General features: G+C 41.3%; 1 protein-coding gene across 2 annotated transcripts; it reads left to right on the top strand.

Annotated features, from left to right (window-relative positions):
- The first annotated feature begins 6,084 nt into the window (after positions 1 to 6,084).
- ets1 (v-ets avian erythroblastosis virus E26 oncogene homolog 1) lies at positions 6,085 to 31,042 on the top strand. Of its 2 annotated transcripts, none has more exons than XM_041045536.1 (8): positions 6,085 to 6,473; positions 18,522 to 18,641; positions 19,450 to 19,650; positions 19,970 to 20,047; positions 20,555 to 20,752; positions 22,221 to 22,481; positions 27,230 to 27,348; positions 27,647 to 31,042. In XM_041045536.1, the coding sequence occupies exons 1-8, from the start codon at positions 6,407 to 6,409 to the stop codon at positions 27,860 to 27,862; spliced, it is 1,260 nt and encodes a 419-aa protein (XP_040901470.1). In that variant the 5' UTR covers positions 6,085 to 6,406; the 3' UTR covers positions 27,863 to 31,042. The 2 variants fall into 2 exon arrangements, with proteins under 2 accessions (XP_040901470.1, XP_040901469.1); XM_041045535.1 differs by having other exon boundaries at positions 6,086 to 6,473; positions 20,507 to 20,752.
- The last annotated feature ends 32,126 nt before the right edge of the window (positions 31,043 to 63,168 follow it).

The following is a 63,168-nucleotide window of genomic DNA, read 5'->3' as shown; positions in this document are numbered from 1 at the left end:
TCTTACTTTATTCTCTCAATTTTCACAGATGCTAGACTTAAATTGATATTCCACAAAGATAAATCAGCCATTTCTAAAATATTTACTGGCACAACAGTTACAAGGTGATCATTAAACAAAAGTAAATCAGGAACTTTTTTAAGCACCACAGGTAAGTCCTAAGTTGACAACATTCCTAACAATCTTGCCAACTAAATCCACTGTCTTGGCTGAATGGGGTGATATATTTTATTTAACTTTTAAAGTGGTTACATTACCTAGGTTTTTACAGCTGAAGTCGCTTTTTTTTTCTTTGAGAATGGATTGGTTGTTGTTAAAATGAAATGTGCTAGTGTGAGAAAGAAGGAGTACAGAGCAGATGTGAGGCGGGGATGTTGGATGTTAAAGGACCATCGCATGTTTGGCCCTGAGCCCAATGTCACACACAGTGCTTCCTGACAACAGCCATGCCATGGTGATGTTTACACTAACCCAGCTCTACTCTTCACTATCCAACACTCACACCACAGGGCCTGTTGTACACTCCCATTGTGGAAATTCACTGTGTGTGCGTGTGTGTGTGTGTGTGTATGGGAAAAAAACAGAATGATTGCGTGTTTCTAGGTGATCTCATTCAAATCCAGGCACAGGTATCACACACATGCATACACACTTCACCAGCATCCTGCAGTGATGCACACTCCGCATATTCATTCATTAAATTCACACCCTGCACTCTGGTGTGTATTGTGTTACAGCATCCTCCCATTCAGTAAAGCAGTCGCACACACATTGACACACACTCACACATCCACTCCCAGGCACTCGTGGGTTCACTGTACATTTAAACATGCACTCCCATTTAGTACACACAGAAACAGCTGTGATCTGGCACTCAGGGACCATTGGCCTGTGTTTTATTTGATGTGATTTGACAGCTGGACAGTTGGAAGAGGAGGGGAACGGGGTGGAAAGCAAAGGAGAGTGGGCGGAATACAGTTTGAGGAGAGAAGACGGATAAGGAGAGGGATAAGTCACAGGACTGGGACTGACGAGGGGAGAGGAGGAGGATCTGAGATTTGGAGTCTTAGGGGGGTGGGGGGACTTCGCCTCTGATGAGGGGCACGTCCTCACGGGCGCAGGCCCATTTTTTATTTCTAAAAGTAAACAGGCAGCCTGTGGGGGTCTGGGGGGTTATGGGAAAGGAGGAAACAGTGATGCTAATCAGGCCGGCGCACACTTCCCCCTCCAACAATAAAACAAAACAAGAGTGGAAACACGGAAAAGCGACAGACAACTGTGGAGGAATGGGCTACACTGCTGCCATGGGTCCTATATTTGAACTGCATGGTGTGAGGGTAGTTCTGAAGCAAGAGGTGTTAGTGAATAAACAGAGGAAAGAGGTAATGTGTTACTACTACACTGTATATTTGTAGAATTTGAAGTATTTCTGGAGGTTTTTAAGAAATGTAGTAGTCAGTATTTGAGTGAGTTTCCACATTAGACATCTGAGAAGTGGTTGCATCATACAATGAAATCAGTTTACAGTAGAGTCCCTCTGGAATTTCTCTCCCATATCTCAAATTAAAAGACACCCACCTCAAAAAAACAAATTCTGGTGAATATGATTTTCTTTTGATAAGCCATTTATTTGAGTATTTTTTCCAAATATACTCTTGATACTCTTGACCTTGAGAAGTGTCTCAGTATTTTTCCCTCACCAACAGCCACTGGCTTTTACCCTGCTTGAAAAAAGTGATCCCTTACTTCCTGTTATCATTTCATAGATTTTTAAAGATACCTTTCCCAGAGTTCTTCAAGTTTTATTTCTAGGAAGTGCAAGTGTAGTAAGTTCCTCCTGATAGTGCGATGACTAATTACAAACCACTTCAGTTGGAGAACATGCAGTTCTGAAACACATGCAATCACTGATGGTTGATGATGCAACAGATGCCAGCTCATCAGGAAAGGTGGTGCTTTAATGAAGCCTTAGAGAGACCTCCCATTGTTTTAATGTTTATATTATGAGCTTAGCAATATGCACAGACTGTTAACTACAACCAGTACACACCAGTAATGGTAAGAGTGAATACCTCTTAATGTGTCTTGTAATATGTGTTGTCGAATAAGGTCCATCCTATAGTAGTTGAAGTTAAATTTTTGCCTATAGTCACTCAATGTAAAGAATATTTAACGAAATGCTGCAACTGTATTTTCACAGCCGGATCATTATCTTTTCAGAGTGTGCCATTCCTTTGAGTGTTGCGGCTCACTATAATATAGAACCTTCATTTATTCAATGAGAAATAAATTAAAACTGCGGACTGATGTATTTTCCCTTCAGCTGTGAGGACTAGCGAAGCTTTATCTGAGAGTGTGGTGGTAACAGAGAAGAGGGAGGGCAAGACAAGGAGAGGGAGGTCTGGGAGGCAAAGAGACTCGGAGGGGGGTGGGGATAATTGAATTATCTGCACAATGGAGTGATGGGGGGCACGTGGTGCCGCTAATGGAGGAAGAGATGTCCTTTTTAGCGAAGCTAATTGTTCAGAAAAGAGCTGAGCCTTTGTTCAGGGAGGCCCTGCTACTTAGTAGCACGCACAGACAGATGCACTCGCTGACACACATACACACACACACATACTCTCAGAAGAGACTTTGGAATGTGAGGCACAAGAGAGAGATGTACACAGGCACAGTACACGTGCATGAGCACACACACACTTACACACATACGGGGATACACCGCTCATGTCCCAGCTAAGCCTCTGATCTCAGCAGGAGTGCATCCAGCCTGTGGCACCTTCAGACAGCATCCACCACAGATAGAGCTGAGACTGAGCTACTAGACAGCGGCCACAAGGACCCCACTGTTTTACTGTTTCACTGTCTGCTCTTTGTGTGTGCGTGTGTGTGAGCGTGTGTGTGTGTGAGCGTGCACATGTCCGTCACCCATCTGTGTGTCTGCTTGGGTGCTTGTAAATGAGTGACTGATTGATTACATGCTAAGTGCTGTCTATTCACACAACATACCAAACCTGTCGGGCCACATCCATTGTCTGAGATGTATTATGCTTTGATCGTTTCAGATTTTATATTCATAACTGTTAATAGTGTTAAAATCTAAATACTCCAAAACTCTTGTGATTTGCTGCGAGGGCACCGGCATCAAAGACAAATATCTTTTGACAGCTGTATGGATTGCTCTAAATCGAATAACCTTTCAGTTAACTCTGTGAAAAGTAGCAGGTGCGACGGTTACATCTAAGGATTATAGACAGGCAGACAACACAGATGTGCCAGTGAGAGACAGACAGCAAGCATGAGAGAGCAGCGAGGAGAGAGAAAGAGAGAGCTGCTTTAGCAAGGGGTGCTAGACTGCAACGCAAATGAGTAAAGCCAGCTAACTGTCAAAACCATGGCAACAGCATTTGCCAGGTGAAGAAAAGAGACACTGAAACCAAAACTTGTTTGATCTGGGACATGTGTTCTCGAGTGTACTGGTTCATACACTGGCTGCTTGTTTTATGCGAGCGAGACAATTAACAATCCCTCTGTCTCAAAGGGAAATGACACAATTTGTTTCGACAATAGTTCTTTTTTGGGTTTGTATTGTGCAAAACTTTGACACAAGCAGCTGATGCCGAGATTTTTTGTGAAGATAAACTGGGTGTTTAGTATTAGATTTTTTTATTTTTTTATGGAAACTGTTTCCCTCATGTCAGTATTCTTTTCATAAAAAATGTGTTTGTCTTCAGGGTCAGTGTACACCAGTCTGTCAAAGGGCAATTGAAATGGTCATTGCTCTGAGAGACCAATCAGTAACACAGTGTACTGAGATACAACAGTGTACTCTGATGTTTCCTGGTAACAGGATTTTAAGGCAACAAAGTTTTTTGCAATCACTTTGTCGCTACCTGTTTAATAGTTCAGTTTTGATTCTATTAGTTTTGACATGCATATTTTTATTCTTAAAATCGATTTGAGGAAATACAGTCATATGCTTTAAAAGAAATCTGATGTAAAGAGTTTAAGATGGAAAGAAGAAAACCCAAACTGAAATGGGTTACAGTGACGCCAGTCCAGATATTAGTCAGCAACACTATTAAACCCCTAATGGCTGCCCTTAGGCACAGAAGGACCCGGTCTGTCCTTTTAAGAACAGATACGAGGGAGTTCATTAACAGAAAACAAAGAGGTCCAGTCATAGAGAGTGAGAGACTGACTGACTTAGATAAAGTGAGAGGTACTGTTCCCCCTTCCATTCTTCTCTTCCATCACCCCCACCACTCCCCTGGTGAGGCAGCTCCTCTCACCGCAGAACCCACCAGCACTCTTCCCAGACGAGGCTCCTATCAGGCCAATGAAACCTGATCCAGGGCTGCTAATGGAGCCAGTGAAGTACCACCGGTTTAAAAATCCATGCGTGATCAATATCCCTGGCTCCCCAGCCTCCATCCAAATCATCCCATTTAGAAATACATGAGTACAGCATATGCAAAAGTATTATATTAATGTGCATCATAGGTTGAGGCACATGACTCACTCTAACAAGGTTGCTTGTGGTGAGGTTGGATATATGGAAAAGGAGGGCCAAGGCCTTAAAGAAAACCCTTTATATTTTTGCATTAATGAACAAAAACAGGTTTCTGTTAACCTGAGTACATAATGCTTCTTCTTGCTGGAGCTAGATTTTTTTTTGCCTTTTACAAAAAAAACAAAACAACAACAACAACAAAAAACATAGCTTCCAGTGGAAGTAAAATTACTATTATAATCTGTTATTACTGTTTCTGTTGCCATGGGAGGTGTTCCCTAATGGCAGTGGTTTGCTCAGAGTGGAGCCTTACTGTGGCTAAAAAGCCCAGTCTTTCTCTTGTCTTTGTTCTTTTCCAGTGACAGAACAAATTCTTGATTCAATTTCCAGTAAGGCATGGCCATTGTTCCTGATTACTGTAGATAACAAAACACAAAAATCAAAAAAAAAAAAAAAGAAAAAGAAAGAAAAAGGTAATGGAAACTGAGAATTGGAACTAGCAGATTGCGTTATTCAAACTAGATTTTAGTCAGTGGTCATTGTGAGACCCAGTCTGACTGATTTTAATATCTGTACAACTATCTAACAATCTTTAAACCTCACATCTTTAATGTACCTTATTTATGTACGAGAAGGCTTTTATAGTTAATACTGTGCCTATTTGCAAAGATGTACTTGATGCAGCTGTTTAAAGAAAAAAAAAGATGTTTTTTTTTTAATTGATCAGTATAAGCTGAACAGGAAATACTCTGAGGTGTTTATGAGGGTGAGTTAGAAGTTATGAGGAAGCCTGGACCTGCAGAATATGGGACACAGACAGTTCAGACTCTCCTTTTAGTTCATAGCTCATGGTTCTTCACACATAAACTACATCTAAAACTATTTGTACATAGCTATTTTAAGATCTAAAACCATCTCTAAAGACAGATTTTTTTTCTTACTTACCCTCAGGAAATATCACAATACTGTTGCTACATTGTTCCTATAGGGACTCGCAGTGTGTCAGATATGGCAGCCATACTGTACGCCATTCCGTTTTAGTCCCCTATAGTATGCCTGAAACATACTAGTATAATTCCTTTAGTGACAAACACTGTAATTTGTGATTTAACTGATATTTTTAAAGCTTGATTTTATTTCTGGGTGTGAAAGATGGCATGATGTAGATCTTGAATGGACTGTTTGCTGTCATCTTTGGACAATATTCCTGTTGGTAATGTGGCTCTAAGCATTACTAGAGTTCTTTCTCAAACTACTCAGCAGTTCTCACATCTTCAGAGTGTTTTTCATCCCTATAACAGAAAACAAAAAAAACAAAAAAAAACTCGGGTAATTTGCGGGAACATGCAGACTCCTGATGACGCGAAGGGGTCTTGGTACAAGTTGGTTCTCACAGAGAGTTGGGAGTAGTAAGTGTGTGTGTGTGTGTGTGCGCAGAAGGGTGGAGTGGTGGTGGTGGGGGCCGCATTGTAATTGAATTGTGAATCAACTGGCAAGTCACCCCTCTAAACACCGCCCCTTTCAGCTGTCGTCGCGCTCCGGCTCTTCGCGATGCAACGCCCATAGCCAGAGATAGAGAGAGGAAGGAGTGAGTGAGTGTGTGAGTGAGTAAGAAAGAACGAGGAAAAGAGGGAGTGTGTGTACATGCACCGGAGAGGGAGAGAGGGAAAGAGAGAGATAAGTTAGGAGTTAAAGAAACTGAATCGATTTTTTGTAGTGTGAGGGAAAAAGCAAATAATAATAATAATAATAACAATAAAAAATAAATTACATTGGCCAGTAGAATTGACCGGGGCGCCGAAGGAAGAGAAGATTTTCCTCCTTATATTGTGTGTGTTTTTGGAGCTGTTAGAATAGAAGAGGGACGCGGCGTTTTTAAGTCACACTGATCTGATGGTCATGACGGCAGCTGTCGATATGAAACCGACAATAACGATCATAAAGACTGAAAAAATGGACGGTGAGTAATACAACTCCTCTGTAAGAGCTTGCTTTACTCCTAAATGTTTTTTTCTTGTAACGCAACCGGCTGGTGGCAGATGACGCTGATTTTAACCACAGTGCTAATTCTCGGTAGCAGGATGCGTTGAGGGGCACATAACGTCCTCATATTTCAGTGCGAAGACGGTGTTGGTTGCTCAATATTGGACAATACGCAATACTTGAGGGAAAATACACGCCGGAGGCTCTACAGTCGTGCAATAGGCTATCCTCTGGGTGTGTGTGTGTGTGTGTGTGTTTGTCTCTTATTGTTATTGAATGAATCAGGCTCAACGAATCACAGTACGCTGTTGTGTGTATGAAACAACGTGCCGATATGAAAAAGTTATTAAACTCCAGTTTTGACATCTTTATTCATGGCAAAATTGGACTTAATTTTGTCATGGAGGCACAATAATATGTCACAGGACACAGCAACAAAGAAATGTTCATTTCATGTGAAGACATATATATGAGACAGTTCCTGTGTTTTAACATTATTTCATGTAGCTGACATGCTTTCAAAGGCTGCATGTTTTAAACTCTTCATGCTCTAATGAAAACTAATTACTTTTCCAGATCTGCTCTTACATGTGTCCTTATGTTGGTTAAGTTTGGTCATATTTAGATCTTGGATGTGTGTTGCTCAAATTGACTTGATATTTATAAGCTTTTTTTTTTTTTTTAGGCTTGTTGTACAAATGATATCCCTCTCTCTTTCATCCTGCTTTAATTTTCACTGGGGATCTATCACCATCTTCTCTCTCTTACCCATCTAAACACCCATCTCTGACCCATATATTCAGTGCCATACCAGGAGAGCCAGGGCATTTTGCCCAGCCGGCATGGGAGACATGCAGTGGTGCCTAATTACCCCCACACCTCCCCACCAACCCCACTGTCTCCTCTGCCTCCCTCCCTCCCTCCCTCTCCCCTTTCTTCTCTACCTCCCCCTCCTCCTCGGTGGTTGAAACTGACTTTCCAGAGGGAAGGAGAGGCAGACTGAGGTGATGAATCTGCAGTGCTGAGGCTTGCCTCTCTGACCCTGCTGCCTGGAAGACTTGGCTTGCTCCAGGGGTAGTCCAGGGTACAGACAGGGAAGCCTGCAACTGTTAGCTGTTTTAAAACTTTGTGTGGTTTCACTTCTCATTTTTATGCAGACACATGTTACACATGGTGGAATGTTTGGATGATTTGCATTTTGCAGCTTCTTACATTTACTAATCCCCTGTGCTTTTGCAGCTCAGGTGCTATTGAGTCTGTTAGTAAAGCAGCAAATTGCATTGATGCATCATGGAAATTTGATACTAATTGCTACTGTTGACCCACTAAGGGGCTGTGACTCACCACATTAACCACCTTCTCCTCATTGTCAGTACCTGCAGAGCATAGATTCTCACATATGCATCTCACAAACTCACATAAAAGGTGCTGACAGCTGCATTTAAGTTGCCAAAGCGGAGTGCTATCTTGCAAAACCATTTCGCAATGCTTGCTCCTGCTTATGTTCACTTGGGTGCACTCAGGTCAAGTTGAGGCTGCCAAGGAGCAGTTCACAACTTCCCACAAACACATCTTTTCTCCACCTCTCTCTCACACACAAGCACGCTTTTATGGTCATTCGGTGATATTACCGTGCTTGCAAGATAACCGCCGATGTCCAAGGCTGTTCCTTTTCCTCACAAGACACAACACTGATGTCTTTCTGCATTGCATGCATGCAAAGCACTATAACAGGGTATTTGCTTACAACTCACTGAAAGAGATAGGCGCTTCATACGTCAGATTGCATGTGCTGATTTGTTGGATTGTGAAAGTAGTTGCCCTCCCAGTGGACGTGACTGCTCGGCTCTTCAAAAGCAAGCACAAGTCTATAGAATTGTAGGATCTACAAACAGTGCCTTTTTTTCTCCTTTTTCCAAACACCTGCAACCACAGGCTTCACATACATACATACCCCACTAACAGGCATAAGTGGTTTCCAGCCCACCTTACTATACTGTTTGTTTTCCTTTGCAACGGAAGTGCAGCCCGTGTCAGCTTTCCCAAAGCCTGTCCTCTCTCTCTCCAGCAGAGGTAATTCCCTTTAAAGCGCTCACACACCGCCAGGGTCAGAGGTGCACCCAAACAAGGCTTCTAATGTTCCACCAAGCTTTTATTCCTCTATTCCGATTTGTAGCAGTCAATTCCTGACTCACAGTTTCTTCAATGTAATCCAGATCATGGTAGCTTATTACTGAAAGCATCATGTAGCCATAACAAAACTATCAGCTCTACAGAGTTTTAAAGTTTCAAAGATAAGGGAGACTGTTACTTAACAGGGAAGGTGTTTGAGTGTGAAATTGCCAGCTTGAAAGCACAAGAGCCTCATCTTTCTTTCACTTTTGTGTTGCTCAAGTTCTTATTGAGTGTTACAGTATATTGAAGTAACATTGTTCTGTTCTCAGATATAGATTTAATGCTCAGGAGAGTTGTCAATCATTTACAGTACAAGTCTGTTTCACTTTGAGTGAATTGTACCTCTTTTACTTTCCTTCTGCATTCTCAGGTCAGGGTTCAGTGACTGACAGGAATGCTTGTGAGCATGCCCTGCTGGGTGGCATGCATGGAGGCATAGAAGGAGCTTGAGGGGGAGGCTCATTTTTTTTTATCTGATCAGAATGCTGGTATTTGTTGTAACTGGCATGCCCGATGCCTCTGCTGAGCGCCCTTATAAGGCATCTCGTTCCACGCCCGCCACAGACATTATGCACACAGGCGCGCACAGGCCATACCTGCGTGATGATACTTAGAAAGGCTTCACCCCTTACCCCTCTCCACACTGTACCATGTTGTTACAGTGTGGAGAGGGGTAACTTGTGCCAGAGCAGAGGGAGTTACATAAGCTTCAGGTTTTTGCTTTGCTGTGTTTTGTGTCAGCACTCCTTCAGTAGTGCAGTGTAATATATGCCAATGTTTGAATGTGCGTGGCTGGCTGGCAGCTGTGCAAACACTGTTTGGGTGATCCAGGCTTCTCTTGATGTGGTCTGTCAATGAATTGGGCCAAACGGAGCAAACAGGTCAGTTTTTCATCTGATGTGTGCCGTGTCAAACCGAGGGCGACGTGTTTTGCCAGATCAAAACTTGATTAGTCAGTCCAGTGTTCAGTGCATCACACATATGTCATTAGGTAGTGTTTGACCAGGCCGTGTCTGCGGCTTGAGAGCAACAGATACCAGATTGCTCAATGAGCCTCCCTGTCCTGGTCGGACTTGTCAACAGACAGGTTGGATAGTAGTGAATTGGATGTCTGTGAGTTTCCACAATGAACTTGTCTTTCTTACTTTCCCGCGCTGATCACTGATGCCACTATGTTACATCAAATGGGTTATCCCCCCATTCAGCCAGCGTTTCATTCATTGCTCTTTCACTCGTCTGCTTAACAAACTTAAAACCATTATACTGCATGGTTCCTATCTCCATTCCTCCCTGGAATACACGCCTTAATCTTTGCTTATAAAGCTTAGTCATACAGTGAGGCGTGTTAGCACTAGATACAGCAGTCTGCTAAATAGCAAGCATATGGTGAGAAAGAAGAGATGGGGGGATGGAGAGAGACAGATCTTCCAAGGTGTGGTCAATATGATGGTGGTAAATATTCCTTGCTTTGCCTAACAAAAAAAAAAAAAAAAAAAGAGAGAGAGATCAAAATGATGAGAGCGCCTCTCCCAGCAATCAGTCTTCAACAGCTTCTCGTTTTACTCACATTCCACTAAAAGCCAACAACCAAAACAAAGGAAAATATGTTCCTTGGCTGGGGAAATAAAGCATTAACAAGCTTTTTTTGTAACAGACAACTCTTTTCAATCATTCACCCACCCACTCACACAGTTCCTCCTCCAGTGTTCCTCCCCCTCCTTTCCCTTTCTTCCTCTATTTCCACGTCTTTCTGCTGGCCACATGAGTTTCTCTCACGACACCTTGATGTGGTGTAGAGTGAGTTCCTGGGGAGTGCACTTTGTCCCATCTCTAGTCATTCCTTGCTTGTAATCCCTGAGTCATGGCACTAGACGCCTGCTGCACCACACGCCACTGGCTGTCCGACTGTGCGTCTGCTTGGCTCGCTTACTGGTTTTAGCTACCACAGGCCTCTCCCTTCCCTACATTACCAGGCTGGCTGTGAACCCTAACTGGCCTGACTCTTCCCCAAAATGGCTCCACAACCGCCCACGCATCTCAACGATGTTGTTGAGTGCTTTATAACTTTTTTTTTTTCTGTCCTTTTGCTCTGTTACTGTTTCTGTTTTATGGTTCTACATTTAGGATGTGTGTTTCTTATAATGAAATGCAAACTGTGCGAGTTTAGCCTGCTTTGAGAATCAGTCCACTGTCCTGAAAGGCAGCAGGCTTGTTTCACCACGGATGTTCAGCTGTCCACAACGAGGCCATGTCACTCATTTTGTTCAGTTTATGTTCCAGATTTTCTTGGCTTGTTTTCTCCTTTTGTCTGCGTTTGCTGCACACCACCTGTTTTTGGAGCAGTAGTGCTGCTTTTGTAATCAGGTGAACAAGTGGGGCACAGCCACACTTTATGTGTATCAGACCGACAGCATCAGAGTTGTACCAATTGTTTGGCCTGCCAAAGCAAAGAATGATAAAGAAGGGTGTGTTTGTGTGGGCGGTGGGCTCTGTTGTGTAGGCGTGATTCGGTGGCACTCAACATGAGCTGGACCTCAGTGACACAGTCAAATGAGAGGCATATGTGTTGTGTCAGAGGAGGTCCAGGAATAGGACTCAGTGTATGTTTTTAGACTGCTGTTGGAGTTGTAGCTTAGAAAGTAACAGCAGCTGGATTCCTCAGCTTTGTCTGCCTAGTCTGACTACCCTAGTATCAGCATTTTCTACATAATAAAATGAGTTGCCTTTATTGACTACATCTGCTGTACGCCCACATGTCCAGAGACAGTATTCTCTTACAGAAATGGCATTGTGTTTGTGGAACAGTATCTTTTTGCTTCACATAAATGCTCATTAGAGATGGTCTGTGTGCTGCCTGGAGCATGTGTTTGTTTTATGCATAGTTACAAGGTAGATGAGTCACTGAGTAGGAATTTTACAAGACATGGTCACTGCTTTCATCATGACCAGTCACACTGTCAAATGAAGTATCATGATATCCTCTGAAGTCCAGTCATTTTTTGATGGAGTGAGTCACTGCGTGTCTGTGCTTGCGTATGTTGTCTGTCTAAGAGAGAGAGAGAGAAACAAAGAGAAGGGAAACAGAAAGGGTGAGAATAGAGAAGGTGAGCGCGAGTTTACACAACTAAACTGATATGCACATGTTTTGGAAATTACTTCAATCTTTTATTGCAAAACATAGGGTTGTAACTTTCCAGTTATCAAATTGTGGTTTACATCTTTTAATCAGCGCAGTCAGCCAAACCTAAGGTGTTTCACATCGTCACACAAACTAACGTCTTATATAAGATAAGGGAAGAGAGATGTAGCCAGATGTTTGATGTTTTATGCTCCTATTAGCGCTCGAGCCTACACCAAGCTTAAAATAGAAGGGTAATTCATCATCCTGAGCTGAAACCATTTTGCCACTTAGACCACAAGTCATTTTTTGGTCACATTAGAGGAAAACAAGAAAGCTGTGAGAAGCACATTAGTGATTGTAAAACAGAGGTGGAATGCGAGGCATGCAACATGAAAACACTGTGGTCTGGGGGGAATTTATTTATCAAGTATCCATCTGCCGCCCATAGCTTGCCTTCAAACAAGCAACAAGCTCTTATATATGAATGACGTATAATTAGACCCAGTCATTACAAGACTTACATGCATACATATTGCACAAAAGGACAGTTCCATCGACATGTGAGAATGTGTGGCTGTATACTGTCCCACATAATTCACACTTATATCAGGAACCTGGTTGTGGAATGTATCAGTTTGGACTGAAAATGGGGCAGGCACCATGTTTTGTGGAAAAAATGCAACACAGAGAGTAAACTGTTTGTCAGATATGTCGTGTGTTTGGTTTAACGCCTAAACAGTTCCCCCAGAGCATCCCCTGTCTGTTTACAACAGGGATGGAGTCTGGGAGGGCAGCTAGCCTGGATACAGCTAGGCTAGCACCACCTGCACTCACACAAGCACAGTGCTCGTAAGTCCATTCACATTTCTTGCCATTTTGCCGAGCACTGATGGTTTAAAAAAAAAAAAAAGACAGTAGTGCTTTCATTATAAATATTTAACAGACATGGAGGTCATGGGAAACCTTCAGGTTGAATGAGATTTGTCAGATATCTACTCCTTGTGTAGTTCTTTCATACAAAGCAGATTTTAGCTTTTTCCCAATATTATTTGTCTGCCTTCTCAAAGTAATAGAGAACGTGAGGGTTGTGCAATGGGCTGTTAGTAAGTACATTACTGTTGCTCAACCTTTAATATTTGATGCATTCCTAAAGCCCAGGCTGTTTCACACTGTTTAAGATCGCAGAGCAACAAAACTTCTAGGCAGTAAAATAAGCAACAAGGAGCCAAATCCCGCCTTGTCTCTGTTTCCCTCGTTCTTCTGGAAAGAAAAGATTTTCCATCAAGCTTTTAGCAAAAATATGTTTAGCGTCTGTTGGCGATGGTGCGGATCATTTCAAGCTCAGAGGTAATGTCATATCAAGCGCTGAGACTTTGGCATAAACAGTAGAGTTAATGCACTTTCACATCATAAGCTAATATGATTTCAGAGATGGAGGGAGTGGAAGGAAAAAAGACATCAAGACATCTATGGGGTATTAGTCTCACTTATTGTCTGCTTCAGTAGCCGGTGTGTCTGTGGCGGCGATCATCCTGGACAACTCTAGTTTCACGGTCAAAGACAGATGTCAGCAGTTGCGGCCTCGTCCCGTACAGCTGCTTTACACCGCCACAGGTTTGTGCCTCAAGAGTTCAGCCAGAAGCTAGTGGTAAAAACCTAAGAATGAAACTAGTGTTTCAGCACTGCTGTCGGTGATGGTGGGATGGTCCTGGTTTTTACATTGGATTTCTTTAGGTTAACACTGTCCTGAGAGGAGCAAGCTTGGGTCAAGGTCTGGTCTGGCTTCTTCACATTGGCATGAGCCAGGCCCTACACATCTATTCCTGGTCCTTGGCATTGAGATGGAAATCTAAACAGCGGAGCAGCTGGCTGAACAAGCGGCCCTCTCAAAACCAGACTGCCACCCCATCCTCCTCCTTTTGCTCCACTGCAGCTCTCAGCCACCACTTTATCACCCCGTGGTGCTGAATGGGCCCCCTTCATGTCGGTTGGGTTTATGACCCCGCGTTCTCAGACCAGGGGTCTAGATACAGATCTCCATCAAAGGCTCTCTCAGATACCAGTGTCACCTCTGGTCAGCTGTGGGTAGACTGGTCTGCTTGAAAGAGCTGATTATAAGCCCTTGGCAAGTATCCAAGACCTCCTGTCTCTTTTTTTTTCTGAACCTTGCCATGACCCTGCTGATATGTACCTGTGTGCATGTAGAGATATTCTGGAAGGGTATGAGACCTCAGTGGTGGATCTGAAATGTTTAACCTGCATCTGAACCCACAACTCACCTCACTTCCCACAGGAAGTGGCAACTTAGCCACAGGAAATGGACTCACTCACATATTTAAAAATAAGCCCACCATACATTCAGCTACAGAAGGATATAGAGAGGAAGACATGAACTGCTACATGCTTTGATAGCGATATAAATAAATGACTATTTGACCCTGAAGTGTCATATTTTTGAAAAACCCAGCTTGAAATAGCCTTTTGAATTTTTTTTGTAATTTTTTAATTTTTTTTATTCAGCTCACTCTCATTTACCAACACACGCCCACTCATTAGATAAACTCTATAGGGCTATTTATAGCTCAGTCACATGACAGAAAACATATTGTCCCTTATTTGTTGGGTCTGGTTGCCTGCTCCGCTTGGATCATTGCATCATTCTGAGTGGAGGCAGGAGCCCAGGCTTTATGAATGAACCGAGTCTCCGCCAGAGGCTGGGAGATGGCACCGATCCCACTGTGATGTCACTCCAGAGACAAGGAGAAGAGAGGAAGCTTTATGAGACCTCCCATTCATTCGTCTGTCTCTTTCCCTCTTCTCTCTGTGCCCAACCCCTGGTTCTCTTGTCCTGTGATGGGCTCATGTTACAGGCTGGTGACTCACACCACCCCCCTGCTACCTACACAATCCCCCCCTCACCCACCCAAGATGCTCCCTTGCTATGTTCCCCCGTCCCTGTCCTGCCCTACCCAGCCCTGCCTGTTCCAGCCCCATAGACTTTGGCCCCAGCCGCAAAAATCCCAATTTCACGCCCACGCTCTGGCGCACAGGCGAAGAAGACTGTTAATTTAGTTCATGTGTGTGTATGTGTGTTTATGTGTGTGTCAGTTTAGCAGCCTTAGGTGCCAAACAGAACCTCCATCTAAGGTTTGGCTTGCGGCTCAGTCACAAGGGCTGGGCAGTAGAGGTGCACAGCCTGTCTAGTGAGAATCCCTGGGAGAAATATCGCTGTCGCACTCAGCAGACTGTCCATTAATCATATCATGGCAAGAGGGGAGTGGCTAATCAATACCCTTTACTGTACATTTACATCCAGACTAAACATCAGTCTCACTTCATCAGTGATTCTTAGAATAGATGCACTTATTATTCCCTCTGCATCATTAGGAGAAATTGGTCTCATTTCAGACTTTTCACTGCAGATGCTGTTTTTACTCGGAGTCTTGTTAGTGAATGCCATAATGTTGCCTGTGATTTACACCCACTCCCACATTTCATGAGATAAGTGGATGGGACTCATTTTGCGGAGAGACCCACACCATCTAATGTGGAAAGTGATGACTTGTGGATGCTCTAACTCTCAGTACATACTGACCATTCTGTATCTAATGGGACTCGCAGGCATTGAAATCCTATCAGGACTTCATCATTTACTAGAGATCGTCTAGATCCAAGCTGGCCTCTCTCACTAATGGATGCACACTGTACATTAGCTCTGCCGCAGATAACTTTCATATGGATCATTCACCATGGAGACTGCTCTATTATCATTGCACTTTTAAGTCTTGTGTTTGCCTTTCAGCGTTGCTGTGACCTTTGGTTCACGTTTTTAAGATTTCATTTCAGTTCACAAAAACACAACAAAGCAATATACCATACATATAACATACTTTATAAAAAGGTACATGTTTTGTTGAAAGTGCATTTGCATTGTCACCTGACAGTCTAAACTAAGAAGGCATTTGTTGTGCTTTGAATTGCTGTAAGACAGTAAACAAAAATCCCACTTCAAACTCATTTGAAACAGGGGAACAAGTAATTCACAATAAAAACAAAAGAAATCACACAAATTGCAGTTCACATTTTAATTTGCTCTATAATCATGGTTCACATATTTCTCTCTTTAGAGTGCCTAATGGTAGTTCTCATGCAAGATGGTGTTGAGTGTCTTTGATGGAGGATTTAGTGCTAAAGTGGGCTGAAGTCTGTGTGGGCAAGTACAGGCTGGGGCCGGGTTGATAAAAGCAATGGGGAGGGAGGGGCGTAAACGGTTCGAAAGTGCAGACAAACTCCACTCGATCCAGCTTAAATAAACTGCCACATTTCGCCTTTGCTTTCACATCAAAGCGCAGACTGTCTGAGCCCCAGTCCCATCTCAGTTTGCAGCCGTTTGCAACATGTACGTTTTTACACTACCAACACTACTTAAAAGAAAAATGAGTTCAGTAGAGGCCTAGACAACCTTGCTGTCAGGGGCACCTTTTGCATAGACAACTCGCTCAGGTCTTATTTTCACTGTGAAACTGTAGGGGATATTTTGATGTGCGATCTGCGTCTGACAATAGTTTAACTGAGGTCTCATGTAAGACAGTAAAACAGTTTTTATCACCAGTTCTTCTACCTTGCTTTTACTTCTGACTAGACTGAATAACTTTCTGCCTGTTCACCAGTCTAACAGAGAGCAATATATTATTACAGGCCTAATTGAATCACATGGAGAAGCAAAGAGCTCTTGTCTGTCCTCTGTTACGGGTCTGTTGTGAGGTTTCTTTCTTTGGAGAGAAAATAGAGGGATAAAAAGAGCCAAAGACAGAAAAAAAGAAAGTGGGAGACCTAATTTTACAAACAGCCAGACAGACATTGGTTGCATGGGCGAAGGAGGGACAGCTGCTGTGCATTCCAGACGAGGTCGAGACGTCAGCGAGTGGTGAAAACAAGCATGAACTGTATGTTGCACCAGTGTACTGCTGGCAGATAAAACCACCAGCCAATGGAGATGCCAGAACATCTGGGTTCGACGAATGGTGTTACTATGAGAGGAGTGACACAACTTTTCTTCATCGCTAGCTTGGCTTCCGGCCAAGCCTTTTGTGATCTGGTTCTCAAACAATTTTAATTCCCATGCAATTGAGACGGATAAGAGAGATGAGCTAAAGAGAGACACGAAAGAAGTTGAAACCCGATTGACTCTTTTATTGTGTGTGCACCTTCATGTGCTGAAGCCTCAAGATGCCCTGTTGTGGTCTGTTGAAGTTTTGCCTCATGCGTGTTACCCCCCAAGCTGATCAGACAAGATAGTGCTATTATGTCATACTGCAGGCCCTAACAGACCATGATATATGTCGGCCTTTGTTGTGTAAATATGTGTGGGTGCTTTGCAGTTCGAATGATAAAGACATGCCAGTTGATTGGAATTATACAGGGCCTTTTTGTGTCTATTTACAAGTCATTTGTTGAATCTTGGCCTGGTTAGTTTTTAGCAGTCTATTCTAGTGTTAGTTGCCCGGGGGTCTTTCCCCTTCTCCCCTCATCATCTCCCTTCTTTGCTCCCTTACCCCACACTTCTGCAGCCTGGTCAATCTAATTAGATGAGTGCGAGTCATCAGGCACTGTTTAAAGCCATCAAAGGGAGCTCTGTTCCCCACTGGGTGCCCACTGGCTGTGAGCAGAGAACAGTAAGCCTTGTGTGCGACCGAGACCCTCGAGACAGCCCACCCCCATCTCTCCTAGCCACCCGCCAGCAGCCACAGTGACATCATCACCTCATCCCTTGACCCTTGACCTCTCAGAATGTGTGACCCCATGCCTAGTCCGATGACAGTAGGCCCACTGTGTAGGGGCAACATAGTAGGAGGGCTAGCAGGGGTCATGGTGTCACTGATGGGCACCAGGCGCTGCTCTCCCACCCAGGATGTTCGGGTTGGAGAGAAATTAATGTCTGTAGTATTTGCAAATAAACTTGTGTGGTTATTTTAATGCCAGATGAGTGGGATTTGCCTTGGGACCCTGTCTGAAATCCCAGAAAGTGGAGAAAATTGTAAAAATAAAATAAATAAAAAAATAAAAAAACAAGGGGAAAAAAGGAAGAAAAGCCACTCACATGACAGCTGTCTCAACTGCATTTTGTTACCCTGTCCTTGTACATGTGTAATGACAATAAAGTTGAATCTAATCTAATCAACCTGCCATGCACTAAATTTTGCACTGATTTCCACTTTCCGTTATCCAGCCTTCTGAAATGTGCACGTGTATTGCTTGCAAAAATAGCACATGCAGTTTCAGTTTTTAAACCAATCAGATCTGATGGTGTGACAGCTCTTGTTTCAATAGATTGGTTTTGATATGGAGACAGTGTCTGTCTAGACAAGATGTAATTGTTAAGCCATGTTGTTGATCACGGTCAGATGCAACTGTGCTGACTTTGTTTATGTTTGTGTGTGTGTGTGGGTGTGGGTGTGGGTGTGGGTGCACGTGTCTGTGTAAACAGCCAACTAAACCACCTTCACAAGTCCCCTCTCTCCCACCCTCTGGCTGTCTCATTTAAATTTTCTATTCAGTAAACTTTATTGGTATGAAATACAAAACAGGATGCGTTGTTTTAGCTTGTATTGTCAACAAAAATTAAAGCGGTATATAATATTAGCATGATAATATTATATATTGACATGAAATAGATACTGACATTACTCAAAATAATATTGTAATCAGTGTTCTTTGTTTGATCGGCAGATCCAGAGTGTGGAGATGTCCCCCTGCTAACACCAGGAAGTAAAGAGATGATGTCCCAGGCTCTGAAGGCCACCTTCAGTGGCTTCACAAAGGAACAGCTGCGGCTGGGTATTCCCAAAGGTAAGACTGTAAACTGCTTCTATTCTCATTAGTCTGTGTTAACATTTACATTGGAGAAATTAAATCTTAACAGTTAAGCATGAGCCCTCAAAACCACCTCAACGTATCACATGTCAGATGTACATTCATTAGTTCCTTTCACACCATAGCCCTGCTTTAGATCATTCTGAGAAGGTGTCTCCTAGAAGGAGTCACTGAAAAGCAGGAGAAACCCAGTTATTCCAGATATGGCATTGCATTGAAATATATTTCAGTTCAGGCAGACTGACTGACTGCAGCATTCAGAGGATCTTGAAACAGAGACAGAGAATAAAATAATGAGTTAGAGAGCCTCTTCATACTGTTTGGAAACAGCAGGACTTTCGGCATCTGACTTTGTAATGGTGCTATATCTGCAAACAAGGTTTCGGCTCGTCATTACCACTGCTGTTTACATCCACTGCTTCTTCCCTGTTTGCTGATGATTGTCTTGCTATTGGTAGACATACAGTACATTCATACAGAGGCAGTAAGAAAGTTGGCAGTATAACTAAAGGTTGGAGTTTTCTTCTCAGTGAAAACAGAACTTAGTTTGCAGTTTGCAGCTCATAGTGCTTGAGCCAGAAAAGCAAACATTTCATCTGCATTGTCAGATCACTCACAGGTCTAGGTGAATGTTTGAATAACTGTGTAAGTGTATTATAATCTCCTCAGCAATTAGAGGATGAATGCACCTGTTATTCTTTAACCAAAAAGAAAAGGAAAAAAAAAAAAATCATGAAATGGTATAACACTAAATATAACAATCATAAATTCTGATCCTCTTCAGATCCCAGACAGTGGACAGAAAGCCATGTGGCTGAGTGGCTAACATGGACAGTGAATGAGTTCAGTCTGAAGAACGTTGACTTTGACAAATTCTGCATGAACGGAGCCAACCTGTGTGCTATGGGGAAGGAGCGTTTCCTGGACTTAGCACCTGACTTTGTGGGTGACATCCTTTGGGAACATTTAGAAATGCTTCAAAAAGGTAAGAACATATTAAACTAAAGACAAGTTAATCTGTTCTGGCACTTTTGTGCATTGCAAGATGGCTTTAAGACAGAAACCAGAGGCGAAGAGACTTTTTATCTCACATACAATGTGTGAGGAAAAACTCACTCACACCAAACAGGGTGACATCACTGCTTGCACCAGTTTAGCACTCTGTTGGCATTTGCAATGCAGGAACCAAACAGGAAGACACAATTTAGCTGAGGTCATTAATTTTTGATAATGCTGGGTGCAGTTACACGATACATGAAATCAATGACGAGGTCACTGACGCTCTCTATCTATTTTTCATGAAGAGGACACAAAGCATTATCCCATCAATGGACTGACCTCCAACTTCCAGGAATCCCGTTATACCTCAGACTACTTTGGCAGTAAGTACTCACCCGCCACATCACTCTGTGCAATAACATAAGACACATGCCTAGAATATGAATGTAAATGCGTAAAAAGGTTTATTGTTTGAAGTGAAAGGTTGAGATTTAGTTTTTAGTTTAGTGTAAAATCAGATATTGATCCCTCAGTGCAGCTTTGCAGCTATAGGTTTATATTGAGCACATATCACAGAAAATAATATGGCATCACTGTAAGTTTTGCTGAGGTTAGGACTGATAGATTTTAGGCAATGAACTTGCCTAAAACATAAAAGATTCCTCTTATGCACTCAAAACTGTGTTTTGTTATGGACTATTCACTCACTAAGCATTTGGGCAGGAGTTCAGCACAAGAGAGATAATGACTCCACTCCTAAGATTGATCTTTTCCTCTTCTGTTTTGCTCCTCGCTTTCTGTCTCTGCTTTTTATCTACACGCGTTTTCCTCTATGTTACCAGACTACGGCATTGAGCATGCTCAGTGTGTCCCTCCTTCTGAATACTCAGAGCCCGGCTTCATCACAGAGTCCTACCAGACACTTCATCCCATCAGCTCAGAGGACTTGCTGACGCTCAAGTATGAGAATGAATACCCTGCTGTCATCCTACGGGACACGCCCCTCAACCCACTGCAGGGGGACTACTTTTCTGTCAAGCAGGAGGTGGTGTCCCCTGACAACATGTGTGTGGGACGCCTCAGCAGAGGTGAGGGGGTCAAATACTAGATATGAAGAATATAGTTGTGATTTGATAGGATATTAAGAATATAGGATTAGTCTGGACAGACATTGCAGTGAAGAATGTGCTGTGTTTATGTTGCACTCAACAGTTTGTTTGGATCGAGTTCTTGATAAATGTGTCCACATGTGCATGCATGTGTTTGTGTAAGTGCATCTAAATGTTAAGTGTTTCTGTGGGTGTATGTGTGCGTGTTATTGTGCTGAAGCTACCAGAATCTTGTCATGCCACATCAGTGTGTGCGTATTAGAAGAGAAGAAAAGCAGGCCCTCTGGTTGGTTTGTGGTTCAAGCAAACCCGCCTCACACACTCTAGACTGAGTTGGGAAAATAAAAAAAAAACACTATTGTTTTTGTCAGAGTGATACACGAACCAAAGCCACAACGTGTTCTCTTCCTGCCGCCTGTCCTTTATGTAAAACAGTTCAACTTGTGTAACCTTCGAGATTTTTTTTCTTGTTTCTGTTAGCCTCTTTTCCTTGACTCAACCTTAAGGTTCTGGGTACAGAGATAGAGGTGTCATCCTCAGTTAGTAATCTGGGGTTTTCTCATGAAACTGTTTGCTTTTCTGAATGCGCAGGCTTGTTTTCTCTCCCAGTGATAGTTTACAGAGGAATTAGCAGCATGGTTTACATTTATAGTCGCAAAGCTAGGATTTTCTTCTCACAAATCCCCAGCTGTATAAATGAATAGCATGTGCCAAGTGCATTATACAACCCCTCTTACGGTGCTTTAAGCATTTGCTTGCAAGGTATGAGGTCCAGTCCTCATGCATCACACATACCAAGCTTTTGAGCATTGCATTGTGCTCCCCCAACGTGGGAAAGTATTTTGTAGCACAACTGATATCCACATGTGGCTCCAATTTCAGCAGTTGAAGATTTCAGCATCAATCGAGGCGCTGCATTATCTGTCATTTGTTAATGACTCACCATTGAAAGACTCCTCTTATCTTTCCCAAGGCCAAAAATAGCAAGGCAAGGCAATTTGTGTGATTGTCTTCCATTTAAAATCAAACTCAAATGGTGGTTGTACCAGTGAAATGAGGTGTGAAATGGAGAGAGAGATGTGGCACCATACAGAAAAGTATAGCTTAGTGAGAAGGAACATAATTTACTGCTAAGGTGTTGTTTATTTGTCACTTTGGTACATATTGCTCCTTTGTCAAAGGCTACAAAAATATGTGACTATTTACATTCTTATGCACTGAAGTATCACAGTGAAAAATAGCTCCACATAAATTATTTAGAATTTTTTTTTTAGAGAAAATGCACAACAAGAAAGTCATACAAATTCAGGTGTGTTTTTTTTTTTTTTTTTTTTTTTTTTTAAATGTGATATGCTATAAAAGTTACAGTCTGCAGTTGGCTCATTTTGTAACAACTTTAATTTAAAAAATAACACCCTTTCCATTTCCACTCGCCCTTCCCTCTCAGGTAAGCTCGGTGGCCAGGACTCCTTTGAGAGCATTGAGAGCTTTGAGAGCTGTGACCGATTGACCCAGTCATGGAGCAGCCAGTCCTCATTCAGCAGCCTGCAGCGGGTACCTTCATATGACAGCTTTGACTCAGAAGACTACCCCACCGCCTTGCACGGCCATAAGCCCAAGGGCACCTTCAAAGACTATGTGAGGGAGCGCTCAGACCTCAGCAAGGATAAACCCGTCATCCCCGCAGCGGCACTGGCAGGATACACAGGTAAGATTTCTGGAGGTCATAGTTTATACACTATAATTTTATCCTACCTGGAAAAAGTGCTGCAGCATTTTATAGACCTTTTTCACAGCAGACATGTTTAAAATGTCATAGTTGGAAAAGTACAGGGTAACCAATAATATTAATCATAGCCCTGTTCCATTTAGATGTGCCTCAGCCAGCATGCACAATTATTAGTATACCTTAAAGGAAAATTACAGAATGTAACAAAATGTAGAGCTATATTATTTAGTTGTTTATTTACAATAGTTATTATTACTATTATTATTAACTATACAGATACAAGTGAGCTCAAACATGATAAGGCTTAGATTTAAAGAATAATATTGGTGTTTATGATCATTCCTGGTAGAGTCTTCATGCCAAGAGAAGACATTTAAGTTATCATGTCCTGTTTTTCTAGCTTCACTCTTGCACATGATCATAACAAAAAAAAAAAAAAAAAAAAGCATTTCCTAGGCTAGATCATAAGAAGGCTAACGCCTTTTTCTCAGAATGTACTGCAAGAATCTCAGAGGTGAATTTCTCAAAATTAGGGCAAATAAAACCAACACTCTTCTGTGCATGATTATTCTTTTTTGGGGGGTGAAATATCTTCACATGGTGCAGAATTCCTTAAGACAGTTCTATAAGAAACACAATTCAGTGCAGCTGTAACACACTTGTTGATGCTCTGCAGATGTGGGGGTGCCTTAATGCACTGCTTTTAGACCAAAAAGGGGAAAAAAAAAAAAAAAAAAACACCTTTTACACAGGCAGCCCGAGACATGCAACATTACAGGAAACAAAACAGATTTTGCTCGTACCTCCTTCTTCTTCTTCTTCTTTCTATCTATCTCACTCTTTTGTTCTGTCTACACTTATCATCTACCTCCTTCTCCTTGTTATCTTCAACCCGCATCTCAACCTATTTTTTATAGGTCGCCCTAGCAACGCTGGTAAAACATAGAAATCATACCTGCCCCTGCACATAACACCGAGTAAAATTATCTCTTCATCTCGCAAAGCATCTACAAACTGGTACATGCTCAAAGAGATGGTTTATGTATGCTCTCCAAGTTCAATAAGATGTGGAGATATTTGCAAGCGCCGCTAAAGCAAATGCACTATTTTAGCATCTGTCATGGTTTTTGGTTTGAAAAGCTGCATGAAAAAACTGCTGCTGTTACTACTTTTAACAGTTTACCAGGATGTGCATGTTAACAGTGGGCTGCTCCTATAATTACATGAACTTAGGGAACTGATATAAATAACTTTAAGGCTTTTCTGGTAGTGTGTATACTGACTCTTAATGTTAAATATTGTATTAATACATGGAGAACATATTTTCCAAGTTGTGTATTGCATACGAAAATAAATATGAAATCTTTGTGAACATTAGGCAAAGATTTAGTCTTTATGAAATACATTAGTGTTTAAAAGTTGGATTGTAAAGACAGTTGAACAGTTGCACTGTAGACACTGAATCGCCTCTAATGCCAGAGCGTTTGGGACTTTTTCAAATTAAAGTCACAAGGCTGCGAGGTTGCCAGCATTGGAAAAGGGGAAATCCAGGCATATTTCCAACGTCACTAACAATGCATACATCAGATCTCAACAGACTGTCCCCAAGTTGGTATGCACAAGTTAAATGATCATTTATATGGTTATTAGTTCAAAAGCCGCTTATAGAACAATGAGTCATTCATTCGTAATGATGCTGGAAAGATGTCGTAATGTACTTGTAATTAAATAATGACGAGTAAGACACAGTCTAAAAGCCCTTCTAGTGGACATTAGAGGTCGTGTTGCTCCCTGCACCCCGTTTGATAGAAGTGGACTGAACCAAGAAACTAAAAATGAATGCATAAAAATTTATGTGATGCATAAGCTTATATAATTAAATGTAAATAGGACTCCCGACAAATATTCTGGGTTTACTACAGAGATTCTTACACCTGCATATAGTTTGATGAGTTTTTAAACAAACTATGATCAAATCTGCATTTATGACATTTGCTTTGACACAGATCTGTGTTATATCAAAACCTAAGCATGTGGAGATATCTTCTTCCACCAAATGTACGTCATGACATTCTGACTCCATTTACTGGTTCAGTTGTGATGTCTGAAATGTATCAGTTAGTAAGAAAGCACAGATGACTCCAAAGAGCTCATGTGTGAAAGCCTTGCGAGTGTCTCCAGCCTAATGCATAATGTATTCTCACTGAGGAGAATGTGTTTCCTCTGAGCTTTTATACAACGGGAAAAGAGAAAGATGAAAAAAACAAAATCATGCTAAAACGACGAAAATGTCGAGCAGCGCAGCTCTGGTCGTAGCTGTCATTAGGAGCTGTGTAAGGAGAGTGTAGCCCTCAAAAGATGGAAACATTTTTTGAGTGTTACATGTGTGTGCGTGCCCATGTGCATATGTGTGGGTGGATGAAGAAATAGAGGAAGAAAGATCGAGCAAGAGAGAGAGAGAAACCTCAACCCAAAAAAAAAAAAAAAAAAATCAAAGCTAAAAAATAAAAAACAGGCCTTTGTAAAATTCCAAATTAATGTTTATGACAGCTTGACAGCTTGCTCTGCTCGGCTTCCTGTTCCAGTCACGGGGTGACAGGTGACACTTGTAGCGAGGACAGGGAACTCGATAAGGCTACAGAGAGAGATAAGTGAAGCTCCACTTGTCAACTCCGTGGTTTCCTGTGATAATTCACCATTTACACCTCTGTCTGCAGTAACACCAGTCAGCCTCACAACATGGTAAACTCTTGTCTGTTTCATGATACATTTGCAGGCTCTCTCCTCTTTCCCTGTCTCACAAGTACAAAACAGACAAATGCACACGGAGGGGTTTTATTTGCATTGCTACTAGAGTTAGTCGAGCAGTTAAAATAGTAAAACTTCTGTTTAAGTGATTTATCAAGTTAAAACACTGTGTATTAGCTGGTTGCACTTTTTTTTCTAATATGCTAATATCATGATTTGAATACATTTGAGTTGTCATTTTACACTGACCAAAAAAAAGAATGCATAGATTAAACCCCTGCTGCAGCCCCAGTCACAGCCTTTCTTTCTTGCATTTAGCTGCATGCTCTAGACTCATTTAGCGTGCCATGGGTCAAATACTTAACGCTGCTGTGAATGTGAGCCCCCACCCCACCCCACCCACACCCTACCCTAACCCTAACCCCTCCTTTTGCCACACTTTATGCTATTTCAATGAGGCCCATTGTGCATGGTTACTTGAAACATATTTTTGGAAACTTTTTTTTTTGTCAAAGGGTCGTCTACATTCTGGCGTGAGAGCACAAGGGGCTGGTAAACGGGCACTGTATTACCCTTATGTGGGCTCGCTGTTACAGTAGCAGACTTTTGGAATGTGAGTCAAAACTCTGTGTGAAAGAGACTCAGTGTTGCACAGCCACTTATTTTCCAAAGTTGGGGTGGCTGTTGTCATGCACCTTCTCCAATCCTAGCAGGAGCAAAGAGAGCTCTGAAATGCCATTTCAAGTGTTCAACCCACACGTCTGTTTCCCTGAAAGCCTTTGTTTGTGTTGTATAGGGGTATATTTGGTTTTCTGAGCCACTCGAGAGAGCTAACTTTTGCCTAGCTTCAGTTTTGCTGAGGCGGTGTGCTGCATAGGCAGGTGTGATTTCAACATGCGAGCCTCAAAAGTGGGTGGGTTAGTGTATGTAGCTGAAAAACCACAAGATCAAAGTCTGCGTCTGTGAATCTAGTTCAGTTTCTTTTTTTCTTTTGGTTTGCTTTTGTGCTGCTTTCCCCCCTTTTTCTATGAGATGTAACAAACTGCTGTGATAACGCTGGAGTTTGGTTTTACCAGGTTGGTTATTACATTAATCTTCATTCCACATTCAGACATTACAGATGACTTTGCAACTGCTCTCTTTCTCACACACACACACACGCACGCACGCACGCACGCACGCACACACACAGAGTCTGTATTCAAGTCTCAGAGATGTGTTGCTGAAGGCAGTCTCTCTTATTTTAAACTGGTGATTTCATCAGTATGGAACTCAGACTCTAGATTCACATACAGCACAGGGCGACCAGCAGACGAGGGAATACATGATGAATGGGACTGTTGTATTTAGGAGGACATTTGGTTCCATTGCTGTACTTTAGTCTGACCCAGATTAGAGGGTTTACTTTGTCCCTCTTCAGACATGAGTGAATAATTGGCATGAATATTTAACACTTTCATACATAGCAGAAGTATACGCTATTGAGATATACTCTTCCTTTTTTTGCTTTTTCTTTACCTGGATTGCACTTCTGTCACGTTTCAATTATTTTCAGTCTCTTTTATGTTTTATCCTTTCTGCGCAGCAACAGGATGTAGATTTTGCATAGATTCAAGTAGTGTTTCTCACTTTTGTAAACTGTTACACTGGAAATCTTCCACTTCCCAAATATGGTTTTTTACCACTCTTGGGTTTCATTTAGCATCAACATACCAGTACAGTAGATATACTGTAGATATACTGTACTGTATCTTTACATGCATATATATTATCCAGTACTTTGGAACACTGAACTAGCAATAGCACTACACTTCAGAGTACCCTGAATCTGGATGTTGATATCTGTGCCCTGAGCTCACACTTTGCTAATTAAATCCCCTACACCAACCAGTGTCCACACCAACAACAATGTGTCTTCTCTGTGTAAACAGCTCTTCTATAAATGCACACCCTCTCTCCCTCTCCCATCTGTTCTGCAGGCAGCGGCCCCATCCAGCTGTGGCAGTTTCTTCTGGAGCTGCTGACCGACAAGTCTTGCCAGTCCTTCATCAGCTGGACAGGCGACGGCTGGGAGTTCAAGCTTTCTGACCCAGATGAGGTGAGAGGTCATGACACCACTGGTCACTGGCACACGTGCTGGGAGGTCTTAAGTAGTTAACCAGATGAGCAAGATGTCTTCTTCATTTTTGCATGGCCTTGTTTGGCTCCATTAACATTTTTTGGAAGCGTTAACTTTGCAGGTTTCACGTCAGTAGTGACTCATTTTGAAATGACTTAGTAATACCTAAAACCAGTACAGCATTTGCATGTAAATGTAGATGATTACAAGATTTATTATATTAATTTCTAACTGTTAATGACACATCTTGACAAGCTTGTTCCCTGTGTTGTTTTAGGTTGCTAGGAGGTGGGGCAAGAGGAAAAACAAGCCCAAAATGAACTATGAGAAGCTGAGCCGTGGCCTGCGCTACTACTATGACAAGAATATCATCCACAAGACATCGGGGAAACGCTACGTCTACCGCTTTGTCTGTGACTTAAAAAGCCTGCTGGGGTACACTCCTGAGGAGCTGCATGCAATGTTGGACGTAAAGCCTGATACGGACGAGTGAAAGCAAAGATGAAAAATGAAGTGAACACAAATGTTAAGGAGCCACATGGACTGGGGCTCATAAAGTGGTCTTAACTGTTTGATAGCATCGGTAAATCATTTTTTCGAGGACCAAAATGTTTTTAATGACTATCTGTGGTCTAACTTGTCAACTTTGAGCTCCTGTCTCCGAGACCATGTTTTAAAAAGAAGGCACAATCCAAAAGCCTGTATTCATAATCTTGCATTTGAGATGTGTGTGCGCGCATGTGTGTGAGTGAGCGTGCGTATGTTTGATGTATACTGGTATTATTTAGCAGCTCAAGGCAGATGGAGTGCTATCGGGTAGAGTTCAGCTTCCATTCTGCCTAAGTAGCACAGTGGGGAGACAAGAGGGGCCAAGACAGAAAGAGTGAGAGGACATAGAGAAAAATAAAAGCGCAAAATAAAATGACTTCATTTCATGGTTGGGGTAAAAAGAGAGCGGGCGGAAGGTTCCCGCAAAGAAAATGGTTGCCAAAATGTAAAAACTGAACTGCGGAAGGTTAAATGTCATATTTAAATTTACGTTCACTGTTTCTCTTTGGCAAGGAGAGACAGAGTTATCAGCTTGGACCAAAAAGTGTTGTTTATGATTTGTTGTTTTTAAGGAGCGTATGCTTGTGCCAGTATTGTGTTATTGAACACCCAATGTAAACCTACCTACCAGGCATATAGTGGAAAGAGTATTTTTCTTATGTTGTCAATGAAGGTATCTCAGTGGAACCAAATATCAGATGCCATCAGAAGTTTAACTGTTCTCTAGGAGCCTTTAACTGAAATGTGCTGATTCGTTATCAGACAACACTATAGACACTGGCCCTGTGCATTGATAGGGTGTGAGGACCTCATGAGATTACTCATACCAAGAGCGTCTGATCGACAGACAACTGAAAGTAGCCGTTGCTTTTGAAACTGACGCTTTCACCTTTATGTACTTGTTTGCCACCTTGTTAGAGACACATATTGTGACTGAAACTTATGCATTTTTGCATATACCACCAGTATTAGCAAACTGTAGACAATCTATGTGGGGAAATTCAGGAGTCCTTGGTAAGAAGAGTTGTTTAATGTGCAGATTAGATGACATAGTTTGTCGGTTCACTGTCCATGTTAGCGTTGCTTTAGAAGTGTTTGAATAGTCTACGTGTCTGTAAATTAAAATCACAAGTGAAGTAGATGAGGAAGTGATTTTACAAAATTGTAAGAATGTCAGATTTTTTTTTTTCCTTTTATCATGCAGAACATTTTGGCCATAAGGAAGTGGCTGCAGTATAGTGTGAAGGTACAGTGTAGGAAAAAGGGACGGGCAATAGAAAAACGTTGACTAGAGAGAATTAGAAGCTGTATGGGATAGATGAATGTGACTGAAAGGAGACCGTGGACCCTGCAGATAATGATCGCTTGTGAGGTCTGAGAGAAAATGACTGACAGAAATGATGCAAGTTGGCACTGGTTAGAGGTTTGCAGTACATGGGTTGTGTGTTTAATTCGCCATTGCCATCAAGCTTGGATGCAGCTGTCCGCTGAAATCTGAATGCAAATAGAGATATATAGGACTAGTGACAGACATTTGTGTTTAATTTGTAGGTGTGTTTATTTATCTATGAACAACAAAAATAACCTTCAGTTCATACAGAGTAACTCATGTATGATTCCACCTATCTTTGTGTAGTTTGCTCAAAATACAGGCATAGAGGTTCACTGGTTACATTTGGCAGCAGTTTCCTCCCAACAGTGGGAACAGTGGCTGTACACTGGCTTTATGGGAAATGCCAAAGTGAAAAATCATCTTACAATACAATGTTATTGTTTACAGTGGCTGAATGTTACCCATATGGATGAAAATAGCTTTTGAGATGTCTATTTGTACAGATTGTATTTCATAATGCTTTATTGAGACCCAGATTACACAAATAAGCAAGAGACAAAGCAGGAATAATAACCAAAACCCATGTGAGGTCTTTGGCCACGGCGCTTCGCGTATCGTCCACAATGTTGGAAGACAGGGACCAGAAATCTCTCACGTTTTGAAAGTGTTGACTTTTCTTTCATCTTTTGTTAATAGAAGTGTTGGAAAGCACACACAGCTCTAGGACAAAGAGAAATGCCTTCGTGATCTGGGTTTTCCATTGAGTGCAGAAAAGAGATGCTGAATATGTTCATAATGTTTAATTGGCTTGTCCACCATCATCAAGCACTGACTCACAAACCTTTACCCATGCTTGTCATCCCACACAAAGAAATTCAACAATTTAATTGGTAATAAGCTTCACTTGTACTTTCATTCTTCTCTGCATTGGCGTCAAGGTTTCAAAACACTGTTTTTTGTTTTGTTCAGGTTTTTTTTTTTCCTAATGTCAGTGTTTTATGTTAAAGAGAACTTTACAGATTTTTAAATATATTTGTAACAGATGCCAGTGCCATGGAAAAAAAAACGTTTTCTTTTTTCCCAACACGAGCTCATATTGTTAGTATCGTTCAATTCATAAGATCATTTTGTTAAAACAAAACATTCTGTTACTGAAAATGTTAATATTTTGAGAATTATTTTGTCAGGAAAATATACTGTTAACTGTCAGAGATTACTGCAGGTCTTATGTATTAATGAACCTTAGTCAGACAAGTGTATACGCATCGATAGATTGTGGCATATCTCAGAATGGATTCAGAAGGAAAAAACATTTTTTTAAGTTTTGGATGTTGTTTTTTTTGTATATTTTATAGTGTCTCTGTATTTTTTTTATGAGATCATTTTTATTGTATTTAGTTCACAAACATCTGAATATTTTTCAATAATTTATATTTTATAAAAGACAAGAGATGCAGACAGCTGGTGCTTTTGTGGGAATTTAAAGGTAGCGCAGGACAAAACAATGTAGCGATTTTTTTTATTTCTTTTGTTTGTTTTTGTTGTTTTTTTTAATCCTTTTTTATATAGAAGATAGACCTGTCTGCTAGAGAAAAAAAGGCTGATGCTGGCCCATCAATGATTTCTGCTGGAAAGGTTTTATAAACTGTAGCTTCTATTTCTAAAATGTACTTAATGTACTTCAAAATGTTATAAAATATATGTGAACAAAGATTTAATAATTGTGTGTGATGTTACTGTTTTGATTCATGAACAGTTATTAGTGCTAAATATTAATCTATCATACTATTATACTAGACTAGTTATGTTTTAATACTGAAACATGGGTGTTTTTCTGTACCTATTCTGCAGGAAATCCTGTGGTTTAAGACGTGATTTTGAGTCATCAGACTCAAAGTCCTTAAAGTACACTCTGTGTGATATGGCTCAACATCAAGAGTCATCAGAGTCATTCACATAACAGGTAGTAATAACAAAAACAGGAAATTCTTAATTGAATTTTGTTTTGCATTAAATATATAGATATATACATAGATAGGCGGTTTCAATTTACAGTTGACTCTGCACACTTCCCTCACTCGAAGTGGCACAAACTGCTCAAACAAATCTGTCCATTGTTCGAATCAACACACTGGTGCTTCAAAGGGATCCTAGGTTGCCTTTGAAATACACATGGACCATGGTGTGTCCCAGTTTTAATGAGTGCGTCCCATGTGCACTGATGAGGTGACGTCAGAACAGAACCAGTACACTGGGGCTCATTCATGTGCTTGTAACCCTGGGCTCATATAAATTCCACTGTAGATAGAAAACATACAGGGCCACGGCCTTCTGCCCCAAACTGCACAGCTGTTTGGCTCTGCTGCAGCAGTCTAGCAAGAAGGCCAAAATACAGTTCCAATAGATCAGGCTGTTTTTCAGTTTAAGAAAATGGCAGTCTGAAGGTAGAAACAAAACACACAGTACATGAAAACATCTTAAACATAGACACAATTTTAGAAATGTGTATTTAGTTTGGGACAGATTTACATAAAATGAAAATGTAATGTACAAAGTATAAAAGCAATGTAAAAATGACTGATGCTGATCACAAAAGACACACACTGCAAAAATCACTTGAAACAGAATATACATACATGATTGATTTTACATATTTCCCATGTAACCCCAAAGCAAACATGATAGAGCTGTCTTCTGTCAAAATCAAACCCATATTCTTCTGTTGGACCTGTTGGTGGTGTTCTTGGCAGAGGGCAGGCTGAGGTTACCCAGGTGGTTCTTCTCCTGTTCCACCTCCCTCGCTCTGACTTGGCCGATGATCCAGACCAGACGTGATGGCTAGGCAGGTTTTTAAACACACGCCCATACAGTGCACGTTCCAGCAGACTTGGGACAAAATCCAAACCATTATGATACCACTCATACCTGCTTATTCCACATCCAAACCCAGACACAAAGCTGGCTCACGCAGACACACTTTGCCCAGTACCCCCCCTCACTTTGTGCTTCATTCAGAGAAAGCTTCCACTGATTTAAAGCCGTGTTTAAAAGTGAAAGACAGCTGAGAGAGACATAAAGAGAAGAGGAAGTCTGTGCAGAAAGTGAGAACTGTCACACCTGGCAGTCACTGAAAGATGTTGGATGATTTCTGCCTCTCCCGACAAAAAGTATCACCTCCTGTCGTCAGCAGCTTACAGCTCTCTTGACACTGGAGTGCGGCTCGTTTGTCAGATTTCAAACCTAAATATTTATCTAAAGGGTCTTACCAAGCTACATCTGTCTCCTGCATGCAGTCTTAACATGACTGAGAAAGACAGGGAGGGAGATTAAATGATGAACCAGTGTAGTCATGAAGTTGGGAAATGTTGGCCATGTTAGGGACATTGTTGCAATAAAAACTTAACCTCTAGAGTAAATTTATTAGGTGAAATTAAAAAGGTATCACTATTTCAAGACATCACTATTTCGCCCTGGATTCATCTTATTGGTCTGTCACAGTCTGTTTCCTTGGGCAGGATTTTGTGCATTCCGATGATACTGTTGATCAGATGAGTGTTTGGTCTGTCTGCAGCTTTCTCCTTCTATCTTAAGCTATTTTGCTTCACGGTCCCTGGTTAAACTATTGGAGTTTAATTCTAGGAAGCCAAAAACATCATGGAGTTGCTTTACAGAAAAAAAAAAAATGCAAGCATCACTCTAATGGGTCAAATAGCACTTGTCTGTAATGTTTTATGGGGTGAGATGACACCAAAATGACAACGTTTTGAGTTCAAGCAATATGCATTTTAGGGCATTCCTGTGTGGGAGTAGAAAATATGAGATAGGAAATGGAAACTGACTCATAAATGATGATTGACCGCTGCAGCTGAGTAAACTGCGTCTGTGATTGAAGGTCTGGGAGAAGAACCATTTATTAGAATCTTTTTTAAATTCAATTACTAACCCTTTTATCAAGCTGACAGCAGTATTTAACACTATTTAAATATTTCAAGCTCAGTAGCAGGGCTTTCTGTTGCACTCCATTGCTTTCCAACATGTCCTTTGCGTTGGATGAAGTCTTGATGAGCTGCATAACATTCAAATGAAATAATAGACAGTGCTACATGTGGCTGGGCCAAATTACTTAGCAAACACTAAATACAAAATTGAAAGCACGTGGCAGCTAGCAGCACAAAGTTTTGTGGTCCTGATAGTAATTTGTAATAGATTTAGTAAATCTGTCCTTGTATCTCTTAAACCAATCACCCTCGTCACGGTTGGTGAATAGTACCAGAGGAAACTGTGTATGTGGTGAAACTACAGTGTGTGTACGTTATAAATCTCCAAAGCTAGTTACATAAATCTCCATATGAGAATGCTGCAGTACATGTGTATGTCATCTAAATGAATTGTAAAAATCAGTGCAGCATCTGGTCGCTGCACTAAAAACTTGACCACCCTTTGTCTCCAGCGGAAATGTTGTGTAGGATTTTTAGTATTTTAATGTTGCCCAGATTATCACACGTTCCAAAAGAGCAAAAGCTTTGTCAGCTTTAAACTTCAACAGTCTACAGTCTTTAGCTTTAAAACCTAATGGACCCTCTGCTATGATAAGGATGAAATACAACTGTATCTATCCTCACTGCCCTAAATTAAAGTCCTCTTCATAGAAAGAGAATCCCTGTGACGCACAAGAGACCAACTCATTGGTTCCATTACGCAGAGAAGTTGTGTAATATGACCAGTGTGTCCCTTGGGGTCCCAATGAACTAAGTTAAGATACAGTTGCTTGGGGATGTATTCATGTCCTATTGTCCTTCATGGTTAGGCAGAATTGGGCCAGTATGGACTCTAGTGGTGTCCGGGGACTACCATAAGGCACCATGTCTTCTCAAATCTGACCCTTCTCATGGAATTGTCTTTTGCTGATCTGGTCTACTGCCATAACTCTAGCTTTCTGGAAACTGGTGCACTGGGCTTGTATGAAAATATCCAGACTAGTCATTTTAACTGTCTGTACTCCTGCCTGGCTAATATAAACTGTGGCTTTACACTATGTAGGCATGTGAAATTAAATCAGCTGCATTACTTGTGATTGTCATGCCCATAAACTCAGTTTAGACCAGTTTAGACTTTTTATTTTCTTTTAAAGGAAAACTGAACATTGTGGTCATTAATGTTAATTGATGCAGATGTTGAATGAAGAATAGTGGATCATAAATGAACTCTAGTCACATATAGGCACATATTAACATAAAACCACGTGATATACACCATCATAGGACCATAATCTCAGAGGAACGTTTCCAACATGTTGTGCAATCCATGCCATGAAGAACTGAGGCTGTTTTGAGAGGAAATGGAGGCCCGAGCCAGTATTGTATTCCTAATAAAGCGATTGGTCAGTGTACATGACCTAATCCAACATTTATATCGGAAATGAACATGTTGTGACTTTGCAAGGCTGTTGTAGAGATTTTTTTTTTCCTATGTGACAAGAAGGTCACCAGCTCATTTCTCAGATTGACAGGATGAATTTCAGTTGAAATAAATCAGCGGGTAAGAGACTGTCCACCCATGAAAAACGACCCAATAGATTACTTGTGCAAGCAGCTAATTAGAACCCATAGCTGCATTTTATTCAGTGACATGAAGCAGCCGTGTGAGACAGCATCAGTATTTTCAGTGAATTCCCCAAAACGCCATGTTTGCGTTCAAGTGACAAAGCCCTCTAGTGGCTGTCGCAACTACGATAATAGCAGAAGAGAAAGTCGGGTGATGTTGTTATACAGCCACAAAGTCCACATTGGGGGACATTGGGGTGGATAGATTGGTCGATAAAACATTGGACACTGCTGTTTGGTTCCTGTTACGAACTGACAGTCACCATTGTTTATAAGATAACAATTGTTCTATAACCTTAACCAACTATTTATTATTTAAATCATGACAATGATCATCCTCTAATCTTAATGAAGTATTCATTTTAACCCAAATCATAAACTTTCTTTCTTAACCAAGTTGTTTTTGTGCCTAAACCTAAACAAACCTTTACCAAAATATTGTCACGGAATAAAAAGGTTAGTTGGCTGTTCGGGCTGACAAAGGACAAAGGAACATTCAACATTTTAGTCCACAAGGTTTGCGTCACGATAAACCTGTAGGTCAAATTGTTGGATCAATAAAAAGTTTTGGGAGTTTGCAAAATTCCTTTTTCTCAGAGTGTCACATATTATCACTGCTAAAGCATCTTCAATGAGATGCACACTTTATGGCTATTATTTGGATATATTATAAATTCATAATGCACCATAAATGCCAATAATTTTTATGAGTTTTTTTTTCTTTTTACTCAGACTCTAAATCACAAAGCTGCATAAAAAAGTAATGAAAAGCAGCCAAGCTTTGAGTTTGCTCTTTAACTAGTGACTTATTATAAGCTTTAGTGTGGTACCAACAGTCTTGCTTGTCATAAAGAAAGTTGCAGAAAGCACATACCTGCTACTGACTTTAACTGTATGTGGATTTCTTCAGAGGATTGAGGATTTGATGCCTGCTCTCACTGACCAGCAACATCCTTCTTCTAGGCCCCTAAAAACTCTGGTGTTGAGTAAAAGTCATTTTCATATTTAACCTTAAGAAGTGACATATACTTACGTATGGTCTTGTGTCTTTGGTAGCATACATTAACTTTCTTATTTTAATAATAAAAATTAAACATAATAGAGGCTATTTGACAAACCAACAATGACTGACAGATAAAAAGGCATCTTACTTAGCTAAAGCACCTGAGGTCTCTAGGTTTGTCACACTCTCTAAACCTCTCCTGTTCCTCCCATCTCCTCATTCATTGTATTGTTGTGTCTGAGATTTGTTGAACCACAGGGCTTGGCAGGTGTGGTGACTGTATTATCCAGGCTGGTGAAGGGCAGATCCAGGCCATCCCCTGCTTTGGCTGGTAATTTGCATTTTTATTGCCGTTGTCGCATCCTCAGTTAATACACCATTGACTCCCAGAGCCACCCCTGGACCTAACGGCATCACCTTGCTATCCCACCTGAAATGAGAGTGCCTGCTGGCCCTCGGATCTGCACTGGCTGAGGCTCAGGTACCAGTCGACCTGGCATTCTGGGACGGAAATGGAGCGTCCTCTCATGTTAATGTGGACTTTCCATTAGGAAAGATGATTGATTTGTGCCGTGCTGTTGCTGTGAATAGGCAATAGACTAGCACAATAAAAGAGTAAGATGGGGCTTTGTGTGCAGGTGAGGCTGTATGTGAACTAGAGTGTGACTGAATCAGGGAGCTGATGATGGGGGGAGAGGAGAGGTGAAAGGAGAGGAGAGGCGGTCTGGAGATGGAGACGAAGAGAGATGAGAGTTGGAATGGAGGGTTGAATATGGGAGGGTGAAGGTTAGGGGGTGAAAAGGAGGAGCGGAGGGTTTAGAAGTGTGGAGGGATGAGTGGTGGGAGATGGCAAAGGTGTGGAAGCTCTCAACTGCATTCATCTCAAACGTCGTCTCCAAAATCTATGAAAGAAGACAGCAGAAAAAAGGGAGAGGTCAGCTTTCTATTCTTAAAAAAAAGATTATTTTTAGGTTTCCTTTTGTGAGGCAATTCAATACACATTTGAAAGCCCCTTTATTTGAAATTTATAAGTCGATATACAGAGCTGGGGCATTCAGAAACATTGTTGTAGTGTTTGTGCAGGCACTACAAGAGAGAATGAGAGGGGGAGAGTTTAGCTGGATTGAAACAGGTTTTGGTCACTGTCCAGTTGAACAAGCAAATGTTTTCGCTTTTCTTTTACTGTGAGTCGACTGGGATTCAGCAACTTTCCCAGGACATCTGCTCCCAACACCCACGTTTGAATCTCCATCCAATAGGAATGCTTCATTCACCCCTAAGACCAGCGGGTGCCGTTCGGCGATTGGCTGCCCGGGCCAGGGCCCAGAAAGGGAAGGCTGAGCCCTGAGAATTTTCCGAAACATTTTCTTCTCTGTCTTGGCTTTTGCCAACATCTGCTTCCAATCAATGTTAGTGAAAAGACCGCTTCTCTTTCTCCCCGCTGTCTGGGTTACACACACACACAGACACACACACACTTACTCCAGGCAACCTTTTTTTTCTACAGCTTTCTTGTTCTAACTGTCGTACTGTTTTACATTTTAAGCGACACTAATGTGCATTATGTACATTATCTTACAGACTGAAGTTTATTCAACAGCTAAACAGCTGACAGCTGCTGTCTTTACACACGACTGACTTAAGTACGAAGTGATCAGCGTTTGACTGCAAAAAGAATGATCCATCGTTATTCATAAATCCGTTCATGAATCAGATCCGACTGAACTGAATGGGAGCAAAAAGGGCAGAAACTGTAGAGGGAATACTATTTTCGCATGCACACACACTTAAACACACAGTGATCATCTTTGCAACTGCTGCCCTCAGCAGTTGATCCCACACTTTTCATGAGAAAATAGCTCCACAGGTCAACTTCCTTGACCACAAGTGTCAGTTTTTGCTTCTTTCTTTCTTACTTACGTTCTGTCTTTCATTCACAGCTCAGCCCTCCTGTGTGGTCATTACTGTTGCTCTTCTTGCGTGACTTTCAACCACAAAAAGTACACAAACTGCAGAAAACCTTGCTTATTATAGCAGGTACTTTCCACAGATATTCAGAAATAAGCATGGTGATTCACTGTAGCCAAAGAGAAACACACAATGTAAGCAGGACTTATTCCAGTTCTTAGCAATAGCTCGCTATTATCAGTAAGGCTGACTGTGTTGTTTCTGCCAGCACACTGCTTAATGGGCTTTGGCCCCCACGGCTAAACAATCATGGGAGAAATAACTTTGAGGTTATGAGGCTGGTCAAGCGAAATTTGGGAGTTATTACTGACAGTTTTGTGCAACAGCTGGACCAAACTGTAGAGGCCAGCCCCCGAAAAATGTAAACATTTTCACAGAAAGCAATGAGCAAAATAATGAGCTACCTACATTATAATGTATGATTTAACACAATTGAACTTTCAGGAAATTTTGAATTACACAATACCCATAACTGCTATCATGCTCTCTATTGTAATTACTCATCAGTGGTGTCAAAAACCACACTGTGAAGCTGCTGCAGATAAAAGAACTGTTGCCTCCAGAGTAGATGAAGATATTTCAAGTGGCTGCCTGATTTTAGAGCCCCCCCCCCCCTTCTCCTACCCCCAGTTCAGTTGACCTTTGATCCTTAACATCACTGGTTTTGTGGTCCTGCTGCTGCTGCTGGGCAAAGCTTGATTTAGAGCGCAGCAGTTCGAGTTCTGACTGGTAATCCTGGGTCAGACTGAGCTAATAAATCTATAGTGTGTCTCTCCAAGAGAATGTCAGACTAACCCAAAGTTTGCCGCAGTTACAATTCATGGAAAGTGTGTTTGTTTTTTCTTTCTTTCATTGTGTCTTTAAAATACATAGTACATTTCACACCAGACGTGTTAAAATTTACTTTATTTCCTTTTTTTTTCAACATAAATCATCAATAAAATGATGTGCAAAATCAATCAGTTCATTTACAGAGAAGAAATGCCAATCAAAGCTAATAACACAGTTTTGGTAGAGGAGATTTTACATCTCTAGCTTACGACTTGCTCTATAGAATAGCATATAATCATACCAATCTCACACCCTATTTTCACTTAGCCTTTATATCGCTGTCAGTCTCTCTTCATCAAAAAAACTCACATATGTTTGCCCATACCAGACATTTTGTAAGTGAATGCAGAGCGACTGAAGGAGTGGATGATGGAGGAAGAATAAGTGAAATAAGTGAAATTACAGGGCCCTTGTCTGGGCCCTGTAAAGCTAACACCAAATAAAGAAAAAAAAAAAAACCCTAAAATATGGTCAGTGCAAATATGGTTCGGTTAGATGTACAGCAGAGGAGGAGGACGCTGTGAAAAGCCAAATCTCAGCACCTGCTGTCCCACTGTTTGCAGTGAGTCATGAGAACTGGCTGATGATGTGCTTCATGACATGTTGCATGCTCCGTTTTGGCTTACCTTGTGGAGGAGGTGGCTGAGTAATTGCTCCTTAAAGATGAGCTCAGAGACTAAGATTTTTTTTTTAAAGACAAACTGGAATGTTTGCACGAAAGACTGGAAATAGGGGAATAATGTTTGGAGTTAAATGTGAGCGGTTTAGAAAAACTCCAGTAAAACACTCTCTGATTGTGAAGATCTTGTCCCCATGAGGAATTTAAGCACAGCCCCTTCTGCAAAGACCACAGTGAGTGAAGTAAGCTGTTTCAACCTTTGGCACTTCAGAGGTTAAAGTTTTGTGGGAAAGGACAGAAACGTTCGGGGTTTGTGTGAAGGCACATGTATACAACATGAATGAACTATGTTTGTTCCAATAACAGTAAGTACATTTACTCGGTCTTGAGCCATGAGTTATGATAGCACAGAAAGGAAGATAGTGAGAAGTGAGAAGTGCACCTCCTCTGGTATTCGGGGAGAAGACCATGGACAGATCAGGAGAGGGTTTCTTAACAGAATGATGACTGAAGACAGAGGTGTATAACATAAAATACATTGTTTTCTAGTAATGTTAAACCTTAACTCTAACAAAATGTACTTTTGCATACCTTAAATGTATTACTTTTTGTTTTTTTGTACAGCTTTACAGACAGCAGTGTCCACCACTTTGCTCCAGACTGAAATGTCAGCTACTGGATGGATTATCATAAAATTTCGTACAGGATTGCCACGAGCGCTGGTACAGACCTTTATGTTCAGCACAGGATGAATACTAATAAATTTGGTGATACCTTGCCATTTCCACTAGCACCATTATCAGGTTAAAATTTTACTTTGTCCATTACTCTGGTTTATAACTAAGTACCTGCAAAACTTGTGATATTCCCATCGGTTTCAGCTGTGCTTTCTTTAGTGCAATTAGTGAATGTTATCTTGCTAAGTTGTTGAAGTACAATGGTGAATATGGTAAATAATAAACATCAGCAGGATAGCTTTAGCACGTTAGCATTGTTGTGTTAGTGTTTAGTTCAAAGCACTGCTGTGTCAAACAGCCTCAGAGATGCTAACTGCACTCTAAGTCTTTTTTCTCAGTGTTTATCATTTAGGCTTTTTATGGACAAGAGTCCAGTTGTATTCACAATCACAGAGACATTTAATCATTTGGATCTTTATGATCCGTAAAAAGAAACTTTCCCAAGCTGATAATGTCTGTGAAAAATCATTTGTATAATGCCAAAGCAGGCAGTCTGATCATATTCCAGTAGATGGATTTGATTTCCAAAACTGCAAAAGTCTTCACTCACACTTAATGTAGCAATTTGACCAAAACCGTAATCACATTTAGCTGAGTGCTATGTGACTGCGGGGACTGTAATGCCCCACTACCTGTGATAGAGCTAAGCAGGTGTGTTACAGAACTCACCTGTGCAGCACCATGGTCAGCTCCACTTCTCTCTGTCCCACCATCTGCTCCTTACAGTAACTACTGTGTCCAGAAATGTGTTTGTGCTTGGCAGCTGAAAGGGACCAAAGAGGTCAGGAGGACAAAAAGTAGCCAGTCTGTGATTCCACGGAAAATAGAGAGCTCCTGGGAATCCCTGGTAATAGACATTTTTAAATTTAGTTTGAGCAGAACTTATCTTGGAAAAGCCATGGTGCAGTAATAATCTATCACTGTGTGTCTGGTTTTCACTTTTAGATGTGTCAACAATAGTAAGCCTTTAGATTTCACTGTGTGGATGGTCTTTCAGCATTTTATGAACTGTCCATGTTTTTTGTCTCACTTTATCTGATCATCTACTGTATTAGTTTGAATTAAAACTGATGCTTTAAGTTCAGAGAAATATAAAGGCATAAAATGACCCCTTCCCGACTTCTAAGTGCCATTCAGGTGTACTGTAAGTGGCATCAGCAGAACATTTCCCCCTTAATCACAACCACAGGACAATGGCATCACTATATTTTTAAATGAGCAGTAAATATCCTGGAAACCCACTGAGTCAATAGCATCTCACCTATATTTACATAAACTGACTTAAAAACTCTCTGTGGTTGCTATGTAATTATGTGTTTACTGTGACTCTGCAATGGAGATCCTTTTCCACAATAAAACAACCTGTGTGCTCACATCCCCTTTTTTTCTCTCACTGTGTGAAAGAGAATAAAGTCATATGATGATGTGCCAAGAAGCTCTTGCTCACATAACCACAAACCATTCCCCCATGGCCCACCCCACAATCACACACGTACAAACACACACACACTGTGGCAATCCTTGCTTATGCTGCTTCCCCCAAGTCTCTGACAGTGCATGTATCTCACAAGATCCAGGATGAAAAAAACGAGGACGAGTTCTCTCCTGGCTGTTTTCTCAAGTGCCCTTGTCTCAGTCAGTGTAAACAGGGCTCCCCTGGTGACTCAGAGCTAATATAAAGCAGATGCAGGATGCCAACTGGTCACTGCTTCTCTGAGACAATGAAACCTAAAGATGACAAGAAAAAAAATTATAATGCCATGTTTAGCATGAAGGGGTGGAAGGGGAGCGTGGGGAAACAGAGGGAGGATGGTGGCTGTTCACACGCTGCGGAGCCGGCAAGCACTGCTCAGGTCACAGAGTTTCCCATACAAAGATCTGCTCCCTCACATATGGACACTGAATCAGTGTAATAGTGGATAACTCTCAGCTGAAAGAAGAGTGCGCATGTGAACATATAACAGTGATTTATGCTTCTTTGTGTGTATTGTAAAAAAAAAAAAAAAAATTGTACTTGTACATAGAACCTTAGAGCAGTTTTCCTCAGCTTGATCTTCTCTTCTCACATGAAAACATTGTGACAGAGGAGGTGTAAGCTGTGGAACAATATCCCCATTCCCATGGCAAGGATTTCTGCTGCAGACATGCAAAGATCTTAAAATGATAATGCTTTCTAAACCCAGATGAAGGTCAATGATCTCCCTTTATTCCTCTCTTTCCCCATATTTTGGCATTCATCTTCTGCATCGGTGTACAGTTGTTTTATCTGCCCGTGTGTGTGTGTTTGGCTTGTTATAGGATTTGACACTACACAGATCCTCCTGCTTTTTATCAGTTTAACACACGGGAACTAGCCAGAGATTACTCACTAAGCCACCATGCAATCCCTCTTGTTCCACATGGACGTTGTGTAATTCTCAGATTTTAGTCATGCAGCTGGATGAGAGTCATTACACTTAAAGCAGTTGTTATTACAGTAATGATTCTAACAGTTGCTTGATGCAAAAGCAGTAACAAAGAAAAAAGAAAAAAAGAAAAAAAGAAAAAGAAAAGGAACCAGAGATTTAAAGCTGGAAAACAACTATTAAAACTATATCAATCAATAGCCTTTTTTTGAGTGTTTCAGGCAAGTCAAACAGATGTTTACACAAATCTTTTAAAGTGGTAACAAGAAGTCACGACTCACTGGCGCAATTAAACCTCACTAACTCCCACTGCAACTTGTGTGGCACTTTCTGTTTGGTCTGAGGTAAGGTGAAACAACACTGCAAAGAAAACACTCCTGAAACAAGCTGTCTTTAACATGCTTGGCCCGGGGATGACTGGTGCTGCAACTGAGAGGGCTGCAGTGATAGGTTTGGAGCCTGGGACAACCGCCTGAGCACGCTCAGTGGGACACCCTCCCAGGCTTTTCCCACATCACTGGGGGCCGGGGGAGCCGGGAGGGGGGGGGGGGGGGGGGGGGGGGGGGGGGCGGGGGCTGAGGCGAGAGGTGGGCTCCTTGCTCCACAGCAATCTTCTGGGCTGTGGCTGGGAAAGGCAACGGCCCTCTGTTCTCACCATCTCCCCCTGTAGTCACTAACTCAGCAGAGAGAGAGAGAGAAAGAGAGAGAGAGAGAGTGAGAGAGAGAGAGAGAGAGAGAGAGAGAGAGAGAGAGAGAGAGTAAGAGAGAGAGTAAGAGAGAGAGAGATGGACAGAGAGAGGAAGAGATACCCAAGGCAAATGTGTGGTCAGGGAGTCAGCCCAGTGTACTGAGTCAGAGGACAGCTGATGTATGGTGAGAGGGGGCTCACTGTCAGGTGATAACACATTCAAACAAAGCAGAGTAGAGTGAGTGGCAAATGTGAAACTTCTCTTGAATGTAGGAAAAAAAGCTTATTGTGATCTTGGCGAGATAGAAACTAATTTAGATCAACATCACTGTTTTCCTGTTGTAAAAGTTGTGTTTATGTCTATTCCTATATCCAGAGATAAACTGTGGTCATCCTTTTCAAATGACTCATCAGACAACTGCATAATATTAACAACTCTGCGTGCCTACGCAACATGTGGACCTCCTGCTTACATTTGTGCCCATAGTGTGTGTCCTGTGAGAAGTCTACTTTTTAAAATTAATTACAATAATTAATTACAATATTTGATTAACCTCTAACCTCCTATTTGCTGATAGAACATGGTGTTATTTTGTGAGGTTTTGATGCATTTGAATCTAGTGTATTCTAGTGTATAGTAACTGGTGGGATTAAGTAAATGATCCCATTACGACTGGTGTAGTCAATCTAATTTCAGGTGTATGTAACATGTTTAGACTGAAAGATCATCTCAGTTTGTTTGCAAGTATGGTGTAGCTATACCACATTTCAACTTACAGTCTGCTATCTGCTCAATAATAAATTGCTACAAGTGGTTTCCTGTTTTTAGTTAAAGCCCAGTAGAATGTTCTGAAATGAAGCCTGATGGTGTGACGACAATGACTCAACATTTAAAATACTGTAAAACTCAAAGTACAGTCTTTCACTTGAAATCCTTTAAGTGGAAATCAGTGTGTGTTCAAAGTAACTAAAGCTGCTACAGGACTTTCAGTTTCTGCACACTCAGTCACCCCTCCCTGTTAGCAGATGAGTGAGTGGGCGGCAGTGGTGGCACAGATAAGGCCTGGTGAGCAAGGGGAGACAGGGTGGAGGCGGTCTGTTTTGAGGGTCATTGACCAGGCAACCATTAGCAACTTACTCTAAAGTTGTAAACACAGTGCATTAGAAATGGAGTGGTCACACATGCATATCGGCACGCACATGTACCTCCATTCACGGACAGAGACACACACAAACACTCACAAGCACTCACACTCTGAGGCTCTGGAATGACCAAGAGGATAAACTCTGCTGATGTGACAATTTCCATTTAGCTGGAAATGCTTCTCTCAATAGCTCTATCTCTTGTTCAGACACATACACACATATACACACAGTCCCTCGCTAAAAGAAGCAAATACAGGAAACCACCTTTATCAGAAACTCCACCCTAGAAGTAATTTTTTTTTTGCTGCACTCGCAAAACTGAGCGCCTTTAACCAGCTTGAACTAAAGTCAGCTCTGTGACGGGTCCTGCTATACAATTCTCCTCTAAACAGCTGGTCTGTAGGAAAAGACTCTCAAGCCAAGACATCCTTTGTTTTGACTAATAAAAGCTCACTACCACACTTTGATTGTACTTTTTATTTCTTCTTCTTTTTGTACTAATTTGGTCACAAAAGAGTTGCAATTTCGCAATGTGAAAGTTGAAAGAGCTGCATATTGTAAGTACAACAGCATGGTACACTGCATGTGTAAACATAATGTTCCAACAAAATCATCTCCTCCCTGCCAAAATAGGTTGGTTCATACCAACAGGCGCCTCAGCAGCAGTAATAGCTTTGAAAGCGAGCTCTTGAGCTGAAGGAATCCCAGTGACAGTGTTCGGTGCATTTAATAATCTAATGTTACTGATGACTTCGATTATGACGATAGAGAAACAGTGCCGGGAAAATGTAATTATTTCTAACTTATTACACAGCAGAAGCACAGTTAGTGCACATTACTTGTTTCATTTCATTACTCAGCCCAGTACAAACCCAAGTGGCTTACTACAACTCCTAAGTCTTCACACCTGCATGTCTCATTTTATCTTGTGCTAACTTGAATTACCAAATTATATTTTGAAAGAAATTGGATTGTCTTCACTGTAAACATGCTTTCAATTTCCAAAAGTAAAATTCTTATTATATTATTCTGTACAGAAGTTGTAGAAGTCATAAGAACATGGCCAGAGTGGTGGACAGACAGACAAGGTGCAAACTGGAGATGGGTTTTGCATCTTCCATCCCACATATGGTTAGGTTTCAGGCTACTGAAACACTTTGCTTATGGTTACATAATTAGAATTTTCTTCCTCCAACCTAAACAGTCTTGTAAGTTGTTTGTCCCTACCAACCCAGGCCTCGTTGTCAGGTAACAATAACAAACACACTCGGGTAGCTTTAGGAGGAGATCATGGTTTGGGTTAAAATAAGTACTCGCCTAAGTCCAGATGACCTTTGTTGTCACTGATAAACATGCAGTTAAGGTTGTGGAATGGGATAAAAGAAATTAGCAAATTAGCAGTCAACGAATTGGCAGTGCATAAACATAATTTTTAGGAGACAGGGTTGGTCACTGTCACAAGTTGACATTTCTTTATTTTTAATTGGTTGTTAATCTTAAGAGAGAGTGAGCAGACAGCAGAGAAATCTCTCATTTCTAGAGGAAGAACAGAGAGCGCAACTCAGTGTTCAATGAATGATTAGTGTGAGCTGAAGCCAACACTGAGTCTGTGGCTGTTCAGACCTGACCATGCAGTCAAGGGAGCAACACTGTCAGTGGAGGGATGGTGGAAATTTAGTTGAGCTCACGTGGGTAAGGCCTGCATCCTTTCTTGTGTTGACAACCAAGGCATTTTGTATATGTGATGGCCTGTTAGTAGTGGGTAATGTATGGCCTTAAGGCTTAGTGGTAATTAAGTGAAGCCTCAGGGTTTATACGCATTTCAAATGCTTGTGATTCCTGAATGTAGGGTTATCAGAGCCCAACTTTAGAGTTATCAGAAGGGATATATCTCCTCTTTTGGAATAACTCCCTGCATCACCCCCCCTCCCCACACACACACACCTCCTGCCCCTAGCACCTTTACAGTACTTGTTTTGAAATGAAAATGATCATATTACTGCCTTACACTGCAAACAAGACCAACTTCATATGCTAGTACATTCAGTCAAATGAATTTACCTGCATTATGTGCGTGTGTGTGCATGCATGTACATGTATAGAAAGAGAGGGAGGGAGGGAAAGAGAGAAAAGAGCAGGTGATGAAAATAAAAAGCAACCATTGCACGGAAGGAAACTTCAAATCCCTCTTGGGCTTTCTGATGAACTGACATAACACAGTTCTCACACTGTTGCATATTTCATACCTTGTTAAATATAATTAGAAAAACATTTACAGGAAGAAATCCGCATGAAATGCATTCATTGCAGCCACAAGTGCGTGTTTACAAAAGAGTGACAAATAATAATCACTGTGTGGATAGCAGTTGTGAAAAGGGTCTTTAGTGTTGAAGAGGGACTGGAGAGTATATGGCTGGCTCTGAACTGGCGCGAGCAATTGTAAATACTTGCAACAGTTTGTTTTTAATCATGATTAGATGTCATCAGATGGGCTTAGTCATATATGTATGTCAAGTGCTGACACAGAACTCTGCTCCACAGGGAGGATGTAAATGAAAGACAAATGTGACTTAAAATGGTCTCAAGCAATGTACAGTTTACAATAAAACTGAGTAAACCCGAGGTTGTGTCTGATGCAACATTGCTCCACATGGTAAGGAATTGCTTAAACCACATTATGGGACTTTAAAAAAATGGAGAAAGTACAAGAGCATCAGTGTTCTAATAAACATAAGCCAAAACACAGTTGCTGCTGGTGCTGACCCAAAAATGGACAAACTGAGCTTTTCCACTGGTATTTTGTGATTCGATAAGAATCAAGGTTACACTTGCACATACTGCCTTCAGGAAATATATGTCTGCCTACACTTTGAGTCTGACACTTACAAAAGCTTTCACCTTCTCCTGCCTGCTCGTCTTTCATCTGCTACCAAACTAACCTGCAGCCATATGAAAGCATTACAACCTTAAATAGTGAGTAGACTTGACTTGAACACTTAAAGATAAGTTTGCTTTAAGCAGAGCAGGTAGTGACTGAGTGACACATGTTTTCCTCTAGGGGCTTACCCTAGGGGAAACCATGCTGCTGAGATGATGCAGTAACACAAACCAACAACTCGACTCAGGTGTTGCTGATGCCAGCTTTTGTGGCTCTTGTGTGCTACAAGAGATCTCTGTACTTCCCATACATGCTGAACTGCAGTCTGTGCACCAAATAACAATGCTGAAGAGACCATTTGGGATCTTCAGGGCTTGCCAAAATTGTTTGTGTACCAGATGTTTCAGATGTTACCACAAGGGGAAGGCACCTCTTGCTGAAACTTACCAGAACTAATCCATCCAGCGCAGGCCCGGTCCCGGGCCCTTGTTAGCAAGTTTCTATTTCTCAGCTGGACCTCTGCTGTTTCACTGCTGCATGCATGTTTGGAGCCTGAGTGATTTGCTCTGTTTTACTGATGGCCCCATCCAAGGAGGTTCTTGAGCTGAAAAGGGAACTGCGATAAATTGAGCGGCTCATCAAGGATCTCCTCCAGCACCAGATGGAGCTCTGTTCATGGCTTGACTGTCACGTGCCTGCAAGTAGCCAGTGGCCTTCAGCTTTGGAAGCTGCAGTGACTCTCGTTGATGTCCCTGTCCTGACTTCACCCTGTCTCCCCTCTTGGACATCTGTTGTTAAAGGTTGTAAAAGACTCTTCTCCTGTGTGTCCAGTTCGGTGTCAGCGGTGATGAGACCATCCAACTCACAAACTCATTCTTCTCCTCTGGGGAAGCTACCTCCAGATCTTGTGCCATCCCCCATTCCACCTGCTGCTTGAGGAGCAGACCATGTGTGGCCTGTTGCCAGAAAGCGCACCTCACTACAACCGTTCATCTCTTCCGACCCTAATCTCCACATACTGATTCACTCAGTCAGGTACAAAAGTCAAACCCCTCTTAACAACCATGTTTAAATGAAGAAATAATAAATTTAAACAAGGTCATAATCTTAAAATTCTCTTGTTGGTCAGAGCAAAATAATTTTGTTTGGACCAGATGAGGTCCAGCATCTTTGGTGTAGAATTGGCGACACTGGCCACCATGAAACATGGAGGTGGGAGTATAGGTACAGGGAATGACATTTATAGTTGGCACTATGAATGCACGCTTGTATACCCTGAATGTAAAGATGAGTCCCGGTCTCAAGAATCCTAGCAGGAGAGGAATTTTCCCAATGTGACAATAATCCCACACTGCAAAAATCTCACAAGAATTTCTAAAAAAGAAAAAAGTGGAAACTATGAAATGCACAAATCCAACAGAACACCTCTGGAGTATTTTAAAGCAAAAGGTAGAGCAACAAAACCCCTTCAGCAAAGAGCAGCTGAAAACAATCATCTGTGAAGAATGGTGGAACGTCTCCCCACAGATTTGCGCAAGACTGGTATCATCCATACCCAGGAGGATTGAATCTGCCATCAAAAATAAAGACAACATATTAAAAAATAAGAGAACATAATCTAACTAATGAAGGGTGTACTGACTTTTGTTGCATTTGGTCATTAAATTTGAAACTTTCATTTAAAATAATTCTTAAGCTTTGACTAAGAATTAAATCAACAGGATTTTGTAATTAAATAACATTTTTGTGATATTGACAAGGAGTGTGCTCCGTTTTGTTGTATACTTTATCTTAGGCTTCTGCTATTCTAAGTCGGATTAAACAAATCAAAAAATTGCTTGAATATACTATTTAACTAAGGTCTGGTTGAAGCTCTATATTGTCAGTGGGTTGTGGCCAAACTCCAAATTATTTACAACCATAAAAGTGTTTTAGAATTAGATGATACACTGAACACATACACACACATTCCCTCTTGGAGCAACAAGACACATATGGATACGAGTGCAGTAGAGAGAGTAAGAGTCATCCCTGGGGTCTGCATGTAAAAGCAGTTTATAAATTATCGTCTTACACTGAAGCCAGGAAGACATTAATGCAGAGCATCTGTGTGTGTGTGGGTGTGTGTGTGTGTGTGTGTGAAGGGGGGGGTCTATGTATTTCTGAGCACCACCATGTTTTTTTATTTACCTGTGAATGAATAAAGAGATGATTTATCAATTCACCTCTTGTGTTCCCCACTCTCTCTCATTCCACCTCTCTCCTCAGGGGAATTAATCAGCTGTCTGACACATGCACCCAGGCAGACAGGGAGGCAGACAGAGGGAGGGAGATAGGAAGAAAGATGATGGGGAGGAAGGGGCTGAGAGGGATAAGGGTGGCACGAGTCAAATTGGAAACATATCCTTTCAACATGTCCTATCTGAGCATTTTATCTGTGAAAAGAGGCACAAGGGGGATGACCCCCATGGTTCAAAGGCCTAACTCAATTCAGTCCTGAAACCGTGGCCATCTCCTCACCAGCAGAACCAACCACAGTGGGACCGTGGTGCAAAACTCTTCTCCCAACACCTGCAACCCATCCAGGACAGAGGTGAAGGTTAAGGAAACCAAGACAGAGACACGGAGAAAGCCTCCTACAGTGTCACTTTTTTTTATTTTTTATTTGAGCAGTCACATAAAATAAAATTCATGTTAAAAAATACAAAAAAAACCAAAACAATAATAAATACATTTAGAGAAGATTGTGGATTAGTATCAAGGCTCACACAGCCCTCTTCTTGCTTTCTGAAGAAGAAGGACTGGTGTGCCTATGGCACATCACCCAGCCTCTATTTTTATCTGGGTCCAGGTGGGATTGGATCCAGATGGGGCACCTGATCACCTCTCTTTTTCTTTCGCTCTCTCTGGAGTTTCCTGTGCTCGGATCTAACCCTTTCAATGCCAGCCATGCTTCATCCCCTAGAGACAAAGGGAAGAAGCAGGGAATTGAATCAGGTGGTGAAAAAGTGTCTGCATGTGTGCAACTGAATGAGTGGGATTCTTTTAATGAAATCCAATGGCTGGGTGACAAGTGTGTTTTCTTGATCATTCTTTACCATGCAAACAAGACGTTAACGGTAAAAGCATGACTTGTTTGGAAAGAGATCCTCCCAAATCACCTCACAGATCAACTGCTCCCTGCAACTGGCAACAAACCGCAGCATTAAAATAGCTTGGGGTTTGGTGGCTTATGTTTCCGTAAAAAGTACAGTACGAAATTTCTATACAGTACAATATGGTACAAAAAACTGTTCAGTTGTGACTTTGCAGCTTGACTGAATTATGGACCCATTCACTGTAAGTGTTAGGGCAAGAGGGGGGTCATGTCTTGTGATCCTATAGCAAGGTAGAATACCCAAGACCCAGTGGGTTAACCTAACAGGAAACCTGGAGGATACACCCTATTAGGCCTGTACTTCCTGCTACTTTGAGGCATGTACAATTTATGAGCCCAGAGGTACGGTGCAGCACTGCAGATCTGATGGATTTCCTCTTTCTTTCTCCAAAAAAGACCGAGCTGGAGCATTTTATGAAAGAAAAACGAGAAAAAAGAGGAAAAAAAGGCAGATAAGGTGAATAAAAGAACCATCTGCAGGGCACTCTGCAAAGCTTTGTGCCAAACGGTCTGGAAAGAATCACACATCTTGGCAGTACATCCTATAAATATGCTCTGATCCTTATAATTCAAATGAAACGTAGGAGGATATTAAATAGATCCCATTGCCTGAAAGCCAGTGTATATCAGTACCAGTGGTGTGAGCACTGTAACTCACCAGGAATAGACGCTTACTAGAAATAACTCAAAATTGATAACAGATTGACATAGAGAGCTTAAGACTTGCTAGTTTCCTTTTCAACATATATACAGTGTATCTCAGATCTTTGTCAGACTGAACTGACAAACATGCAGAAAGAGAACACTTTTGTCAAATGTACAGTATTTGTCATTACATTTCCAGGTGACTGAATTTAGTTGTCAAATTCTCTGGAAATGCTTCAAATGAACAAGCAGGAAAAATGACGTTGCTGCAGCTTCACAGTGACGCAAGAATGAAAACCCACAATGCCACGTTCACCAAAACAGTGCGGTACTTTTGCCCTATTGGTTTTTTTATGATATGTAAAAAAAAAAAAAAAAAATGCATGACCCACATCCCTGCCAGCGTGGTTATTTACCTGTGTTATATTACCACAAAAAGACAACTAGCCGCCTCGTCCTGCTCATGACGATCATTCTTCTTGTAAAGATATTGTGATCTACAGCAGGGATTAAAAGAAAAAAACCCGCTGTCTCTCTGGGGTGGTGTAGGGAGTTTCTGAGCTTGTTTGTGTGTGTGGGTGATGAGAAGTGGCGCATACGCATCTGCCAAACCATCAAACAGTGTCTGTGTGATCTGTCTGTAGGCTTCAGACATTCATTTCATGATGTAATACGGCTTCTCGTCTTCAGACGCCATCTCGCCTTGCAGCGCTGCAGCTTAGTGTGACAGACACCTTGTGCCATACATTTCAGCAGATGTTCTTTTCCGAAAACAGAAGTTAGTGTATGTTGTTTTACATACAAACCCAGCATGGTTATAAGAGTGCGTCAAAGAAGTGGCATGTGCTAGTTCTCTAAGGCAACGAAAATAACCTCTCATTACTAATGATGCTACTAACATAATAATGAGACTAAGTTTGCCATTACAATTGACAACAGTATTATTTTTTTTAATCATCTTTTTTTAAGAGAAATGATGGTGATATTTGATGGTAAATGTCAAACTTAATTACATATTGTTCCATAGCAGGAGGACAAGAAAAGACAAAAGATGAGAGGTAGTAGGAAGTACAGGAGGAACGGGGTTAGGATGAGTTGGAGATGGTTTAGCAGGGAAGAGGGTTAGAGGGAGAGCTGGGAGAAGAAGTATGTCAGGAAGAGGAGGACGAGACAGGAGATAGGCAAACAGTCTCCACTGCTGTCACAGATGATAGAGTAACTCAGCATCTTGTAAGAGACTGTCTCTGACTATTATCAAGCTGCAGTAAAACACTGATCCCTGCACTGCTCAGATATGGACCCTGCAGATCTCAGTTTTGCCACTGAGGCAGGAGGTCAAAGCTCGGGCATGTCCCATGTGGACACTTTAAAGAGAAACTAGTTCACAATCAGTGAGGATACAACAATTTACTAGTTCATGACCAACTCCATAACAGTGGGCATGAGATAATGATTAAAGAACGTAATTATAATCGTCGACTACCAAGTGAGCCACCAATAAAGTCCGAAGAAAACAGCAGCTTAGTGCATGGGTAAAGGATGCTATTTACTGCTTGCATTTAAATATGAGACCCAAACCTGACACTCAGGGTCTAGTATTGTTTGTTAAATTTTGATAGCAACTATTCAGTTCTGTTTCTCATGAATTTTGATTCAGATTCTTGGCATATGATCTGAGTAAGAAAAGAGGCCAAAATATGTTAAAAACACAGCTCAAATTTATTTTCATCTCTCAAAGTTAGGTTGCTACGAACATGTATCATAAACTACAAGATAGTTGAAAGAAAATTAAGTTAAAGAAAAATACAAATAATCTCTCTTTAGACATAAACATGAACGTTCACAGTTCTACAGTTTGTTGTTGAATCTCTTTTTTTTCCACTGATGTTTTTACTTGCAAATGGTGGTTCTGTATGACTAAGACTGGGGACTGAGGGCATCAAAAGTCTTACATTCTTATGCCATGCTGAAAAGGAACAGCATGATAAATGCGTCCCATGCACACAATTATTTTACGATGATCACATTTTTCTTGAGTTATGCTGTTGTTTGTGGGGCTTGGCACAAGACTATAAAGACTAAAAACTATGTGTTGACACATTGCACAATAGGTGATGTTGATGGAAACACATCAGGTCCAAACAACATCAAAAAGCATGTTTCTTAAGTCTGCAATAATAATGATTTATGGCCACTTGGGGCAAGACACACTGTCACCTTTTAAGCTGGCTAACATGTTTAAAAAAACACCCAGCTGCAACATTAGCATTTGTGGTGGGGAGTCCTCCCCTACTCTAGGTGGAGCTGCTGAGTGCAGCCTTGAGCTAGTCCCTCCCAACTCCTCCTAATCAGGGTCAAGTTATATAAGACACCTGTGATCTATTGTCTCTCTGTTTGCCTCCTGTTCTGTCCCTGCTGTGGCTGTCCAGGTGCTGCATTGCTTGTGAGTGGTTTTGATACTATATCCCGTGGTTCACCTGCACTATTGCTGTTTTGCCCCTTGTTTTGCCCCTGGTCTTTTTAGATGTAGCTTGCTCTTAGTTTGCCCCTACTTGTTTATATTTATCTTTTACATTTAGTTTTGGTTGGTGGATTTAGTTTGACCTTTTGTTTTTGACTTTTGCCTTGAGTTCAGGTTTCTGTTCCTTTAGTCATCTTTCTTTGATTTCTTTTGTTTGAATTTGCTTCTGGCCAACTGGGTTACTTTGTATTTTGCTCTGTCCCTGCTGTGGCTGTTCAGGTGCTGCATTGATTGTGAGTGGTTTTGATACTAGTTTTTAACATCCTGTGGTTCACCTGCACTATTGCTGTTTTGCCCCTGGTCTTTTTAGATGTAGCTTGCTCTTAGTTTGCCGCTTGTTTTGCCCCGGCTCTTTTTTACACATAGTTTGCCCTTGTTCTGCCCCTACTTGTTTAGATTTCTCTTTTACATTTAGTTTTGGCTTCTGTTCCTTTAACCCTTTCTTTGATTTCATTTGTTTGAATTAGAATTTGCTTTTGTCCAACTGGGTTACTTTGTATTTTTGCTTTGCTGATTATTATTGTTTATTGGGTTACATTATAATTTTTTGCTTTACCATAATTGTTCATTTGCTTGTGATTTGATTTAGTTTTGAGATTCTTTTCTTTCTAGGTGAAGTGCTACTGTGGAGAGGCTAGGCACCTGTGGTGAGGGTCCTTCCCTGAAATGCATGTGAGTAAACACACAGGGACACTGTAGACTGCACCATTTGCTGTGAGGTTGCCGTGAGTTTGATTTGCTGCACCAAGGGTGAGTAGTGGTAGCACTCCTGGCACTCCTTTTGTGTAGTCTGCCTCTCTGCATGCGGCCTCTGCCTAGTGCAGCGGTGTCCAAACTGTTCCACAAAGGACCGTGTGGCTGCAGGTTTTTGTTCCAACCAAGCAGCAGCACACCAGACTTGACTCATTTAATCAACTGATCTCAGTCTTCAGACAGTTGATTGGTCAAACTGTGTGCTCTTCATTGGTTGGAACAAAAACCTGCAGCCACACCGGCCCTTTGTGGAACAGTTTGGACACCCCTGGCCTAGTGTTTTAACTTGAATTTTAAAATCTTAAATATGTTGTCCTTTTAACTGAATGTTGAGGCCTTCCTCCTTTTTAGTATAAAGATTATAATAAAGTACATTTTAACTATCTCAGTTACAAGTATTCTTTTCACCTTCTTTCTTTTGCAGCAGTTTCCATCAGTTCCAGTCCTTGCTTGTTTTTTTGTCATTATTAAATACATTTATAAATTTCTTAACTCATGTCTCTGCCTCAGTAATGTACCTGTGTGCCTTGTACTTTCACTAAGTATTTATGCTAGGAATTTCCTGGGGTGCAAGTCCCCAGGTGGCGTTGTCAGTGATTTCAATCCTCCCCTTAGTGTCCCTCGCCACACATTCATTTGGAGTGGTGTTTCTGGCCAATATTCACTTTCCTTTAAGCTCTGTGCTCTGAGCTTGCCAGATAGGGAAGTATATAAAATATCCACCTAATATCCCACTATGTTCATCAGCTAGTCACTAACTTTCTCCCTCTGGCATTTGGTGCTGTGCAGGTAGCATAATGTACGTTTTAAGTGCTGCTTTTGCTGAAAACGGCTACCTCAAACTGTGCTGATGAGAGCACAGAGAGTGAATTGAAACCGTAAAGTTACAGTCGTAAAACCATGAGCTGAGAGAGGCTGTTAAGCCCCATAGACTTGAGTGGAACTGCAAAGTTAAGGAGATAATTCACTGCGAGTGACACCTTTTGCAAAAAAAGTGGTTGTGTGATCCATTGCCAACATGAACGGCTTGATTCTAGCCGCCTTAACAAATCCCCTTATAAAAAAATTCTCAAAGTGGTCCTTGGTACTCACTCCTACTTCACATGGTTACAAAATAATCTGTTACTTCAATAACGCCCAGTTTCTATCAGCTCTCATCTAATAAAAAAAATGCTACACGACATGATGCTACATTGACTCATAATACCAAGGTTGTGTACGTGTCTAGACTCTTGCATTGTTTATCAACTTACATGAAATATAAAAGTGGACTTATTGTTCATATTTCAGTCTGGAATTGCACTTAGTGGAAAGTTAACATTGGCTGCCATTCAAACTATCTGTTAAACAAAACAAAGGACATTATTAGGTATTGAGTGGAGTCACGTAGGCCTGAATGACTAATTTGCAGTTGGCTGATTATCATATTTTTAATTGACTATTTTACCTGTGCCTTAGTACAGCAACTGTCCTTTTTCTATCGAAACACATCAGCAACTGTCCTTTTTCTATCAAAAAAGGACAGTTGCTGATGTCCTTTGGATAAGAAAGAACTCAGTGAAAAATCTTCCCATTTGCACCTCTTGAAGGCCAAAGCACTTGCCCTGTATCAAAAATAACTTGCCTCTCCCCCTAACAGATGATGACATTTGGAATGTGATTCAGCCTTGTCGCCAAGTTACTATCAGCTTGGGGCCTTAGGTAAACACATTTGATGGGACCCAAAGGTCTAGCACCAACACTGGGCTGGGAGGACAGGCAAGTGCGCAGGCCCTTGGCCCTGCTAATAATCAGCAGAAGCCAAGCAGGAAACATCTGGAAGACCCAGTGCAAACAGATGTCGGAATGAGATAAGAGCCCATGAGTTAGAGTTCAGCCTCCCATCCCTGTATGATGAGGCTTTGTAACATCCAGGTGGGCTGTAGCCTTGGCTCCAACAGCTCAAAGGTCCAAATAATCAAACTGCACGTTTTTTTTTTCCTTGCTTTTTTTTTCTCACACTAGCATCTGGTCGAGGCTGTGAATGTTGTCAGTAACTTGTGTTCCATTGTTCCTGGTCTCATTTTGATCCATTGTCAGCCAGACTCTCATGAGACTCCCTTTATACAATGTTTTTGCCTCTCCAGGTCACCATTTACATCATTTCCTGCCATAGTTTTAACATCGACTGGGCAACAAAGTGGAGTTTGCATCAGTGGTAGCCATTCACTCGGATTGCCCACACTTCAGTTCATTGTTTTGTTGGAGATTGTTTGATATTGAATTGCAGTGTCAACTGTATTGTTTATTTTCAATTGCTCATCTAAATACTTGAGGCCATAGTTTCTGAAAAACAAAAGACTGGCACAAAACTGGCAGAACTGTGTAAGCATGTGATTGTAATTCGGAGCTTAAGCTGTAAAGTATCATTGTGTTCCAGTTTTTAACCCTTTGCCTCACCATCACCACGAAAAATAATATTTTCACTCCTCCCATATGACTGCTGATTGCTTTGCGTGAGGAACAGAGAAGAAAATAACAGAGCTAAATTATGAAGAAAACTATGTCATTCGCACAGATGAGTAGAAGTCACAGGGGAGAGTTGGTTCCTGTTAAACTATAAAAAGGTCTCTCTTGGGACATGAGATCTGAAGTGGAACTCACAGATTGTTCTGCAATCAGAGGCGACTGCACACCACCAGCCTGGGTCTTCGTAAATTGATAAATAATGGGTCCTTGGTGGCAGGGAAAAGTTACAGAAAAGTTACTCAGAATAAGAATGGGAATAGATAATTTCATATGAGTAGTCTAAGCAAAGTTGATAAAAGGTTAGCATCAGTATTAGTGGCTTCTGTTTTTTTACTCTACCGAACAACACACAAAAAAAGGACTTTAAATTTCTAAACTCTGCATTTTAGGCCTGTGAGTGTTGTATGAAGAAGTAGATTTGCTAGTTAAGGGAGCTATGTGTCGTCGAACTTTTTTAACCCACTGACAAGTTGTCACATGTGTATGACAATGAATTAAATGTAAAGAAATTGTAAACATGAAGAGTATATTGAAGTGAAATATTTTACGTCTATATTTTTCATTTTAATCTTAAATTAATCTGTTAGTAAAGATTAGATTTTAGCATGCTATTGAAAGGATGGCAAAGAACATGCAGTTTCCTTATGTTCTGTTCATATCAGACTGCTACAGGCAGCTGTGGCTCAGTTTCCAGAGCCATCCCTCATAAGATGGTTCAATCCAGAGGTCCTGCTAAACAACCCTTGAGCAAAACTGAACCCAAAACTGTACCAAATGTATTTGTACATATAGAAAAAAAGAACTAATTCTTCTTCCAAATGAATGTAATGTAATTTACAGTACTTCACTTTGGTTCAAGAGGATACTGTGACCATAATGGGACATCACAGGGGACCCAGACATGTCTAAGATTTCTTCCACTCTATACACTGCCTGAACCACACCCTTTTTATCCCGCGCAATTAAGAAAATTTACAAAACTACCCTTGGGATGACCACTGATTCACCGCACAAACAGGAAGTAGAGAAGAGGTCAGTGAATGAAAGAAGGAAGTGCTGGCAAACAGCAACAATACAAGAGGAGGAAACCCCCCTATTATAAATAGGAACAGACCCCCGCAGTGTGGTGGTCGGGGTCATAACTGGAGGGATGGGAGACAATAGGGGAGCAAGGCCACTAGCTGACCAGTGTTGGTTCGATGTGTCTGTGTGACTGAGATAGTAGAACGTCAGGGGTCACGGGACACACAAGTAAGCAGTTGCAAAACAAGACCGAAGTGCGTGATGTTTCAAGAGTCTATTGTCTGGAACAAACACTCAGTAACAGAAGTGGTCTTAACAAAGGATTGTTCAAGTACTGTGTCTAAAAGCAAAATAATTGTGTTGTATTAGAAGAGGAATGTGTTTTGGTTCTTAACAGGCAAGTATGTGTGTAAAAAGCATAACATTGCTGATGTAGCTTAAATTCAAGACAACAAAATTTAGACTTCTCGTGAAATGTACATTACATACTGTGACTGAAGTTGTATTCATAGGGCAACACTCACCCAATTGGCTGCGGGTGTGTGTGTGTGTGTGTGTGTTTGTGTGTGTGTGTATGTGTAGGTGTGTGTATGTGTATGTGTATGCGGCCACCTGTTTATATGTGCATTTGAGGGAAGAGGGTCATCCGGCGCTTCACCTAAAGCAGACTGTTAAGCTGTTAAGCAGTGGACCTCCACCCAGTTTCAATGGAGCATCATCAGAACTGCAGCCAGACACTTCCCAGAGGAAATCCTCAGCCAGGCCAGACACAACAGTATAATTATTATCACAGTGTACCATCTGCCAGTGCTGTTTTTCACAGGTTGAGTCAGATTGGGTGCATATTGATCAAAGAAAAAAAAAAAAAAAAAAAAAGTTGTTACTTTTGACATAAATTAAGGCATATGTGAGTGTGAGATTTACCCATTACAGAAATGGCAGCAAAACCTTTCTTGTGGCTAAAATTTTCTCCCCTGACAAGCCAAGATGAAAGCGGCCGTAGAAACGTTCAGTTTGCTTCTTTACTTTTTATTTGGCTAAACACAGTTCATTATTGAGCAGGATAATCAGGGTGGTAATCTCCTCTCTGGATGCCATGAAGCAAATGACACTCAATGATAGATATTTCCCAACAATAACCTGCATTAATATTTACTGTACATATACCTTTAAAAATTATGTGACTAACTGAGAAGCAGGAGCTGAAGAGTCAAATGAAAATGACAGAGGAGACAAATCACACCTGTGGGAAAAGAACAACTGTTATCTTGAGAGGCATGTCTTCAGATAGAAAATGACAAGTGTAATTTTGACAAAAAGAGCAGAGGGTCTTTAGGCCTGTAACGGATCACACATCAATTACCACATTTGGATTGATTTTGACAGGTTTAAATGTGGTACATAAGCAGATAATGGTTTGAGAGATAATGGAAATTTCACTGAGCTGAACACCGCCACACTGTCAAAAAGATAAATTGTCGGGTCAGGAAAAGGGCTGAAACAAAAGCTGAATATTTAGCTGACAAGCATGCATATATTTGAATGATTAGAAGTTCATTCTCTCTTCTGCAATCAATCATTTTGTGAGGGGGAAGCACTATTGGTGATGGTTGGGTGAGTTAGATGACATGTCAGAGTCAAGTAAACACTTCTGATAATCTGCAGCATGAAGACGTTGAATTATCTATGCGTTCAAAGCCATATAGACGTATGTGTCCAATTATATGTTGACAAAAGTTTTACAATGTTCACAAACAGTAATATAACACCATGACATCCCCAAAGCTAGGCACAAACTAGGCATTGCACGCCAACAAGAGAGCCCCAAAGGAGCAGGCTGAAGTCTCCCAGGAGTTTGCTAAGCCAGGGGAGTATGCAACATGGAGGGCTTAGGGCAGCATCCGAGGCCTTTCACCTTGGAGCTGTTAACAGTCAGGCCTGTGATCCCAAGGCCCCCGTTAAAGACCCCCTTGGGTTTAGGACTGTAACCAGAGAGTTGGAATAACAGACGAGGAACGCACCAAACAGTGGAGCTTCATGTGGCGTAGTGGGCTCAACCCCACTCCCTGCTCAGGGCCTGGAGAGAGGTCACAGGGTAAGAGAACTTTTTTTTTTCTCTTTCTCTCTGTTTCTCTCTCTCTCTCAAACATAGATCAGCCAGGCGGGAGGTCAAAGGGAGGTGGGCTCCCTGGAGTCTGTGGTGGGTGGACACAGTGGCTAAGGTCAAAAGACCCCCCCTCTCGGTTGCAAGACATTTATCACTGAATGCCTTGAATGTGTGAAGGGAATAGCAAGAGTGAGATACATTTGTGTGTGTATGTGAATGTGCATACATGAGTGTGTGTCCATATGTCTTTGTGTGTCTGTGTGTGTCTGTGTCTTTCTCATACTTAGCTGCACAGGCAGCACCATGGCTGTGTGGTAAACATCACCGCACAGGCCTCTGTGCTACCTCTGGTTTTTGAGTTTGCTGTTCTTACCAGAATTTTAAAGTGCTGTGTGATTGTTGAAGAATCTGGTCTGACCTTGTTAATATCAGAATGTTTTATTAAGCTCTCAGCACTTTTTTTAAATTTGCAGCACAGTGCAGACAGCTTTGTGGTGGAAACTCTCCCCTGCCAATGTCTGCCGTCATTTTCTGTGCAGACAGCTGAAATACTGAGCTGTACAAAACCCATTAGCCCGTATTCCAAACAACCATTAGAACCACTGTCCATTTACATTTGAGATTATTTTTGTTTGTGCACATCTTTGTTAGACTTAGCTGCATAGGCAGGACTGTGCAGGACCCTCTAATACGCTTGAAAACTATAAACCCAGCAGGTCCCTTAGATCTTAGAGAGTCAGTCAGCTGGTAGTGCCTCGAGTCAGAATCATGTTGCATGCAAATGGAACTGTCCTGCAACTTAACCCACATTCAAATTTAAGTGAAAAAAGTCTCCATTGCACATTTTTGTTTTTGTATTTTTTCACAATATAGAAAGCAAATTGGATTGCTGCTATACAAATACATGTTTTTATCCTTGCCTGTCAAATCAGTTACTGCTAGGATAACAAAACCAATGTTATTTTTTTGTCAAAAATACCACCAGCACACCTCCTTTCTAAAGTTGAGTGAAATGTGCTTAAGCTCTGTGTCAGCTTTACATCATCCACAATGGCAATTATTCGGTTTTTGGGTATGTAGATCTCTGAAATGTCAATTATCAGCAAAGTCTATACCTCACGATCTGTGGTGTCTTAACATGTGTCATTTAAATTAATAGTAAGTGTGGACTGCTCTCGGTTTCATATCACAGATAGACTGATGATGTTTGTGAAGTCTAATCAGAACCTCTGTACCTACCCTACTTTACAGCTCAAACCCTTATGCATCAGCTTCGTTAAACGGAGGAATGGAAAAACTGAAAGGTCACATTGAGTGGCGGTTGATTCAGAGCACACAACAACTTTGGTAACCTGATTTTTTTTTTTTCTTCAGGCCTGCTTTGCTTATGTGAACCGAACAGAGGTTTAAAGAACCTCTTTTTTTTCATCTCACACCTTCAAGGGGGGTTGGTAAACAAATGCTATGGATCCCATGGGTGTGGAGCTCGGCGAACCGCAGAGCCTTATTTGCTCCTGCTTGTCTCAGCTTGCGGCTGTGTATTTCTGTCCCTGTGAAGATGCAAAGGTAGCATGGTAGGACACACATCAGCACACAAACTTGTGTGCATACACCCTTGCAGACACGCACATACACACACAAACAAAGGTACTTAAAAACACAGTACCCTGCAACAAAGCAACCAAAAATAACAGGCACCTGTTGCTCAAACCACAATGTCTACAATGAAGCCAAATTAGAGCGTTTCCCTGGCAACAGTAATTTCAATCAAAAGCCACAGCAGCAGCGGCCTAGAAAACAACTACACTTAAACAATGCTGCTATGTGAGTCACCAGTAAACAATGAACCAACATGTGTATATGTGCGTGCATGCCCATATTCACCCCTCTTTATAAAAGTTCATGCACAGTCTAATATTGAATGATGTGTTATGGAAGACCTCCAAGACTCTTCGGCTGTTTGAGGGCAGGAGGACACCACATTAACCATTAGTGGTTGGAAGATGATTACAAAGTTGATTGCAAGCATTGCACTGAAGTGTGACAAATAAAAAGCCTCCCTAGTACAGACTTATACACCAGCAACTAGTCTGAGTGTTTGTCACAGAGTAGACAGTGGAGTTCATGTGTTGTAGGGGCTCCTCTAGTGGTCACAGTCAGAACTCCACACTGTTAGAGGGGTTCTTGACATCTACAGTGTGACTCAGTCAGAGCACTACAGTAACAGCTCCTAGGAGACAAACAATAATGACTTATGTTTGTCTCTTAGGAGATTAACATTTATAATTACAGGGAACATACAGTAATTTTTTGCATTGTCTAGTTTGCTGTGGTGTGAGTTAGAATTAATAGTTTGTGGTGTGACTAAAGAAATAGAGGTGTGTGTGTGTGTGTGTTACCTCTGATAGCATCTACTGAAAAAAAAAACTTTCAAAAATTTCACCTTTTACATATAAATCCTCTTCAAACTTTGAATATGGTGGAAGCAATAACAATACTTTTATGCACTGAGACTAATAGGATGTAGATTGTACCAAAAGGGGTGTAACGCAATATTAAGAAGGTGCTCCTAATGTTTTGTACACATATGTGTTCATGTGAACTAAAGTGGGGGTGTGTGAATACAAGAAGGAGGAGGTGATCTGAGGAGCCTCACTTCTTCACAAAAGAAAACCTAATTGGAAGCACATGTGTTGCACTGTGCAGCAATTTAGGATGGTTGGGGGGTATAGGTTGCTATTGTGAATGAGGGTGTTACTGATGGGAGAAAGAAAGAGAGGAGGGAAAAAAAATCTGTTTGTCGAGGGTGGGTGCTGGGGATCTGGTGTTTGGGAGGGCATGAGAATGTAAAGCTCGACGCAAGTGAGGCGATTTACTCAGGCCTGGGAACACAAAGTGGGGAGAGGGAGGGTGGGCAGTGCGAGTGGACTCAATTTAAACCATATTGTCCAACAAACAAAGTACCGTCGTAAATAAAGACATGTCCTCTTTCCATCTCTTGATCTCCCTTGTCACCATTACCAGAGTGATGAACAGCTATCTAGCGTCTGTCACTCAAAGATGCCCCATAGAGGTTCATCAATACACATATGGCTCAAATATCACCAATACACTTTTACACCAGTCATGCTGTCATGTTTTTTTTTTCCTTTCACATAAATGTACATTAAGAGCTCTTTTCATGCAGCATTAAAGGCCATGAAGGAATATAATTCAGAGATGACGGGATTACTTGGATTTATGTTGTAATTATGACTTATAATGATAGCAATCTTGTAACTCCCATTATTCTCCTTAACAAATCGACCAGTAAGACTCAGACATG

Source organism: Toxotes jaculatrix, chromosome 9 (assembly GCF_017976425.1).
Source record: "Toxotes jaculatrix isolate fToxJac2 chromosome 9, fToxJac2.pri, whole genome shotgun sequence".
Taxonomy (NCBI): Eukaryota; Metazoa; Chordata; class Actinopteri; family Toxotidae; genus Toxotes; species Toxotes jaculatrix.
This window is presented reverse-complemented; position numbering and strand designations above follow the sequence as displayed.

Coding starts and splice junctions, on each gene's coding strand:
- ets1 (XM_041045535.1), top strand. CDS start 6,407: ATGGTCATGACGGCAGCTGTCGATATGAAACCGACAATAACGATCATA. Junction 6,474..18,521: donor AAAGACTGAAAAAATGGACG/GTGAGTAATACA, acceptor TTTGATCGGCAG/ATCCAGAGTGTGGAGATGTC. Junction 27,349..27,646: donor AGCTTTCTGACCCAGATGAG/GTGAGAGGTCAT, acceptor GTGTTGTTTTAG/GTTGCTAGGAGGTGGGGCAA.